The following is a 72,089-nucleotide window of genomic DNA, read 5'->3' on the forward strand; positions in this document are numbered from 1 at the left end:
GCAAGAAAAAGTTTGTGAACCCTTTGGAATAACCTGGATTTCTCCATAAATTGGTCATAACATTTTATCTGATCTTCGTCTAAGTCACAACAATAGACAAACAGTCTGCTTAAACTAATAACACACAAACAATTATACATTTTCATGTCTTTATTGAACACACTGTGTAAACATTCATAGTGCAGGGTGGGAAAAGTATGTGAACCCTTGTATTTAATAACTAGTTGACCCTCCTTTGGCAGCAAGAACCTCAACCAAACGTTTTCTGTAGTTGCAGATCAGACCTGCACAGCGGTCAGGAGGAATTTTGGACCATTCCTCTTTACAAAACTGTTTCAGTTCAGCAATATTCTTAGGATGTCTGGTGTGAACCGCTCTCGAGGTCATGCCACAGCATTTTAAATCAGGTTGAGGTCAGTACTCTGACTGGGCCACTCCAGAAGGCGTATTTTCTTCTGTTGAAGCCATTCTGTTGTCGATTTACTTCTGTTGTGGATTTACTTCTGGGTCGTTGTCCTGTTGCGTCACCCAACTTCTGTTGCGGTTCAATTGGTGGACAAATAGCCTAACATTCTCATGCAAAATGTTTTGATAAACTTGGTAATTCATTTTTCCATCGATGATAGCAAGCTGTCTAGGCCCTTAGGCAGCAAAGCAGTCCCAAACCATGATGCTCCCTCCACTATACTTTACAGTTGGGATGAGGTTTTCATGTTGGTGTGCTGTGCCTTTTTTTCTCCACACATAGTGTTGTGTGTTCCTTCCAAACAACTCAACTTTAGTTTAATCTATCCACAGAATATTTTGCCAGAAGCGCTGTGGAACATCCAGGTGCTCTTTTGCGAACTTCAGACGTGCAACAAATGTTAATTTTGGACAGCAGTGGCTTCTTCCATGGTGTCCTCCCATGAACACCATTCTTGTTTAGTGTTTTATGTATTGTAGACTCGTCAACAGAGATGTTAGCATGTTCTAGAGATTTCTATTAAGTCTATAGCGGACACTCTAGGATTCTTCTTAACCTCATTGAGCATTTTGCACTGTGCTCTTGCAGTCATCTTTGCAGGACGGCCACTCCTAGGGAGAGTAGCAACAGTGCAGAACTTTCTCCATTTATAGACAATTTGTCTTACCTTGGACTGATGAACATCAAGGCTTTTAGAGATGTTTTTGTAACCCTTTCCAGCTTTATGCAAGTCAACAATTATTAATCTTAGGTCTTCTGAGATCTCTTTTGTTTGAGGCATGGTTCACATCAGGCAATGCTTCTGTGAATAGCAAAATCAAATTTGGTGAGTTTTTTTTATAGGGCAAAGCAACATCTCCAATCTCATCTCATTGATTGGACTCCAGGTTAGCTGACTCCTGACTCCAAATATTTTTTTGAAAAGTCATTAGCCTATGGGGTTCACATACTTTTTCCAACCTACACTGTGAAAGTTTAAATTATGTATTCAATATAGACAAGAAAAATACAATAATTTGTGAGTTATTAGTTTAAGCACACTGTGTTTGTTCATTGTTGTGACACAGATAAAGATCAGATCAAATTTTATGACTAATTTATGCAGAAATCCAGGTAATTCCAAAGGGTTCACATATTTTTTCTTGCCACTGTATGTGGATTTAGCCAGGACAATGAACATTGGTCCTCCAGCACTAGACTGAGGCTCCATGCCACACCACTACCAGCCAGGCAGCCTGACAGCAGTCTTCCTTCACTCCAAACCAAGTGCTTGCTACCTCTTACACCTCCCACCGCCACAGCCTAACCCCATGCAGCTCCAGCCCGCTGTTCCTGCCCAATCCGTCTTCCCCAGCCCCACATCCCTCACCGCAGCCCTGCCTACCCTAGCCCCATGCTCCAGCCCCATCTCCACACCCCACGTCCCTAGCCCAAACCCCTCAGTCCAAGTCTGCCCCACATCCATTGTCAGCCCCACGCACAACCACGCTGCCTTCCCCATTTCCAGTCTGCCTCACAGCCAGCCTCAGCTCCAACTGCCCCAGTCTCTCTGCCTCACAGCCAGCTTCAGCTCTAACTGCCCCAACCTCAGTCTGCCTCACAGCCAGCCTCAGCTCTAACTGCCCCAGTCTCTCTGCCTCACAGCCAGCCTCAGCTCTAACTTCCCCAACCTCAGTCTGCCTCACAGCCAGCCTCAGCTATTCCGTTAACTGCACCAGTCTCATCCCTGTTTACCCTGGGCCATCACAGTGCCATCGCAGTCAGCCTCACCATTCCTCAGATGTCTCTGCACATTCTTTTATAAACCTGCATAATGACAGTGTCTGACTGACTGTCGCTGACTGACTGACTGACTGACTGCTGCATGCCGGTCTACGTGTAAATCATAAAAGGCCCGATTCATGAAGTTGCATATGTGTGAGGTGCTGTTGGTTGGTGGGGTTCTCTATAAAATATCAATGCAATTTATTGGATGTTTGTATATGATGTTCATTCACTGTGGCTAAACTGTGAATTGTTGATCCACACCAAATGAAAGTTATTGGATATTTCTAGGCTTCTGAAGTTGTCCCAAGTTGTGTGGCCTAATATGTTTGTATAAGACTGCCATCTATGGGTCACATAGGGAAATACTGATTATTATTTCATAACTGAAACAATAACAGCAAAGAGAGTCCCTGATAACAGCATACAGCAGTGGAGGCTGCTGAGGGGAGGATGGTTTATAATAACGGATGGAATGGAGTCAGTGGAATGGTATCAACCACATGGAAACCACGTGTTTGATGTGCTTGATACCATTCCATTGACCTCATTCCAGCCATTATTATTGCGAGGACCGACGCCGGGGATGAGAAGCAGGTACGGGGAGTTGAACATTTAATGAGGAACAGACAGGTAACAGGACAGGACCAGCGTCAGCACACGGGTAAACAAGAACATATGACAATCAATGCAGAAGCAAGGAACAGAGCGGTGAACCAGACAGATATAGGGAAGGTAATGACAGAGGTGATTGAGTCCAGGTGCGTCCAATAATCGCTGACGCGTGTGCCGGGGGAAGGCAGGTGTGCGTAATGATGATGGCAGGAGTGCGCAATGCTGGGGAGCCTGGTGCCTTCGAGCTCCAGGGGGGGACGATTGGGAGCAGGCGTGACAATTGTGAGCCGTCCTCCCCTCGGCAGCCTGCACTGGCATACAGGTAGTTTAAGTTATATTCCCAATGCCTCGCTACTTTTATAGCCTCACTACTGTATATAGCCTGTCTTTCTACTGTTGTTTTATTTCTTTACCTACCTATTGTTCACCTAATACCTTTTTTACACTATTGGTTAGAGCTTGTAAGTAAGCATTTCACTGTAAGGCAGTGTTGTATACCTGTTGTTTTCAGCGCACGTGACAAATAAACTTTGATTTGATTTGATTAGACTGAAAGGTTGTGAGGTTGATCAGCCCACTGTTATTGTTCCAGATGAATGTTGGGAAAATACTAGTAGACAAGGCAGTGGCTTTGGATGAACAGTTAGAAAGCTTGCTGAGGAGAGTGGTCTGAGGGAGTTGGAATTTGGCCCTTCTGTGGTGATGGGGGATGTTCCTCCGTGGTTACTACTGGCTCTTATTGTTGATCTAACCTTGGGGGGGAAAAAATTAAGATTGGCCCGATGTCAGTGGTATAGGGAAACTGGTTGACAATTACATTGGTCGACGCTGTTATGCATTTTTACCGCATTTCCCAGATGGCTCCAAGGACCCAGATAGTGGTCGCACAGGAGGAGGTGTTTACTTTCCTGTATTTGATGTGCAGATACAGTATGTAGAAGACAAACAGATGAACTGGCTGTATACTCTGTTGGAGATAGTAGCTGCCCTCCAGTGCAGTGGAGGATGTTCAACCTGTCCGAATTGTGCTCAGATTTTTATTTATTTCATCTTTATTTAACCAGTTATCCCAGTTGAGAACAAGTTCTCATTTACAACTGCGACCTGGCCAAGATAAAGCATAGCAGTGCGACAAAAACAACAGCACAGTTACACATAAACAAACGTACAAACGTACAAACGTACATAAACAAAACGTACATAACACAAAAGAAAAGAAAAATAGAAAGATCTATGTACAGTGTGTGCAAACATAGAAGAGTAGGGAGGTAAGGCAATAAATAGGTCATAGAGGTGAAAATAATTACAATTTAGCATTAATACTGGAGTGATATGTGCAGATGATGATGTGCAAGTAGAGATACTGGGGTGCAAAAGAGCAAGAGGGTAAGTAATAATATGGGGATGAGGTAGTCAGGTGTGCTATTTACAGATTGGCTGTGTACAGGTACAGTGATCGGTGAGCTGCTCTGACAGCTGATGCTTAAAGTTAGAGAGGGAGATATAAGACTGCAGCTTCAGAGATTTTTGCAATTCGTTCCAGTCATTGGCAGCAGAGAACTGGAAGGAAAGGCGGCCAAAGGAAGTGTTGGCTTTGGGGATGACCAGTGCAATATACCTGCTGGAGCGTGTGCTACGGGTGGGTGTTGCTGTGGTGACCAGTGAGCTGAGATAAGGCGGGGCTTTACCTAGCAAAGACTTATAGATTACATTTTGTAAATGACATCACCGAAGTCAAGGATTGGTAGGATAGTCAGTTTTACAAGGAAATGTTTGGCGGCATGAGTGAAGGAGGCTTTGTTTGCGAAATAGGAAGCCGATTCTAGATTTAATTTTGGATTGGAGATGCTTAATGTGAGTCTGGAAGGAGAGTTTACAGTCTAACCAGACACCTAAGTATTTGTAGTTGTCCACATATTCTAGGTTAGAACCGTCCAGAGTAGTGATGCTAGTCGGGCGGGAGGGTGCGGGCAGCAATCGGTTGAAGAGCATGCACTTAGTTTTACTAGCATTTAAAAGCAGTTGGAGGCCACGGAATGAGTGTTGTATGGTGTTGAAGCTCGTTTGGAGGTTTGTTAGCACAGTGTAGATACTGTATTTACTCATTTATCTTATGGAAAATGTAATAGGAGTTATCTACTAAGTAGTTATTGATAGTTTTTTAAAACTTTTGCAAATGTATTAAAAATCTAAAACGTAAATATTTCATTTGCATAAGTATTCAGACCCGTCGCTGCACAGCTATTTTCAGGTCTCTCCAGAGATGTTCGATAGGGTTCAAGTCCAGGCTCTGGTTGGGCCACTCAAGGACATTCAGAGACTTGTCCGAAAGCCACTTGTCTTGGCTGTGTTCTTAGGGCGCTCTGGAGCAGGTTACTCTCTCTACTTTGCACCGTTAATCTTTCCTTCGATCCTGACTAGTAACCCAGTCCCTGCCGCTGAAAAACATTCCCACAGCACAATGCTGCCACCACCATGCTTGACCATAGGGATGGTGCCAGGTTTCCTCCAGACGTGACGCTTGGCATTCAGGCCAAAGAATTTAACCTTGGTTTCATTAGACCAGAGAATCTTGTTTCTCATGGTCTGAGAGTCTTTAGGCAAACTCCAAGCGGGCTGTCATGGGCCTTTTACTGTGGAGTGGCTTCCGTCTGGCCACTCTACCATAAAGGCCTGATTGGTGGAGTGCTGCAGAGATGGTTGTCCTTCTGGAAGGTTCTCCCATTTCCACAGAGGAACTCTGGAGCTCTGTCAGAGTGACCATCGGGTTCTTTGGTCACCTCCCTGACCAAGGCCCTTCTCCCCTGATTGCTCAGTTTGGCTGGACAGCCAGCTCTAGGAAGAGACTTGGTGGTTCCAAACTTGAAGTATGATGGAATCCAATGTGTTATTGGGGACCTTCAATGCTGCAGAAATGTTTTGGTACCGTTCCTCAGATCTGTGCCTCGACACAATCCTGTCTCGGAGCTCTACGGATAATTCCTTCGACCTCATGGCTTGGTTTTTGCTCTGACATGCACTGTCAACTGTGGGACCTTATAAAGACAGGTGTGTGCCTTTCCAAATCATGTCCAATCAATTTAATTGACCACAGGTGGACTCCAATCAAGCTATAGAAACATCTGTAGGATTATCAATGGAAACCAGATGCACCTGAGCTCAATTTCGAGTCTCATAGCAAAGGATCTGAATACTTATGTAAATAGGGTATTTCTGTTTTTCTTTTTTTTTTTGATAAATTTGCAAACATTTCTAAAAACCTGTTTTTGCTTTGTCATTATGGGGTATTGTGTGTAGATTAACGAGGACAAACATGTATTTAATCCAGTTTAGAATAAGGCTGTAACGTAACAAAGTGTAGAAAAAGTCAAGTGGTCTGAATACTTTTCGAATGCACTGTATATAACAATGTAGAGTTAATGTAAACCGTGATTGACCACACATTCCAGGACAGTAGGTGGCGGCATGCACTTTAAACCTTTATTTGCGGGCCGCTACTAAACCATGGAAGAAGTAAACGTCATTTGACCGCGCCATCTCCACAAACAGGCACATTTCAATGACAACCTGCATATGTAACATATATTAATTACAGAATAATAGAGCCAAATAACTATTCACTTAACAATGCAGCGAGCCGTTTTTGCACATATTGCATTGCATGACTGGACGCATGTTTTCAGTCCTTTGAGGATACGACAATGTTGTTTGACGCACAGAGGTAGGCACTCAATGCTCAAAACAAGTCTGTTCAGTGTTCATACATGATTGCTGACCTACGAGTGGCTTAGCCAGTCATATATAATTTGTCAGTGGTCAGTTTCTGTCTTGCTTGCATCCTCATAGCAGCTCAAGTGAGCTTTGCAGCTAGAGCTAGTTATTAGCTAACGTAACGTTAACTAACTTAGCTGGCAATTTCACCTTTTGTTTACATGGTGCTTTTGTAAGGGGTGAGACACTTCAGTCGTTATAGCTATGTTGTTCTGCAGAAGAAGAAAAAACTGTAATGCAGGTGACATGTTCGACTGCAAAGTAAGATAGCTACATATTTTAATAAACTTTTTCGTCCTGTTTAAAGCACTACCAGTACAGCTCAGTTCTCGGGCATACAGTGTGATACCGCCCCCGCGCGACGAAGCAGAGAAGGCTTTGCTGCACAGTATGTTGCGGGTGGACCACGCAGGGGAATACGGTGCCAACCGCATCTACGCCGGCCAGATGGCAGTGTTGGGAAGGACACAGACAGGACCGCTTATTCAGGTATAGGTAGTCTGCATTACACATGCACAGATGTAGCTACTTTTCTTGCAGACGACAATAGCCTAACTACTTTATTATTATTTATTTTTTTAGATGAGTCACTATTGGCTACCATTCCAGTGTCCCCAAAGTTAACTTTATGACAACAATTAAAGTGAATGGATGTAATCATGTTGTCAGTGCTTGGTGACCCACAAAAACAAAATGTTGACATTCCAGCATCCTCAATTATATATTCATATTCACTATGCTTCAAGGAAATGTGGGATCAAGAGAAGAAGCATCTTGCCAAATTCAATGAGATCCTTGCAGAGAACAGAGTTCGCCCAACGTTGCTGTTGCCCCTCTGGAACGTTGCAGGTTTTTTACTAGGTAAGGAACAAGACAGTCAACAGTTGTCACATATGCCTGACAAATAAACACAGGGAATGGATGTATATTTTACATTCTAAAATAAGTAGCCTAGATTTAATGAATTAAAATGGGTCTGTAGGTAAGTACTTAAAAAGTGCCATTGTAATGTATACTGTGTCTGTGAGTTCTGTTGCAATGAGACAATAATCCTATACAACAGTATGATACATGTGGTACTCGGGGGATAGACCATATTCTGTTGTGTGTCCCCCCCAGGAGCGGGCACCGCTCTGCTGGGTAAAGAAGGGGCCATGGCCTGTACTGTGGCTGTGGAGGAGAGCATCTCAGAGCACTACAACAGCCAGATCAGAGCCCTCATGGAGGAGGACCCAGACAGATACGTAGAGCTGTTAAAAGTAAGATAAGGAACCATCCCTCATACCATGGGCCCTGGAGTTTTTCCTGACCAGGAACAACTCTGTGTTCTATCAAGAAAAATGATGTGCCCCACCTAGGGCTCTTACTTGGGTTACAGTAGCTTCTATAGCCACAAAGTCAGATTCCACAGCCACAAAGTCAGGTCCCACAGCCACAAAGTCAAAATGTAGGCTTTTTGGTCTTTCATTTAAGGTTAGGCATAAGGTTAGCAGTGTGGTTAAGGTTAGGGTAAGTTTTAAAATCAGATTTTAAGAAGAGAAATTGTAGAAATGGGTGGGATTTATGACTTTGTGGCTATAGAAGCAAGTGAGGACCCTCGTACTTTCCTGGTCAGGTAAAACCCTACCCCTATAATTTACTAATGCATACTGTACTTTGTCTTGATTTCTGAGAAGTGAATGTGGCCATTTATTTTCCATACAGTTAATAAAGGAATTCCGAGATGATGAGATGGAACATCATGATACAGGACTGGAGCACGATGCTGAATCTGTAAGCCCTCTTTCCCACTTTGATCTTTAGGTTTTACTCCATTTAATCCTTTGCTTAAGCTTCAGTTGTTATTCTGTTATTGACAACAGCTATGGCTGGTGGAATGAATCTTAATTGAGTTCAGTTCTAATAATAATGAATCATAAATTTGTTACATTTCTAAAGCGCTTTCCATAGAATCTCAAAGCGCCTCGAGCAAAAATCAAGGAAGCAATATGTCATGATTGGTCAATAATGATGTTTTTGTGCTTTGTTGTTGTTGCATAGGGATGTCTCAGTGTTTCCCAGTCTTTTTATGGTGTGGTTTATTGTCCCTAGATCATTATGGGTTTTCCTTTTAAATTTGTTCCATAAAAACAAGGAATTCCGTCTCATTATCTCCCACTCAAATGCTTTGATTCCTCCAAAACTGGGTCATGGTGGGAAAGATTGTCTGCGGCTTGGGAACACTGTGGTGTTACATTCCTTCACTGTTTACTGTCAAACGTCATATACTTTGAACTCTTCTGATAAAGGTTTTCTTGTGTTTTCTTTCTTTTGTTTTAGCTACCCGGATACAAGCTTTTGAAGAGTGCAATACAACTTGGCTGCACAGCCGCAATATTCGCGTCTCAGCGCCTATAAAGTAATAAATAATTCAGTTTCCCAAAGATGGTTTTCAAAATAATATAATGATTTAAGTGATGTAAATGGATATGTAAATTGTATTAGTAAAGTGAACCTGGCTACTTTATACAATGTAATAGTCAGTGCACTTTTCCAAAAAAAGGACTCCCATAAAAATAGATGTGTTTTTTGTCCAATTGTAACCTAGATGTTGTCATTTACTTCAATGCTAGCACTAACAGCCAAACCATATAGGTACCAGCTCAATGCTGAAACCTCTCTGAATTGGCATCCTAGAATAAGCAAGTTGTCATAGAGATATTGGTGGGAAAGTTGGTGTAATTCTACCCTCTGTCTGGTCTAGGTGATGGAGATAGTGTGTTATCCTGCTATACTAAGGTATTGTGGTCATCACTGACAGAGCTGGAACCTACCTTCCTTATCTACTTCATTTTCTAACATAATTGATACTAAGTAATGAACTACATACTGTAATTACCTATCTGTTAGGTTGAATTGTTTGAATGATTAATCACCTTTCCACTGCACCCCCCCATGCCTTTGTTATTCCCCGAAAGATAAATATCTAACATAGCTCTAACGAGGACATATCGATATTGGCATTGTCACGCCATCACCATACCTTTCAACAAACTATCCTCTTTCACACATTATGTGTCATAAATCACAAAGAACAATGGCTTGTCAGTCCAGATGAATGGTTAAGCCTCTTACACAGCTGTTCCAGTACATTAGATCAGAGTGAAAGAAGGCTTGACAACTGATGGGTGCTGGCAGGGGGTCTAGCTAATCTATGCTGTTCAGCACTGCAGAGAAAAGTGTTCCGGTGGTTCAGTTTACTCCCCAGAGACCCCTGTATTGACTATAGGGATTGAAGTGTCCTTATAGTATGTTATGTACTGACCTAGTGCCTGAGATCTGCCCTAGCCACTTCAGATGCAGTGTATAGTACACATCAGTTAGCACAGAGAGATGTATTGACCTCCATTCCACGTGCAATTACGATAGAATGTAAAGTAGCAAAGAGAGAATACAAAGTAGCTGCGTTGTTGTTGGTGCAACAAAGAGGGTCTAAAGGAACAGTGTGATATCTTGTTTTTGACGTATATTATTCTTGGACAGTACCGATCCTACTCTGGCTCTGTGCCTTGTATGCGAGGGTGTCTCTGGCATCCAAGCCACAGCCCACTTATGTGTTTTCTGCCCCTGCAGGCGCAATGAACGGCCCGCTGAACTGTTTCTGCTCCTGTCGCCCCAGCCAAGGCCCATGAACAGCCCACTGAACTGTTTTCTGCCCCAATGTCGAGGGACGTGCTTTTGTCTTGACATGAGACTACTGTAGATGTCTGGAAAAATCTGACTAACTTTAATTTGGAAGTGTAATGTCCCTTTAAACTTCACTAGGCATTGTGTGTGTCAGTGTGTGTTTCGTCACCTGTACCCCAGCTTTTTTCCCACTGAGGAGTCATTTCTCACTGGGGCCAGGCCGCTGGTTCTCAGGCAGGGAGTTATTTTACCCAGCATGAGTTCAGAGGAGTTTTTTTTAGATGGGGTGGGTTTATGTATCAGACCTGACCCTAAAGGTTAACATGCTGTAACTCTGCTCTTTTTGTCCCCTCTGCCTTAAAAATAGCCCCTCCTCCCCTCATGTAATGCACTGAGCGGGCCGGCTGGCACACACCCCAAGATGGACAAAACTACTCAAACGTATTACGAGTCCTATACCGGGAACACTTTACATTTACATTTTTAGTCATTTAGCAGACGCTCTTATCCAGAGCGACTTACAGTAGAGTGCATACATTTTTAAATCATTTTAAACCTTACCCGTCCACCCAGCGTACTATTAGCAGTCCGCGATGACTTATGACGACACAGAGACACGCATGTATGTACAGTTGAAGATGGACGTTTACATACACCTTAGCCAAAAACATTGAAACTCAGTTTTTCACAATTCCTGACATTTAATCCTAGTAACAAATCCCTGTCTTTGGTCAGTTAGGATCACCACTTTATTTTAAGAATGTGAAATGTCAGAATAATAGTAGAGAGAATTATTTATTTCAGCTTTTATTTCTTTCATCACATTCCCAGTGGGTCAGAAGTTTACATACACTCAATTAGTATTTGGTAGCATTGCATTTAAATTGTTTAACTTGGATCAAACGTTTCGGGTAGCCTTCCACAAGCTTCCCACAATAAGTTGGGTGGATTTTGGCTCATTCCTCCTGACAGAGCTGGTGTAACTGAGTCAGGTTTGTAGGCCTCCTTGCTTGTACACGCTTTTTCAGTTCTGCCCACAAATCTTCTATAGGATTGAGGTCAGGGCTTTGTGATGGCCACTTCAATACCTTGACTTTGTTGTCCTTAAGCCATTTTGCCACAACTTTGGAAGTATGCTTGGGGTCATTGTCCATTTGGAAGACCCATTTTCGACCAAGCTTTAACTTCCTGACTGATGTCTTGAGATGTTGCTTCAATATATCCACATAATTTTCCTCCCTCATGATGTCATCTATTTTGTGAAGTGCACCAGTCCCTCCTGCAGCAAAGCACCCCCACAACATGATGCTGCCACCCCCGTGCTTGACGGTTGGGATGGTGTTCTTCGGGCTTGCAAGCCTCCCCATTTTTCCTCCAAACATAACGATGGTCATTATGTCCAACAGTTCTATTTTTATTTCATCAGACCAGAGTACATTTCTCCAAAAAGTACGATCTTTGTCCCCATGTGCAGTTGCAAACTGTAGTCTGTTTTTTTTATAGCGGTTTTGGAGTAGTGGCTTCTTCCTTGCTGAGCGGCTTTTCAGGTTATGTCGATATAGGATTCGTTTTACTGTGGATATAGATAGTTTTGTACCTGTTTCCTGCAGCATCTTCACAAGGTCCTTTGCTGTTGTTCTGGGATTAATTTGCACTTTTCTCACCAAAGTATGTTCGTCTCTAGGAGACAGAATGCGTCTCCTTCCTGAGCGGTATGACGGCTGTGTGGTCCCATGGTGTTTATACTTGCGTACTATTGTTTGTACAGATGAACGTGGTACCTTCAGGTGTTTAGAAATTGCACCCAAGGATGAACCAGACTACCAGTACACCTCCAATTGACTCAGGCTAATTGACATCATTTATCAGAAGCTTCTAAAGCCATGACATCATTTTCTGGAATTTTCCAAGCTGTTTAAAGGCCAAGTCAACTTAGTGTATGTAAACTTCTGACCCACTGGAATTGTGATACAGTGATTTATAAGTGAAATAATCTGTCTGCAAACAATTGTTGGAAAAATTGCTTGTGTCATGCACAAAGTAGATGTCCTAACCGACTTGCCAAAACTATAGTTTGTTAACAAGAAATGTGTGGAGTGGTTGAAAAACGAGTTTTAATGACTCCAACCTAAGTGTATGTAAACTTCCAACTTCAACTGTATGTATGTAGGTGAAGTATTTTTTTTGGCATGATGGGATACACAAACTGACATGGATTGGTTTGCTCTGTGACCTAGTCCCATACCCCCCCCCCCTCTTCCTTGGTACTATGTTCTCATGTACCTTTTAATACCTTATGATATGACATCATAAAGATACAAGTGTACCTATCTGAACCGCCAATGAGTCTCTTTCAGTATTATTAATACTGAAATACCCAAATAGGCTACCCATCATCAATCATAAAGTTCCTGCTTTAGCTCTTGTTGCAAAACAGTCTATAAATGTGAGGGCTGGACAAACAAAGCGTCTCTGCAAGTCGTGCATTTGGCAAACGCTGCTAATAGGCTTACGGATATCTGGCAAGAGAATTGCTAATTAGCTACTAATATACACCAAACAAAAATACACTATAAACGCAACTTCTTCACCTGCGGGATCGTCTGAGACCAGCCACCCGGACAGCTGATGAAACTGGGTTTGCACAACTGAAGAATTTCTGCCCAAACTGTCAGAAACCGTCTCAGGGAAGCTCATCTACGTGCTCGTCGTCCTCACCAGGGTCTAGACCTGACTGCAGTTCGGCGTCGTAACTGACTTCAGTGGGCAAATGCTCACCTTCGATGGTCACTGGCACACTGGAGAAGTGTGCTCTTCATGGATGAATCCCGAATTTCAACTGTACCAGGCAGATGGCGGACGCTGTGTATGGCGTTGTGTGGGGGCGAGCGGTTTGCTGATGTCAGCGTTATCAGTGCCCCGTGGTGGTAGGGTCATGGTATGGGCAGGTGTAAGCTACAGACAACAAACACAATGACATTTTATTGATGTTAATTTGAATGCACAGAGATAACGTGACGAGATCCTGAGGCCCATTGTCATGCCATATATCCGCTGCAATCACCTCATGTTTCAGCATGATAATGCATGGCCCCATGTCGCAGGGATCTGTACACAATTCCTGGAAGCTGAAAATGTTCTTCCATGGCCTGCATACTCACCAGACATGTCACCCATTGAGCATGTTTGGGATACTCTGGATCGACGTGTACACAGCATGTTCAAGTTCCCGCTAATATCCAGAAACTTAGCACAGCCATTGAAGAGGAGTGGGACAACATTCCACAGGCCACAATCATCAGCATGATCGACTCTATGCGAAGGAGGCAAATGGTGGTCACACTAGATATTTTTAAGGTATCTGTGACCAACAGATGCATATCTGTATTCCCAGTCATGTAAAATCCATAAATTACGGTCTAATTTATTTTATTTCAATTGATTGAATTCCTTTATATGAACTGTAACTCAGTAAAATCTTTGAAATTCTTGAATGTCGCGGTTTATATTTTTGTTTAGTGTATGTGTTTATGACTTTGCAGCTTTGCACATGGTTTCATGTTTTTGTGCAACAATTAGGAGTTGAATGTCATTGGAATAGTGATAATAAACTCAGCAAAAAAAGAAACGTCCTCTCACTGTCAACTGTGTTTATTTTCAGCAAACTTAACGTGTAAATATTTGTATGAACATAAGATTCAACAACTGAGACATAAACTGAACAAGTTCCTCAGACATGTGACTAACAGAAATGGAATAATGTGTCTCTGAACAAAGGGGGGTCAAAATCAAAAGTAACAGTATCTGGTGTGGCCACCAGCTGCATTAAGTACTGCAGTGCATCTCCTTCTCATGGACTGCACCAGATGTGCTAGTTCTTGCTGTGAGATGTTACTCCACTCTTCCACCAAGGCACCTGCAAGTTTCCGGACATTTCTGGGGGGGATGAGCCTGCAGGAAGGGTACCACATGAGGGAGGTGGATGTCTTCCCTATAACGCACAGCGTTAAGATTGCCTGCAATGACAACAAGCACAGTCCGATGACGTTGTGACACAACGCCCCAGACCATGACGGACCCTCCACCTCGGTGTAACTCTTATTCCTTCGACGATAAACGCGAATCCGACCATCACCCCTGGTGAGACAAAACCGCGACTCATCAGTGAAGAGCAATTTTTGCCAGTCCTGTCTGGTCCAGCGATGGTGGGTTTGTGCCCATAGGCGACGTTGTTGCCGGTGATGTCTGGTGAGGACCTGCCTTACAACAGGCCTACAAGCCCTCAGTCCAGCCTTTCTCAGGCTATTGAGGACAGTCTGAGCACTGATGGAGGGATTGTGTGTTCCTGGTGTAACTCGGGCAGTTGTTGCCATCCTGTATCTGTCCCGCAGGTGTTATGTTCGGATGTACTGATCCTGTGCAGGTGTTGTTACACGTGGTCTGCCACTGCGAGGACGATCAGCTGTCCGTCCTGTCTCCCTGTAGCGCTATCTTAGGCGTTTCACAGTACGGACATTGCAATTTATTGCCCTAGCCACATCTGCAGTCCTCATGTCTCCTTGCAGCATACCTATGGCACGTTCACGCAGATGAGCAGGGACCCTGGGCATCTTTCTTTTGTTGTTTTTCAGAGTCATTAGAAAGGCCTCCTTAGTGTCCTAAGTTTTCATAACTGTGACCTTAATTGCCTACTGTCTGTAAGCTGTTAGTGTCTTAACGACCGTTCCACAGGTGCATGTTCATTAATTGTTTATGGTTCATTGAACAAGCATGGGAAACAGTGTTTAAACCCTTTACAATGAAGATCTGTGAAGTTATTTGGATTTTTACAAATTATCTTTGAAAGACAGGGTCCTGAAAAAGGGAGCGAGAATGCATGTCCTGCTATTATGGTTCCTAACTCTTCCCATGTCTACGTCCTGTACATTCTTGCCAGGCTTACTAGCTTCAAAATTAAAGAAGATATTTTGGTTTTTACAGACATGACATTTTCTCTTTGTCACAGCGAGAAATAAAAAGTATGTTGCATACTATTTATTGTAACAGGAAGTTACCACCTATAGATAAGCTGCATGAGACAGTTGGGTTCTATCAATAAGATACATGACCCATTTGGTGGGGCTCTGGGGGGGACTTTTTTGCGACTAAAGTTTGATCGTCTCATATTATTTCTGTTCCAGATTAATAGTGTTGACAGCTTTATAGCCAAAATGCAAGTCTTTAAAAAAAAGCAACAAGTGCACAACTGCATTTTTGGCACAGCTTTGGGTGACAAACTTGCTGTTAAATAAAAACATGAGTGACGACTCAGTCATGATGCAGGTGTTAATTACAGTTAACCCTAAAACCCAACGTCTAAATTAGCACCTGTTTTCCAAATTAGCAACGATACTCGATAAGCAGTGGGATTTCGTTACGAGTCTACGACTCAAGCAGAAATACATTTTTTTTTTATGACGCGGCGTAACATTCTTCATTGACATTTTACATAATATTATGAAGCTATTTTTAGCTTCCAAACATGGCAATCAGGAGAACTGTGGTTGAATTGTTCGGCTTCTTCGCCTACATTCACCTCAGAAGGAATCTGCTGATATATCGACCGAGAAATCAGCAACAAGAATTTGAAAATAGCAATAAAACTCCCGAATGGGACCGTGAATAATCAAGGCTGTAAATTTTGTGCATGTGGACAATATAAATTCATATAAGTCATAAAAGCTTTCGGATGCAGAGCATATTGTTCCTTGACCTAGATCTACAGGGTTGTCCATCACCTGCCTTGGGATAAAATCTGACTGACATTGATCATACGGTGCCATTCTCTCAGCAGGATCACAGTAGAGCTCAGTTTTGAAATCCACACTATCATACTACTAAGAATGTGTGGATATTGGAACATAACCGGAGTCTCTTGATATGAAGAAGCCACTCGTTAGGTTAAGACCCTGTTAATTTATTTGTGGATTCAAGAGGCTTCCCAATGGACCATCTTAAGCTCCTAAAATGTAGTAGAAGTTTTGAGGCGATTGGTATTTTCCAGCCTGTGATATACTTGGTATTTACCTTAATAATAAATAAAAATGTTGTTTCTTTGAGATTCTTTGAAACAAAAACAACTTTGTATCAAAATAACATTTTCAACTTTCCCATTATGCTGTATGTTGATACTTTTTGGACATTGACTTTTATGCCGAACAAACCTATGCTTCTGATGTTAAATTAAAGGTAGCACCTCCTATCTGTCTTCTTTGTCTACATTTTTCTGGTTAATTTACGTATTCTTTGTAAAGTTATTGGGTTTTATCTGTTTTAAACATTGCGAAACCAGGTGCCAGTCTTGGTACTGTAATGGGGGTTTTACTGGCCTAAGAAAATAATTCACGATTATTTTCAAAGACTGACTGACTTTAAAATTAAACATATATTTTACACATCTTGTAACAGTTGCATTGATAGATTAAGGCTATAACAAGGGCAACTAGCCAATCATATTTTGTTTTGTTTGTATCACAACATCAGTCATGGGAGAGTCCCTCATTTATGGGAGAGTCCCTCATTTATTATCAGAGCGTACTAGCACAGATGCTAGCTGTCACGTTACCATAAATTCAAGCAGAATTCCTACGCGGTGTTTGTATGTTCGAATTCTGTTGTTGTTTGTCACAGCATTCATGCCTGCAACCTTTATGAGAGCTTCTGAGAAGCGAGGGGCCATTAGCTTGATCTGAGCCAGTGCAGCGCTGAACACAATGCTGTTGGACAGTAGCCAATTCTGTACACAAATTTGGTTGACAAAGTAAAAAATTTTTTTTTTTTATCTATACTGCCTGTTTTAGCTGGACGTGGGAGTGAAAGATGACAAGCGGGGCTCACATGTTTTTTTGAAAGATACCGTACATTCATACATAAACTGACTTCTCTTTCCAGTAAATGGTCAGACTGGTGGGTCCCCTCCCTCTCCCTGTGAAAGCGGGGCTCTAGAAAAGCTGTGCCCACGTGTCCACACAGTGGGGAGCCACAACACATGATGTAAAGAACTGACATCACCTCAGCAGAAATCCCTGATTTACGACCGCCCCGACATGAGCTGACATCACCTCAGAACTGACATCACCTCAGCAGAAATCCCTGGTTTACGACCGCCCCGACATCTACCAGCTCCAGAGAAATCCAGCCAAGGTCATGCTCTGTATCTGGGTTATATGTTGCCTATGAAGCGTTTAGCAGGGTCACATAGTCATAGTGGATGGATGCTGGGGTCAGGGTCAAAATACATTTGACTCTGGCTTAGGGTTCCTTTATAGTGTGACATCATTGCATATTTGTCAATATATATTACATTTTCTAAGATCAGTTACTAGTAATCTTTCACTGTGAGGATTATTACTGGTGAACATAGACTTTGAACTATTGTTATCAAGCATCATCAGACAAGAGTTGAGAATATGGTTGAAATTAGAAGGTTTAATATTAACATCAATCTACTTTTACAGATTCAGGACATTAACATTAACTCCCAAGACTCCGATAGCTCTCTAATTCATTGGTGGTAGCAATCATTACGTGTGCTTGTCCTTAGCAGCCAGGCCTGGGCAGCTGTGTTGGCAGTTGGCACCCTGTGTTGTGGATCAGCTGGGGAGAGGCTTATGTGAGGGCCAAGGCCCTGCTGTCTGCTTGCCTCTGAGAGTAGCGTGACCCTGCGGGCACATACATCAGCACAGTGACAGGCTGGGTGCTCGGCCGCTCAAGCATGACTCCAAGGCCACGTTGCTGCTCCTCTGTGTCATGAGCCCCAACGACTCTTCAAGCTATTCACTGAAGCATGTCCCCAGGCCCCCCTGGGACCCTGGCAAGAGGACAATGACCTGGGCAACAGGAGACCGTTCATGGTCTCGGCAATACTCTGCTAGTAAATTTACAAATACAATTTCTCTGATTAATGTGGTGTTTTTGGTACTAGGTGTGCCACAGGGCTCGGTTCTTCACCCAATTAATAAATACAAAATATTCCTTGACAATGGTGTTTGCTTTCAAAGTTTCATTTGTTTTGACCCTTTTAGGGTCCAGTGTAAGTTGCGTCAGACAGAATTGGTATTTTATTGTGTTTTCATTGAGTTTGTTTTGGTTTATTGGGTGTTTTTTGGTAAACGGTGGGCCACAGGGCTCGGTTCAAGACCCAATTGATACATTTTCGAAACTTTTTTTTGACAATAGTATTTGCTTTCAAAATGACATTTGTTTTCACACCTTTAGGTTCCAGGGTATGTTGCATGAGACCAAAGAGGCCTGTTCTTCTGAAGTCATGGAGTTATACCCCCTCTCTCTGTCTTGCCTCGTTCTTTACTCACACTACAGTTGCTAGCTGGAGGATAGGGGGTGTGCAGTTCATCATCTAGTGATGAAATCTGTTCTGGCAAAGATGCGCTAGGCACGCAGACGATGGGCTGAGAGGTGGGTGCATTAGATGCACCCCTCTGTGGCCTCTCGCAGACCCACCATACCTATGGGCCTACAGTATGTCATGCCACCATGTCTATGGCCGTTACATTACCCTGCTCCTGAAGCCGATCCCGTTCTCAGTGCTATCAGTCCCCTCCATCCATCACTCTGACTGGTTGACAGTTTGCAGAAGGTTGCCACGCAAGGCCTCTAAACACCTGGCTCTAGTCGAGGGCGTTGCCCACTCCACCTGTTAGTCCTCTTTAGTGGCCGTTTCACACTTTGCACCAATCCCGGTCAAGTCCCTTCTGTCGACTGGGCTGATTGAAGGGTGAGTCCTGGCAATGCTGTTTCTCACTGGGCTCCATTGCTCTCCGCTGAGCCCGGCTTTCATGCAGCTCGTAAACATGCCGCTCTCCTGGCTCATCAGTCACGGGCCTCTCCCCTCACCAATGCCCTACAACGCTGGTGACAACACTGATATCAGGATGATGTGGTAGCAGATTGCCAATTTAAGCTCCTGTGTGGTTTGTATGTCACTGCGGCTAGTATTCACACCCACAGAGCTTCTGTATTCTGTCCTCTTACAAGTTGACTTCAAGCTGCTATGAATACTGTTCACCGGCGGACACCCATGTGGCCAGCATATGGTGGGCATTTACTGCCCGTGTGCTTGATTTTGAAGTTGTTACCAGTGGGTCATAACCTTTTCTGTGTTGTGGTGTGTCCCCATAAAATGTGGTGTATGTCAATTCTTTGATGCTCTCTGCCGACAGATATTCTAGCTCGCCATCAGCTCACTGACACTGGTGATGACACACATGCTCAGCAGACAAAGTGCCCTGGACCACCCAAGCTTTAGGTGTCTATAGCCTGACCTTGAAGATGCGTAGGGTACGTGAGAAAAAAACAACACAGGGAGAAAGTATGCCTCTTATGTGCTCAGGGGTCAAGCTTCTAACCCTGCTAGTGTTAAGTTCAGCAAGGTCTTTACGGCCTCGGCACATTCTGTGTGAGGTTATGCTAAATGTTTTTCTTTACAAGTAAAGTGCAGTAGGTAATGGAGTAGGTAATGAACCTCGGAGATGTGTGTGTGTGTGTGCATGTGTGTGTGTCCTCACTGTGGTTTGGGGAGGCTTGGCCCCTGACCTCTAGCTGGTTCAGAGAGTTGAAACCAACATGGGGAGCCGAGAACATTGAATGTGCTTTCGCTATTGATCTGAAGCCCGTCCGTGTGTAAAAAAATGATCATCTGTCGAATCCCATATCAAAGAAAACAAAATAGCAGCAATGCCATCTCGAGCACTCTGCTCAAGGCGTTCTAGCGAAAAGGTGATAGATTTACAACAAGTTTTTTCTTTCGTTTCTCAGCTATTTGAGGTATCTGTTAAACAGATTGTTGCATTGATTTCTGGGAAGACAGATGGTTGTGTGCATGCTTTCAAGACGACCGAAGGAATGAAGAAATTGTTCAGCTCAGTAGATCAAGTTCAGAATAGCGGTGTCATTAGATTTCATTTTATTGTTTTGACACATACGTTCTCGCAGACATATTTTCACGTATGTTCCTTCTGGCATAACTTGAAAGTAAAGAAAATGCTTTAGAAGAAGCTTTCTATTGAGAAGTGAGAATGTGAATCAGAATGAGATAAAAAAAATACCTTTCTAGAACATGCCAAAGCAATAAGACTAACTATAAATGTCTGATTTTATACATAACATTTAGTTTACGAGACACACCAACATTTCTGGATATAATTGATGTCATTTCTGGATATAATTGATGTCCTTGACTAATAATGTCCTGTACTATGTATTATGTCATGTTTATGTGGACCCCAGGAAGAGTAGCTGATGCTTTTGCAGCGGCTAATGGGATCCTAATAAGTACCAAAATACCAACATTTCTGGATATAGTTTCTGTGTTGTAGATACACCTGGATTACTGTCTGCTGTAACTGTTTGGTGTATAGTGTGCAAACACAGCACAACCCTTAGCCATTTAGATGAAGGTACCCGGCACTCAGTTAAAGGAATAGTGAGAGTGTTTTGTAGGTAGTCGAAACGCTAATGGTCTAGGCTGCCTAGTGCTGCGATCAATGCTTTTGTGTCAAATATCGTATGTAACTATCCCATGCCTCTCTCCAAGTCCCCAGCCCCAGTCCCAAAATCCCCAGCCCCTATCAAAGTCCCTTAAACCCAGCCTCTCTGCTGTCTCTCCCAGTCCCAGGGCCTCATTAAGGGACTTGATTGACACGTCAGGATGGTGTGCATTTCATTGATGAGAATTTTAGAGGTCAGGCTCGTGAACTTCTTCTGTACTGATCAGTACGTCACCCCACAGCTATCCCAGGGAGGACGTGAGATCGGTTTCAAATACCCTGCCTCTTCCCTCAGTGGCAAACCTTCTGTCCTGTCCAGGAGCCCCCAGCCCAACCTGGCCCCCACAGGAGCACAGCGAAAGGTAAAGCAGCTCGCAGCCGGTCGACTACCGCCATATCGTGTAGAACTTGGATTTACTTCTGTACTGTGCGTATGCTGAGATCTGTAATATATGACTTGAGAATATATTGCGTAGGGTTTAAGGGGATTTGGGAATTTTACTGGTTAATGCTTTATTTTTTCAACAAATATTTGCCTGGAAATAATATAGGAAGATATTACGGTCACAGTGGGTACTTTTCGGTGCTTCTGTAAACAGATTTGGTAACTACCAAATTATACATAACGTTTCTTGCTTTAACGAAACCCAAAGAAACAAATTATTATTATTAGTAAACAATAATGTTATAGCTTTACCCTATGTTATTTATATTTAAATACAGAGCCAGATAATATATGCACTGTAAAATAATCCACAACCCTCAATTGTTTTATCTCTCAATTTCCTGATGATTATCCTTATATTTGTTGTAATATGGGTTATTGTGGGTCTTTTATCATTCGTATGAGTCATTTTGTAACGCTTTTAACTGTCACTTATCCTATTCAAGTCTCACACAATATAGGCTACCCCAGCAGGTGCAGTAATAACAGCAACAGTGATTTATACTCTAGACAGTTATATTTCAAGCATTGTTTCAGAGTGTTTCAAGCCAGACAATGTTTTAAGATGAATAACCCTTCACGATTAGAAAAGGTTTTGATGGCAGTGTTTTGCACGCAATGCTTTTTGGATGGCTTTAGCTCGATGCTTTGCATTTTAATTCTCTGTCATAGAATGATGATGAGTTTGACTAAAAGTAAAATATATACATATTAAATTGCACAGATTGTAAACTTTTAATCAATAAAATACTTTTATATACTATTAACATTAATAGCCTTCATTCAACACATGTTATTTTCTTATTGTTCTGTTGAAACGTTTTACTGTAGTGGATTGATTTAGCAGTTTTATGAAAGCAAAGTAAAACACATATACATAGCTACAGTCCACTTCACATAACTGTTATTGCTGTCATTTGTTTACCAACACATTTCCTCCAGTTGGCAAATTGAACATTTGAGGTCCAAAGGATAAAGTGCAGCTTGATAAACATTAATTTAGAGCTTCTATGTATATCATTAAGCTGGAAACCCATCGCTCAACAAGACAGCCACAACGTGCTTTTGCCACGTGCATCAACCACTCTATACCCTGGTGTATGTCCTCTGGATCTTTCAACATGAGGTCAACACACAGGGGTTGTGCGGTCTTGTCGGAGTGTGTTTGAGCTTTCTGCTCTACTGACCTGCGGTGTACATGGCACCCAAAAGGATTATGCTGCAGATATGCCAGCCATGTAGGTGTTTAAATCAAAGCACAGGCGAACAGAGGGTAGAGGGGTGGATGAGAGGAGGGGAGAGTAAGGGGTGAGGGACGTATAGTTTTTTCTTGTTGTGGGACTGGGTCAGGTGGGTGGATGTGTGGGTGTGGGTGTGGGTGGGGGTGCTTGAAATATGTCCAGCAGAGCGTGTGTTATCTTTTCTCCTCGCCACTAACCATCCAACACCCTCAGCGTGTCGTCACATCTCACAGTCAGAACCTGGCGGCAGCTCAATGGGAATGCTGGGAAATAGGATCCATATGGTGGCGCTATAAAGTGCACCGCCAACCCAGAGCCTTTACCAAAAACTGGCCACGCCGTCCTCAACGCCAGCATCCATTCACCTACAGTCTCTCCTCACCTGTCTCCTCAGTAGCACCGCTGCTCTGTTTTACCCAAGGATCCTTCCTCACACGTGACCTTCTTCAGGACTGGATACTGAGAGGGGTATGTTGATTTTCTGTGGAATTGAATGGATCCTGATTGTTATTGATCATTGCTTTATACTATTTTAACTTTTGAAAAGGATGTTTGGTATTTTAAGTCAATTTGCCTAACATATCATTAACCTTCATTCATTTTGCAATGCTGGCGCCCAATTACTCTAAACCAAACTGCATCTCTCGCCTATACCATTGAGTAAGGATGGCGTGTTTCAGTGTCTATAAGTTGAGTGTTTTATGTAGCGTGTTTTGTGCTCTCCTCTTAGGCTGGATTGACTATGAAGATCCTGGGCCATGTGGTTTTCCTGCTGCTGATAGGGGAGATTTGTTGCCAGAACAACCGCAATGCCAAACCTAGTGGCAAGTCATCTAAGAAGAACCAGAACCAGGGGGCCGAGGCAGCGCAGTCGGCCCCAGAAGATGAGCCCCATCCTGGTCCAGTGGAGTCGGGCAGGGAGGGTAACTCTGGAGGTCGGGCGGCAGCCCAGCAGTCAGCTTCACAGAACAACAAGGCTTCAGATGATATGAAGCTGCATGTCCTCAAGAACACTCAGGTCACGTGCAACGATGGAACAGCGGCAGGGTAAGATGCTCTGGAAAACTATTTATGGAGGCAAATGATGGCTGTTTAGATAATAAAAAAGCTCTAGAGATTGTCTTATGTCCTGAGTACAATCTATCAATTTTAGAAAAAATGGATGTGATAAGGAATCATATAGTGCCGTGAAACACTGAAATAACTATTCAGTTGTTCATGTTTTTGTATTTATCAGTGCTATTACAGCTGTTATTACACTGTAATGTGTTTTGATATTAGATACAGTAGTAATCTAGTCCTCAGTTGTCAGCTATCTAAGTTGGTGACGGCAAGTGGTAAATGGTTTTAATTACTATCAAAGGACTTTGAATTAGAGTTTGTGGTTGAACTTTGAAGAAATAAAAGAATTCAGGAATTGTCACATACTTTATGGTACTTAGCATCATTTTTTTGATAAGGAGTTACAATGATGAGTGATTATGGTTGGAGGATCGGCCAACACATGACCCTATATAGCAGTGTTCTCTTGGTTTCACCATTCACAGCCCTTCATCCATGTTTATTTGTGGTCCACAGGTTTTACCTAAAGGAGTTCAAAGGGAGTAAGCGATGGCTGATATTTCTAGAAGGTGTGTATTTTAAACTCATCTGGTTAATTTGATCTTGAGAGGTCAGCGTGTGGCATGTTTGCGTGACGCCCTCATCGGCATCTGGACCGGTGGTCATCTCCTTTCCCTTTTTCGTCTTTTTCGGCGGCTGTCTGTCACTCTGATTGGACGCCTCCTCTGGCATTCGCCCCTCCGTCGCTATGGGATATTTATGAGGATTGCGTTGTGACATCACACGTGTATTCTGAGACCTAGAACCGGATGTGTCACATCCTCTAAGAACAAACATTTCAGCCGGTTGAAATGTCCCAACGTACATATTCTACATCAGAGGTACTTTGCTGTTGGATACAGGTCAACAAGTACCAAGATGTCCACTCTTTTATACGGCAAGTATCTGATTAGGTCACAAATGCCACAGTTTGTTAAATTGCGTATTTTCTCAGCAGGTGGTATGGCTCCAAAAGACTTGACATACATTTTATTTACATTTTAAATATGCATATAAGCATAGGTATGGTTAAGATTATAGCTCAACCATTAATGGACCCCAGGTGGGATTTTAGGAAGAAGTTACATAATAGCTACCAATTTATATCCCTGCCGTTTCTATTCAACAGTCCATTGCCATACATGTGCATCAGACCCCACAGACACTCCGTCAGTTCTGAAGCCTGGCCAGAGGCTAGCAGATGGAGCTGCAGGTGGATGCCTCAGTTACCCTCCCTCTCCCATTCCTCTCAGGCCTCTGAAATGGGCTAACAAGGGGGTCTCCCTTTCTGAGCTTCTGAAACCGGATGTGAGAAGCTAATATTAGTGTCTTATTTTTAGGCGGTTGGTGCTGCTACAACAAAGACTCCTGCGATACCAGATATAAAAATATCCCGCGACTCATGACCTCATCCGACTGGCCCCAAACGCGCAAAGGTAGGTAGGGGTCCTTCTGTTTTAGAATGCATCCTCCTCATCCATCATACATGTTTTACATGGGCGTCCATGTTTGGTCCCATTCCCAATATACATTGTGTCATGGGTTGTTGATTGTCATATGACATCAGTGTTGTGTCCTACTGTATGTCCAATGAGAGGTCACCACTGTCTCTGCTTGACTTTCTATTGCTTGCTTTACAGGAAGTGGAATATTGTCAGCCCAGGCGGAAGAAAACCCTCATTGGTATAACACTAATATTGTGTAAGTATGCTTGTTAACACGCTGGTTATTGTATTTTACCGGTACATGTTGTCCTACATACTGTACTGCTCATACTGTACTGCTAACTGAAGTTCTCAGGATCTGTGTGATTGAAGAAGCCAACAGGAGGCTGAGATGATGAATATCAAACATGACAGGTTGCTTCACAATGAGGGATGGACCTCTCATGTAGATGCCATTAATACTATTACATATATACATGAATACGTGTGTGTGCGCGAGTGAGTGTGTGGCTCCGACCCAGCTGTGTATCTCCTCTTCTGCAGATTCATCCCGTACTGCTCCAGCGACGTGTGGAGTGGCACAGGGCCCACAGCCACCAAGGAGAAGAGAGGCCCGGGAAAAGAGAAGGAGAAAGATGCCAGTAGGTCCTCTCACCACCAGCAGATCCTCATTATTTTCCTCAACACCAAAGCCATTTCAATATGGTGGTTTGTTCTATTGATTGCATATCTATGTTTCCCTCCAGTTGAGTATACATTCATGGGTTCCCTGATCATCCGTGAGGTCATCAAAGACCTAGTCCCTAAAGGCATCAAACAGGCCAAGGTTGTCATGCTGGCTGGCACAAGGTGAGTTCCTCTCCTCTGCTTTGGGACTGTTCCCAATCTAGCCCCGTTGTCTGGCACCGTCTGTCTCCGCTACCCATCTCCACACACTCACACACATTGACAGAGTGAGTCTATTTTAGGACGTCCTGTAACTGTTGTCTACCATGAAGATGTTTACGAACTCCGCTGTCCTGTATTGGCCGTAGAGTGTGGGACAATGACATAATGTCTATTAGGGGCCTCTTCCATAAAGGATGACACAGTTCTGGAGATTCTTCCCAGGTTAGCAACATGTTTGGTGGGACACCCTGAGGACTAAAACAAGAACACACAGTTAAGTCTGACTGTGACAGCATAGCATTATTGTGGCTAGCTGTCGGCCATTTTGGCTCCAATTGGCAGTGTGCCAATGCGGGGAAACGGTCACGGACAGACTTTTTACCCAGTTTCTTTGCTCCCCTGCAGTGCTGGAGGGACGGGAGTGCTACTGAACATTGAGAGGGTGTCCAGTCAGCTGGAGCAGCTGGGGGCAGAGGCCCAGGTTCGAGGCCTGGTGGATTCGGGCTGGTTTCTGGAGAGTAAACAGCAGAGGGTTCCTGACTGCCCAGACAGTGTCTCCTGCTCACCTGTAGATGCCATCAAGAGAGGACTCAAGTAAAGCACATCTGTCTCTCTCCCTTCAGCTTATCCATGTCTCTATGACCTTATAATGACAGATGCCCTGAACAAAGCATTGCATCTCATCACACTTGTAGCTTTATTTCCATTGGCTTGAAGTTCACCAATCATTTAAGCATATAACAGTTGCCCTGTCTATGTTCAATGCGCACTGGAAGCCATTTTTCTTCCAATGGCTGTTTTCTTAGGCTGTGGAACGGGGTGGTCCCAGACAAGTGTCGGCAGCAGTACAAGAAAGGAGAGGAGTGGCAGTGCTTCTTCAGCCACAAACTCTACTCCTCCCTGACCTGTGAGTGTCTTTACTACCTACCATCATCTTGTAAGAATGTATCTTTCATCTATCAAAGTTGAAGGGTCGTGAATCAGAATGCTAGTAAACTTTATGTCCATCATGTTACCCATCAAGATACCAATAAATGTTACATCCCTCATGTTACTCAATAAAACACAAGCAACACCCTAACTCTGTTCTCATACTGTGTGTGTGTGTGTGTGTGTGTGTGTGTGTGTGTGTGTGTGTGTGTGTGTGTGTGTGTGTGTGTGTGTGTGTGTGTGTGTGTGTGTGTGTGTGTGTGTGTGTGTGTGTGTGTGTGTGTGTGTGTGTGTGTGTGTGTGCGCGCGTGTGTGTGTGTCATAGCCCCTCTGTTTGTGGTGCAGTGGCTGTTTGATGAGGAGCAGCTGAGGGTGGAGAATATCTACCTTGGGGGTCAGACCCTGTCAGAACAGCAGTGGACCTACATGCAGAACCTGGGAAAGGATATCAAGAACTCACTCAAAGATGTCACGTAAGTGTGCAGCTGCAGCGACGGAAGTGACTGTGGAATGTGGTAGACAGCTGAGATTGAGAATGATCCATGACATACAGGCCAAGAATTCACAAAACCTACGTTTCGTGATCAAAACAAGTAAGAGCACCTTCCTAATATTGAGTTGCACCTCACCTCTTGCCCTCAGAACAGCCTCAATTCGTCAGGGCATGGACTCTACAAGGTGTCGAAAGCGTTCCACAGGGATGCTGGCCCATGTTGAGTCCAATGCTTCCCACAGTTATGTCTAGTTGGCTGGATGTCCATTGGGTGGTGGACCATTCTTGATACACGCAAACCCAGCAGTGTTGCAGTTCTTGACACACTCAAACCGGTGTGTTTTTTTGTCACCTACTACCATACCCTGTTCAAAGGCACTTAAATGTTTTGTCTTGCCCATTCACCCTCAATGGCACACTTACACAAACCATGTTTACATTTTCTTAAGGCTTAAAAAAAGTAATTAACCTGTCTCCTCCCATTCATCAACACTGATTGAACTGGATTTAACAAGTGACATCAATAAGGGATCATAGCTTTCACCTGGATTCACCTGGTCAGTCTGTCATGGAAAGACGAGGTGTTCTTAATGTTTTGTACTGTCAGTGTATACTATTGATCAGCTGAAATGGAAAATTAGCAAAAATGAATCAACAGCAATATTCTCCATATGTTCCCAACACTATCAAATATGTCACGCTGCTCAGTGCTGACGTTATGCTGTGATGTGTGTTGCAGGGCTGTGTTCGCACCCTCCTGCCTGTCCCACACATTGATCACTAAAAGGTAAGGACATCTGACTCCCCGGGGGCCTGAAAAGCACATCCACTGTCCCCTCTACCCCTCACCCCTACCCTGACCCATCTCTACCCAGTGAGCTCATGCTACTCCTTTTGTGTAGCTCGTTCATCAAACCGCATTCTGCGTGTCACTGAATGACATTTCACACTTTCACTAACCCCCCCAGCACACTTTACACACACACCCACACACACACACACATACACACACACAAACGCACCCACCCACCCACACCCGCACGGACGCACACACACACACACACACGCACCCACCCACCCACCTACATACACACAAACGTGCACAAACAAACTCAGCGCTTTAAGCAAGCAAACACATACACACTTAAAAGGGAACACACACACACACACACATACACTCATAAAATCACACACACTTAGCACACACACCTCTCCAGCTGGACATAGGGTCAGTGACAGGGCAGAAGGTGGAGCCTATGTTACGGTAAAGGGCAGGGTTGGAGATGGGAGGAGTGATTAGCTCAGGGTGTAGGGGAGGAGCTGGTTGCCTAATCATACTAGCGGGAGGTAGGTGGATCATATTTTCACAGTTTTGTAATCTAATGCAGGGCTATGTTGATGGTAGTTATGGTGGTGGTGTTGGAGGCTGGACACAAGGAGGGCACAGCTGGGGAACCAATTGAGACGCAGCCTGCCAAGGCAAACTGCTTGTGAGAAGATACAGGGCTCAAGTGGCACAACATGCTCTCTCTCTTCTCACAGTTACCTACTTCAATCATCTCCCCTTTCTCTGGCATCCATTCACTCCCTCTCCTCTCTCTCTCTCTCTCTCTCTCTCTCTCTCTCTCTCTCTCTCTTTCTCCTGCCCTCTTGCTATCTCCCTCCCCTTCTCTCTCTCTCTCCCTCCCCTCTCTCTCTCTCTCTCTCTCTCTCTCTCCCTCCCTCCCTCCCTCCCCCTCTCCTTCTCTCCCTCGTTCTTTATATTAGTAACTGGATGACGTTTCAAGTCAAAGGCACCACCCTGCCCCGGGCTCTGCAGTGCTGGGATAAGAGTTTCCAAGAAGCCAACCGTAACAGCAAGACCCCCCTGAAGGGCTGTCCCTTCCACCTGATCGACACCTGCCACTGGCCCCAGTGCAACCCCACCTGCCCAGCCTTGGTGGACCAGGCCACCCAGCAGGAGCTCACCCTGCTCCAGATGTTAGTGGGCATGGGCCTGGACCTCCAGAAACTAGGCCTGGACCTCAGGAGGGACAGTAGCTCTATAACTAGCATGGTCAGTAACGGTGGCTAAGACAAGGAGTATAGAAGCCCACTCTCTGGCTTAGTAAAGGGTCATTTTTTATGAGTTATGACGTAACCATGAAAGGTACAGAATCTGGTTACTTCTCTTGTGCCGCTCAGCCATTCCATTGTGCTCCACTGTTACCATGCCGTCTTGACCGGTGGGTATGTCACTGGGCTTACAGTATGTCTGTCTGTAACGTTACAGTTTGTCTCCAGGGTCCCTCTCCTGGACAGTTTAAAGAGGGGAGGGGAGTGATTCCAGTTTATCCCTGGGTTGTGTCTCACATTTGATTTGATTCAAGGGAGAACGAGGAGTGCCAGATACCTGTAGCTAACCAGTCAGACACCAAACCTGCAACACACTTTCACCCAACTACATGTACTATACAAAACTTCAACAACATTTTGTGAAGTGAATCGTACTGCTTTTGAGGATTTTTGAATAAGCTATTGGCACATTTTATCATCTTGCCAACATAGGACTGGTACAGTATTCAGAGGAAATGTACATTTTAATGTAGATGGTTGACTGGAAGGATATATTATATGAGTCTGCTATTTTAGATCCATGGCCAAGCTCAAACACTGCCAGAGAATGAAGGACTGTCTTGCAAGGACACTTGCAGTGCCTAGACCATTCTCTAGCTTTTATTGAATGTGTTGTACACACACACACACACACACACCACACACACACACACACACACACACACACACACACACACAGCCTACAGTTTATATTGCTCACATTTCTACTACTGCTGCAATTACAATATTGACTTTATATATATATAATATATAATATATATATATATACTTTATAATATTGTATATTATCAAGAGAAGGTCGTGACCATCTCTTCTTTCTTTGAGTTTACCGTGAAGTGTGTTTGAACCTAATGTATCTTCCCATGGGCCCTTTTAAGTGATGTTTCCTCTTCAAAAACACTGTAGTTGATACTACTCAGCTAGTGTGTCATGTACTGTAATATCTACATCATTTACATCATTAAAGGTTCATTTAATGTGATTATATCTAATCTATTGTATGGTAATTATAGTCAGAATTGTTTGATTTGCTACCGTTTTAAATTGTATGTAATGAACCCTATTTTCATTGAAATATTTAACTTGTAAACAGAACTATAACTTGACAGGCATTATATAGTGGATGTATGTTGAATTGAATACATAACAATAAATAAAAGGTTGGATTATCCTTGAAAACCTGTTCAGAGTGAGCTTTGTTACTTTTTCTTTGATTGAACCTCCATCAGGTTTCAATAAAGCATAATCTACTCGGTAGGCCTACTGGTAAAACGTCATACTGTATTTATTTCCCACACTCCAACCACTAGTTGGCGATCGTTTAGATTTAAACCAAAACCCCACATAAGATAGTATAGTTTGAAAAGGGATTACAGACTCCCCAACTACTACTGTAAATATGAAAAAAGAGACATCAGAGATGTTTCAGAAAGACTGTAATATGTTTTGGACGTTTACATTTTCTTACCGACACATTTAAAATATCTTGGTAGATTTGTCTTTAATTTAGAAATCTTTATTTCTTGCAGAAATATAATCGGCAATATGAATTGAATGCTTCTGTTTTATCAACTTGGAAGTTTGTTTGCATTAGACTAAAGGGAAAATAAAGTAATTAGACTGTAAAATAAGGATGCATTTGCATCTTAATCACTGAATAAATATAATATATATATTTCATTATCAACCTTATTTTTTATCAGGTTTTCAGCTGGTGATCGCGTGAACTAGTCGTAAAAAATCTTCGTTTTTGCCCATAATGCATCGCTAGGTCTTCCTACTTCCTCTTTCCGCCATATTGCAGAACCGGTAAGGGCCCCCTCTAAAATCTCATTGTCAATCTTTCCCAAATCTAACCCATCCAGCCGTCTAAAACTCCATTTATGAAATTATATAAACGTTTAATAATGTCCTAATGTCATGAAATGGTTATTGTGTCGATATGTTGTGAGATGTTGGTGTTTTGCCTTGTGATTGGTAAAGTTCCCATCACTGTCCATTTTGCTGGTGTGTTGTATCGGTAGCTAGAGCATATGAATAAAACCCGACAATTATTACTGCTAGGCTAATTACGTTGTGTTCTTAAGTAGTCGACACATTTGCTTTATTGTCGAGATACGGTATACATGTTAATAGTACAGTTTGGTTGGCCAACCAACTCTTCTAGCTAGCTTGGCCCGTACATGTAGACCTTCCATGCGTGGTAGACAGTCACGATGGTGGTGGTTAAACGTGTCTGCATGGTCGTGCAAACCTCTTCTAATTTCTTATCAAAGGACCCACCCAACGTTTGTCCCAGTTTTGAAATTGTTGGCGCTAGCGTTAGCCATTCGAATGTTATGTCTTGGCCAGTGAAATGTAGACGGTTAGCTCTTACCAGGTAATTTGGATAGCTAGCATAATATCTATCGAGGTTGCTACCTTAGTATGTCGCCTTCTATTTTCTTCACCAAAGTAACCACGTAACGCTAGCTAACCAGCTAGTTGGGCAATACTTTGCTAGGCAATATCTTGGCTAACGTTAGGTAAGCCTATACTCAAATTGTCATTACATACTCAATGGTGTACATCTACCTACAATTGAGCTAGCTTACAATCAGTTTGTTGGCTGGCTTATTTGTCAAGTCAATAGTTAGCTACTCTAATAGTGGTTTGTTCTCCTAATAACATGCTGTGAAACTGGCAAGCTAACGTTAGCTTGCCAGTTTCACAGCATGTTACTAGGAGAACAAACCACTGTTAGACTGAATGTTTACTATTAACTAGTTGGTTGCCTTACAACTCCTAAACTAATTAACTTTTTTTATGTATCTCTGATCGACAGGCATCATGGTGCGCATGAACGTTCTTGCGGATGCGCTCAAAAGCATCAACAATGCTGAGAAACGTGGGAAACGCCAGGTTCTGATCCGGCCGTGTTCGAAGGTCATTGTACGTTTCCTGACCGTCATGATGAAGCACGGTGAGTTACTGAAATGTATCATTCCACTGGATATCATAAGGTGAATGCACCAATTTGTAAGTCGCTCTGGATAAGAGCGTCTGCTAAATGATGTAAATGTAAAATCTGTTTTGTAAGTGGTATGGGTCCAGTCAAGGGGGAGGTCAACAAGATGTGCAGGTGTCAGTTACAGGTAGGACCATGAGCCTGCATAACCCGCTTCCCTCCAGGAGGGGAATTGCTTACCCCTGGTTGAGGGATCTGAATTTGAGCCCTGTACTTGGTTTTGATTCCCTGCCTCCCTTGTTTCCCCAGGTTACATTGGTGAGTTTGAGATCATCGACGACCACAGAGCTGGGAAAATTGTCGTCAATCTCACTGGCAGGCTGAACAAGGTAATTTTTTTTAAATATACTGCATCACAAGGACTACCATCAGACCTTTTGAGTGCCATTCTACTTCATTTTACTCGTCTTTTGTGTTGGGGTAGATTGATAGACTATCTGGCCCCTCTGTTTTGCTCATCTTCTCTGACATGTTTTTTTCCCCTGCTCATATTCTGCGTTGTGGCATTATCAGCCTACCTGCGTAATTGTATATTTGAATCTGTCACTTCTAATCTTTCTTTTGCTCATTTCAGTGTGGTGTGATCAGCCCTCGTTTTGACCTCCAGTTGAAGGATCTGGAGAAGTGGCAGAACAACCTCCTGCCCTCAAGACAGTTCGGGTGAGATTCAGTCAGCAGCACCCTAATGGTGGCATGAATGTTGGAGTGGCCGTATCACGGTTGTGCAGTGGAACTTTGTGAATAGGGAGGTATTCATTAGTGGCAACTTTTTTGCTACGGTGTTTCATGTATGAATGCATCTCTTGATGTTGTGTTAATGTGCTCCTTTGGGGTGTATAAAATTGTGCCCCGAGTTTCACAGGCTTTAAATCTCTGAACGTTTATTTGGATGTCAAAGCAACTAAAAGGTTGTCAAAGCAACCTTTTATTTCCGTGTCTCAATGTTCAGCTTCCGATAATATTGAGAGCAAGCAAATGCAGCATTAGTCTAGTATTTATTGATGCTGGTGAGCTGGCTAGTTTGGAGATTGGAACGGTCCTTGAAATGCACTTTCTTTGAAAAGATGAGGGCAGCCTGGGCAACGGGAACTAAAACCTTTATCATAAGTTGGGGGTGGGCAACTTAAGTCCCTGGGACTGAGTGTCCTCTGTGTGCTCCCACTTTCTACTGAATGCATCCATGGAAATATGATTGCTGCAGCCTCTTGAACAGGATTTGACCTGCATGTAGGAAAGGGGGTGAATGGTTGAATGTTTGAGTATGTTCTGTCAATATCAGTATGTGCATGAAATTGCTCTCAACTTTACATAAGTCCAATGGCGGATGTAGTGAGGGCACGGTCACAGATTTATTGATCTGTGTGATGTGTGGACTGATAAATCCAATGGGTGTGTCACAATGACTTGTCCGCAACTATGTGGAAAAACCGACAGGGCTGGCTTAACCTCTTGGGTATGTGGGACGCTAGCGTCCTACTCGCCAACAGCCAATGAAATAGCAGAGCGCCAAATTCAAAACAACAAAAATCTCATAATTCAAATTTCTCACACATATATGTATTATACGCCATTTTAAAAAATGAACTTTTCGTTAATCCAACCACAGTGTCCGATTTCAAAAAAGCTTTACGGCAAAAGCATAGCATTAGATTGTTAGGACAGCACCTAGACAAGAAAAACCACACAGCCATTTCCCAAGCAAGGAGAGGTGTCACAAAAAACAGAAATACAGCTAAAATTAATCACTAACCTTTGATGCTCTTCATCAGATGACACTCCCAGGACTCAATGTTACACAATACATGTATGTTTTGTTCGATAAAGTCGATATTTTTATCCAAAAACCCCATTTTACATTGGTGTGTAATGTTTAGAAATGTTTTGCCTCCAAAACTTCCAGTGAATGAGCACATCAATTTACAGAAATACTCATCATAAACGTTGATAAAATATACAACTGTCATTCAAAGAATTAAAGATAAACTTGTCCTTAATGCAACCGCTGTGTCAGATTTCAAAAACGTTTTGCGGCGAAAGCACACTTTGCAATAATCTGAGTACAGCGCTCAGACAACAAGCCATACAGATACCCACCATGTTGGAGTCAACAAAAAAATCAGAAATAGCATCATAAATATTCACTTACCTTTGATCTTCATCGGAATGCACTCCCAGGAATCCCAGTTCCACAATAAATGTTTGTTTTTGCTTCGATGAAGTCCATATTTATGTCCAAATACCTCCTTTTTGTTCGTGCGTTCAGTTCACTATTCCAAATGCAGTAAGCGCATGCACTGGGTCCAGGCGAAAGGTCAAAAAAGTTGCATTACAGTTTGTAGAAACATGTCAAACGATGTATAGAATCAATCTTTAGGATGTTTTTATCACATCTGCTATAATATTCCAACCGGATAATTCCATTGTCTTCATGAATTAAAAGGAACTCGGCTCTCTCGGCTACGTGTGTGACTGAGCTCATGCCTTATTTTGGGACACCTGACTCCTAGAGCTCTTATTCTCTTCCCATTCACAGTAGAAGCATGAAACAAGGTTCTAAAGACTGTTGATATCTAGTGGAAGCCTTAGGAAGTGCAATATGATCCCACAGACACTGTATATTGGATAGGCAATCACTTGAAAAACTACAAACCTAAGATATCCCACTTCCTGGTTGGATTTTTCTCAGGTTTTTGCCTGCCATATGAGTTCTGTTATACTCACAGACATTATTCAAACAGTTTTAGAAACGTTCTATCCAAATCTACTAATAATATGCATATCCAAGCTTCTGGGCCTGAGTAGCAAGCAGTTTACTCTGGGCACGCTTTTCATCCGGATGTGAAAATACTGCCCCCTACCCCAATGAAGTTAAGTTGTTCACATGTGGACTGTATTTCGTCTCCAATCGTTTTTGAAAACCTAAATTTGCACAATAAGCGCTTGTCTCTCAAATACATTGTTACAGTGGTTGGTTTGCTAGGTAGCGAACTTTAGCCATTAGCAATGACGTGAAATCAGTCAAAACACCTCAACAAGACATGGCATCAAGAATGAGATGAACTAGCTGAAACAAGTCACGATTCCCCACAGGGCAGTTTCTTATCATTCTTGCTAGCTATCTGGCCATCCACAACAATGCTTGGACTTCTGCCCCATTAAAAGCATGTGCATTGTTTTCTTGCCATTGTCAGCTAACCCATCTATAGTTGGCGCATTTTGGCATTCCATCTATGACGTTTACCTGTGTCAGTGCCATAGAAAACCTTAGAAGGCTACAGGCGGAAAAGTCATGCTATTTGTATTTGAGCAATATAATTGGCAGTTCATTCAACTTAAACTCGCAACTTCTTGAACTCGGCCGCACGTGAGGCGTTCACGTGGCACACAAACTGTCCAGAGTAAAAATAAGCATTTATCAAGCCACTCGCTGCGCTTATTTGTTTTAGGGGAAGTGATTTACAAAAGTAAACCATCAATACTGAGAAAATTGCAATAGGTTGGCTAATGGCAACTATTGATAGTCTGCAAAAAGAAAGCTACAAAAGGACACCTAGCATTCGTCTTGGCTGGCCTGCTGTAGCCATGTCAATATCTCTTTTGAAAAGCCCTCATCTTAAAGGGGCAACGTCCTATTCCTTAACCTCTATGGGCTAGCTTGCGTCCCACCCGTGGTGCACTCCATCAACAGCAGGTGCATTTCAAGAGCGGCAAATTTGAATCCAAATAAATGTCAAAATTCAAATTTTTCAAACATACAACTATTTTACACCCTTTGAAAGATAAACATCTCCTTAATCTAACCACGTTTTACGATTTCAAAAAGGTTTTACGGCGAAAGCATAAATTTAGAGTATGTTAGGACAGTACATTTACAAGAGTTGTGTGTAATGTTTTGTCAATTCAAAGACAGGGTCACCAAAACCATAAAACCAGCTAAAATGATGCACTAACCTTTTACAATCTCCATCAGATGACACTCCTAGGACATTATGTTAGACAATGCATGCATTTTTAGTTCTATCAAGTTCATATTTATATCCAAAAACAGCGTTTTACTATGGCATTGATGTTGAGGAAATCGTTTCCCTCCAATAACCGGCAGTCAAGTCAGCACCACAAATTAAATAATTAAAATTAGAAAACATTGGTAAAATATTATATTGTCATTTAAAGAATTATAGATTTACATCTCTTGAACGCAATCAACTTGCCAGATTTAAAAATAACCTTACTGGGAAATCACACTTTGCAATAATCTGAGCACTGCGCCCAGAAAAATACGCGTTGCGATACAGACTAGCCCTCATGTTGGGGAGATCTAAAATCGAAAATACTATGTAAATAATCCATTACCTTTGATTCTCTTCATCAGATGTCACTTCCAGGTATCACAGGTCCATAACGAATGTAGTTTTGTTCAAAAAAGCTCATCATTTATGTCCGAAAATCTCCGTCTTGTTAGCACATGATCTAAGCCCGCCGGACTTCACTTCATGAACGAGGGGGAAAAATATATTTACGTTCGTTCAAACATGTCAAACGTTGTATAGCATAAATCATTAGGGCCTTTTTTAACCAGAACATGAATAATATTCAAGGTGGACGAATGCATTCTCTCTTATAACGTATTGGAACTAGGGTACCCAACATGAACTCGCGCGCCAGGTGTCTAATGGGCCATCATCGTTCCATGGCTCTTGTTCGGTCAGATCTCCCTCCAGAAGACTCAAAACACTTTGTAAAGGCTGGTGACATCTAGTGGAAGCAATAGGAAGTGCCAAAATATTCCTCAGCCCCTGTGTTTTTCAATGGCATAGGTTTAAAGGTAATACAACACATCAGGTATCCACTTCCTGTCAGAAAATGTCTCAGGGTTTTGCCTGCCAAATGAGTTCTGTTATACTCACAGACACCATTCAAACAGTTTTAGAAACTTTAGGGTGTTTTCTATCCATATATAATAAGTATATGCATATTCTAGTTACTGGGTAGGATTAGTAACCAGATTAAATCGGGTACATTTTTTTATCCAGCCGTGCAAATATTGCCCCCTAGCCCTAACAGGTTAAATTGATGTACTTTAGAAACAACATTTTATATAATTACTGCAATTTTAAAGAATAGAATGTCTTGCATTGCTACATTATATTACACAGCTTTTTATTATATGCCATCATAACCAAATGCAGCCTATTACTAGCTAAATAGAGCGAAAGCATGTCAACCTAGGTCCTGCATGAGTCTAATGCATTTATAAACTACCCCATATCCAGGCCAGTGGGGGGTGGGGGTGGGGGGAGGTTTGTGTTGGTGCTCATTTGATGTGACTTAGCACACTTATATGGTTTGCGCTATTGAAGATGGACTGAATTTTGGCAACATGGTCAGGGTTCGTACGGTCATGGAAATCCTGGAAAGGTCATGGAATTTTAAAATGGTGTTTTCCAGGATCCCAAAAGTTTAGGGCAAGTTTGAGTTTTATTTCTGTTAATGTAATTTGTTTAGGAATGGTATAAATATTTGATCAATTAAATAAAAATCTACATCAGACAGGATCAGAATTACACTTCTAAGATAAATATGACTAAACTCGAAAAGCTACATTTCCTGAATAAATTTTGTGGGGTTGATTCAGATGAATAAAACGATGAGTAGCCTACATAGCCATTTGATATATTGAATGAGCAAATTATTTCAAAAGGCATGAGACATATTTGGTTGTAATGTTTTTCATAAAGGGTGGTCGACCATCCTCCAGGAGAGCTAATGGGTGTGCAGGCTTTTATTCCAGTCCCCCTGTATGACTTCATAACATTTGTTGCCTCTAAAAGTAAAGATTGAATGTGATTTGGATAGTCACTATCAGGAATAGTTTTACCGCCTTGATGCATTTCTTGTTATGATAGGCTTCACTCTGTACATCCACATACATTGCTTGTTGTGTTAGGCTTCACTCTGTACATCCACATGCATTGCTAACATTGCTTGATTGGAAAAGCATTGAATGTTTAGGATCATATTGGCCTCCATACAATATAAATGGAGGCTACATAGTTACTGCTGAAAAGTGGTCCTGGTTCAGGAGTGGAGAGCAATACAGTACCGTAAAAACCCCTCCGTAGTTTTCAGTTGGTTGGTTTATAGCAGGTGTTTGAAGGATGAGGTTAGGAAATGCTTAAGTGTTGTATGGCATCAATGGAACCGACTGTTGTTGCTTTAGAAGGGGTACAACTGGGTTTGTCTTAACTGTTTTCCTGGTGTTTCATGGTCTTTCCCTCTGCTTTCCATTAATGTAATTCTGCCTGTTGTGAATGTATATAAACTCATGTCTTACACACCTTGTCTGTTTCTTCAGATACATTGTGCTCACCACCTCAGCTGGCATCATGGACCACGAAGAAGCCAGACGAAAACACACAGGAGGGAAAATTCTTGGATTCTTTTTCTAAAATGTAAAGAACTGCAAAATAAAACACCAAATCCAGTGGACTGGACTTTGTAATTTGTCTTATTAGATTGCTACAGTCAAAAGCTCTATGTATTGGTACAATGAGAATGACAAATGAGTCACATATATACTGAACAAAAATATAAATGACTATTTCAAAGGTTTTACTGAGTTAGTTCATATAAGGAAATCAGTGAATTGAAATAAATTCATTCGGCCCTAACCTATGGATATGTTGGTAAATGCCTTAAAAAAAAAAGTGGGGGTCTGGTTCAGAACCAGTCAGTATCTGGTGTGAGTACCATTTGTAGCATGGAGTGCGACACAGCTCCTTTGCATAGAGTTGATCAGGCTGTTGATTGTGGAATGGTGTCCCACTCAATGGCTGTGCGACGTTGCTGGATATTGCCGGGAACTGGAACATGCTGTCGTACACATTGATCCAGAGCATACCAAACATGCTCAATTGGTGACATGCCTGGTGACTATGCAGGCCATGGAAGAACTGGGACATTTTCACCTTCCAGGAATTGTGTACAAATCCTTGAGACATGGGGCTGTGCATTATGCTGAAACATGAGGCGATTGCGGCAGATGAATGGCACGACAATGGTCCTCAGGATCTTGTAATGGTATCTGCATTGAAATTGCCAGCGATTTAAAATGCGATTGTGTTCGTTGTCTGTAGCTTATGCCTGCCCATACCATAACACCACTGCCACCATGGGTCACTTTTCACAACGTTGACATCAACGAGCCATACGCCACCATATTCGTGGTCTGCGGTTGAGGCCCCAAAATCTCTAAAATGGAGGCAGCTAATGGTAGAGAAATAAACATTACATTCTCTGGCAACAGCTTTGGTGGCATGCTGTCTGCGGGAATGTCCAATTGCACACTCCCTCAACTTCAGACATCTGGCATTGTGTTGTGACAAAGCTTCACTTTTTAGTGGCCTTTTATTGTCCCCAGAACAAGGTGCACCTGTGTAATGATCATCCTGTTTAATCGGCTTCTTGATATGCCACACCTTTTCAGGTGGATGGGTTATCTTAGCAAAAGAGAAATTCTTACTAAGAGGGATGTACACATTTGTGCACAGAATGAGAGAAGCTTTTTGTCCATATGGAACATTTCTGGGATCCTTTATTTCACCAAGACTACATGTGTTTTATATACTGAACATAAATGCAAATGCTACATGCAACCATTTCAATGATTTTACTGAGTTAGTTCGTATAAGGAAATCAATTGAAATCATTTAATTAGGCTCTAATCTATGGATTTCTATGACTGGGAAGGGTGTAGCCCCACCCCCACTTGGGACCAAGGCCCACTCACTCAGAATGAGTTTTTCCCCAAGAAGGGCTATATTACATGCAGAAATACTCCTCAGTTTCATCAGCTGTCCAGGTGGCTGGTCTCAGACGATCCTGCTGTTGCCAGATCAATTATCTGGCAACAGCTCTGGTGGACGTTCCTGTGGTAGGTGTGCCAATTGCACTCTCTCAAAACTTTGGACGTCTGTGGTGGTGTGTGACAAAACTGCACATTTTAGAGTGGCCTTTTATTGTCCCCAGCACAAGGTGCACCTGTGTAATGATCATGCTGTTTAATCGGCTTCTTGATATGCCACATCTGTCAGGTGGATGGATTATCTTGGCAAAGGAGAAATGCTCACTTTTAGTGCGTATTGAACATTTCTTGGATTTTTTATTTCACCTCCTGAAACATGGGACCAACACTTTACATGTTGCGTTTATATTTTTGTTCAGTATATTTCCAGTGTGGTATTCAGATGTCTGTTATCAGTCTTGAAGTTAAGCTGCGTAGATGCAAAATGGCAATTTGAGCCAGTGTTCCTAGGATTCAGTTGTGGTCTCCACAATTATTTTACTGAATTCTGAAAATGCGTCTGGAGGATTGACCTCCCCAATTAGCTGCCCCAGATGTGGGTAATGAATTACTGGATTCACACTAAATTAAGTCTAAAACCTTCCCTCTCTCTTGCCCTCGGGCACTGTAGTAATTACTTAGTGTGAGCAGGCAGGTAGCAGCTTTCTATCTCTTCTAAAGCATTTTAAGCTACAGTTTCAAGAAAAGGCCTATTTTGTAATGCAAAGTAGACTTTCAGTCCAGCGTTTATTCACTAGCATCAAGTGAGGCTGAATTGCTTGTATATGGGTCCTTGGTTATATACGCTGTAACTCGGTGGAGGATTTCCTGGTCTGGTCATGTCAAGAAAATTGCCCGATTGCCCGTGTAGGCAGGAAGACTTAGAGGGAAATGGGAAGCAACTGGCTGAAAGTGTCAATCATGGCAGGTCTTTTACAGTCAGCTCCAACGGAAGTCCCTCATGCCTTCTGCAGATGGTGGGTTGCCCCACGATGCAGCCATTCCATGAAATATTGAGTGATCCTATTCATGGATGGTTTGGAAGGGTGTGTCCCCGTGGGAATGGATGTTTCTGTACTGTAATGAGTCTGCTCTAACTTGTGTTGGATTCATTGAAAGTGGAGCACAACAAAAAGTCCTAGATCCAGTCTCCTGCAAAGGCACCCATAAAATTATTTTCTTAACGGACACATCTTTGACATTTGTCTGCATCGTCTGGTGGCTTGGTCTTTGGTGGCTATTTTTACAACCCAAAGCAGCACTTTCCCACTACACGATGTGGGATATCTGTCGCTGTCCACTGCACCTCACCGATGGGACACAGACATCCCAACCTCTCCTACCCCAGAGCCCGCTTGTTGTGAACCTAGCAGCCTACGCCAGACTTGGTGTAGAAGGGTACAGCTAATGCATCTGCGCCAAAGTGCTGGGTAGCAGCACGCAGTGTACTATGACAATGTTATATGGGCTAAGTGCACAGAGACTGTCTTGCTCCCTCCTGGGTTCACAACACTGCGCTGGCCGCGTAAAGAGGACAACCAAAGTCTTTGTTGCTGTTTTGCTTTGAAGCCCAGGGAGGGCTGGGACACGGGTGTCCAAGCTCAGAGAGCGAGATAAAGAGAGAGGAGAGATGTGTTTTACACCACTTAGCAAGGGTGCATGTTCATGACAAGGCCATGATGAGAAGTTCAGGGTCGTCCTGGAGGGGGATACAGGGTCAGTTCTCCTATTGCTCACAGTAAATATCAACCAACTAAAGAGAGTCATTATCTTTCTGGCTTTATCAAAGTATCGGGTGTATTATTATAATCAGTTGCCCCCAATGAACTCTTCGTTCTCTCTTGACCTGGAAGCTAAATTCCACAACGTTTTGGCAGGACCAATAGAAACCATGAAATCAGGAATGATGAAACCCCCAGCTGCTGGTCTGTGCTGTGATCCAAGGTGGCACCGTTTGAGCACAATAGCAACCAATCACACAGAGGCACATGCCCCCTCAGATTTGTCCTGTAAAAAAAGTAAAGAAATTACTAGCCACTTAGCAATTTTATGAAGTTGGCTTTAGCTAACCCAGATAGGTTCTCAACCTCATAACTAGCTACCAATAAGTCATATCAGGCTATCAATCAAGTTAGTGTAGCTTGCTTGTCTAACTATCTTAGCTGGCATGCCTGCTGGTAAGTTTGGTAGACTTTAGAAATGCAAGCAATAACTAAATGTACTGAATAAAACTGCTTTCACATAGGATTTACTGTATTTTGGCTGCAACGTCTGGAATCGCTGTCATATAAATTATCTTTTGAAACGGAGTCCAAGCCCATGCTTTTTTGATCCGCGTTTCATCTTTTTCCTCCCCTCACTCCACTTTGTTAGGGAGCAGGCGTTTGGTCATATATTTGTCATGATACCAATAGAAAATAATAGCAATCCTATTTTTAAAAGCATGTGAGTCTTGTTCATATTTCACAACCTCTGCAGGCTTTTGGAGTTGCCTGTCGAGCAAAATAATAGGCCTAGGTCTACTCTTGATTTAGGCTACATTATTTCCAATGACGATTTTAGCATGTAAATCTTGGTTGGGTTAAACACTAAACAACACTGAACAATACATTAATTGCACTATAACAGTGACAAACGCTGCCCACAAACTGTTAGGGCCTACATAAAGCTGTCTCAAAAGCAGTCTCAACAGCAGTCCCAACTCCTTACCACTGCTACACCTGGCTATCAGCGGAGTCTTGTCTGGCAGTGAAACAGTTCATTCAGCCTCATTTACTGCCTTTAAAAAAAATTACTGATATGGCTGATTTGCTTTAACAAATGTGTTTTCTACTGACAGTTGAGATGTACAAACTATGGCATAAGGGGATGAAGAGTGGATAAGAGGCAATCCGTAATTTCGATTAAGATATTAATGAGCGTGCTAGGACGGACGTAGTCATAACTATTTTCTCAGCACTTTTGAAATGTACAGCAACGTAATTCAGAACATGGGCCATTCTTATAGTGTTCTCCCTGTACACCAAGTCAGAACCGTAGGATAAATAAAGGGGGCATATAAGCAGACAATGAAAGCTCTTACAATATTCAATGATTACATTTCTCAAAAACAGGTTAAAGGCTACATGTGCACCACCAAGTCAGAACAGTAGGTGAAATTAAGAGGTGAAAATAAACCAAATTATTAGGGTGAGGCACATGGGCTACTAACAGCTTACTACACAACATACACTTAGTATTACTTAGCTACTGTATACATATCATGTCATTTACAGTGGGGGAAAAAGTATTTGATCCCCTGCTGATTTTGTACGTTTGCCCACTGACAAAGAAAGGATCAGTCTATCATTTTAATGGCAGGTTTATTTGAACAGTGAGAGACAGAATATCACAGAAAAATATCCAGAAAAACGCATGTCAGAAATGTTATAAATTGATTTGCATTTTAATGAGGGAAATAAGTATTTGACCCCCTCTCAATCAGAAAGATTTCTGGCTCCCAGGTGTCTTTTATACAGGTAACGAGCTGAGATTAGGAGCACACTCTTAAAGGGAGTGCTCCTAACTGCAGCTTGTTACCTGTAAAAAAGACACCTGTCCACAGATGCAATCAATCAGATTCCAAACTCTCCACCATGGCCAAGACCAAAGAGCTCTCCAAGGATGTCAGGGACAAGATTGTAGACCTACACAAGGCTGGAATGGGCTACAAGATCATCGCCAAGCAGCTTGGTGAGAAGGTGACAACATTTGGTGCGATTATTCGCAAATGGAAGAAACACAAAAGAACTGTCAATGTCCCTCGGCCTGGGGCTCCATGCAAGATCTCACCTCGTGGAGTTGCAATGATCATGAGAACGGTGAGGAATCAGCGCAGAACTACACGGGAGGATCTTGTCAATGATCTCAAGGCAGCTGGGACCATAATCACCAAGAAAACAATTGGTAACACACTACACCGTGAAGGACTGAAATCCTGCAGCGCCCGCAAGGTCCCCCTGCTCAAGAATACATGTACATGCCCGTCTGAAGTTTGCCAATGAACATCTGAATGACTCAGAGGACAACTGGTGAAAGTGCTGTGGTCAGATGAGACCAAAATGGAGTTCTTTGGCATCAACTCAACTCGCCGTGTTTGGAGGAGGAGGAATGCTGCCTATGACCCCAAGAACACCATCTCCACCATCAAACATGGAGGTGGAAACATTATGCTTTGGGGGTGTTTTTCTGCTAAGGGGACAGGACAACTTCACCGCATCAAAGGGACGATGGACGGGGCCATGTACCGTCAAATCTTGGGTGAGAACCTCCTTCCCTCAGTCAGGGCATTGAAAATGGGTCGTGGATGGCTATTCCAGCATGACAATGACCCAAAACCCACGGCCAAGGCAACAAAGGAGTGGCTCAAGAAGAAGCACATTAAGGTCCTGGAGTGGCCTAGCCAGTCTCCAGACCTTAATCCCATAGAAAACCTGTGGAGGGAGCTGAAGGTTCGAGTTGCCAAACATCAGCCTCGAAACCTTAATGACTTGGAGAAGACAAAATCCCTCCTGAGATGTGTGCAAACCTGGTGGCCAACTACAAGAAACGTCTGACCTCTGTGATTGCCAACAAGGGTTTTGCCACCAAGTACTAAGTCATGTTTTGCAGAGGGGTCAAATACTTATTTCCCTCATTAAAATGCAAATCATTTTCTAACATTTTTGACATGCGTTTTTCTGGATTTTTTTGTTGTTATTCTGTCTCTCACTGTTCAAATAAACCTACTAATAAAATTATAGACTGATCATTTCTTTGTAAGAGGGCAAACGTACAAAATCAGCAGGGGATCAAATATTTTTTCCCCCACTGTATGCAGCAGCATACAATACATTTTTGTACTCACCTTGTTGTGCTGTGCTCACTTGAACAGGAAGGTGGCACGGCGGTCCTTCGTGGGCAAATCTGGCATTCTCTGGATTTATGATACTTTCAAGACAACTGGGAACTCATGATCTTCACGTCGTAGCTCTATAAAGAGGCCCGAGTTCCGAGTTTACAATTCAGCGTTGGATGAAAGTTCAAAAAGCTATTTTCCCAGTCGTAGCTAGTTTTTCCCGAGTTCCCAGTTGTCTTGAACTCACTAAAGTCAGATTTTGCAGTTCAGAGTTAACTGTCATTTTGAGCGAGGCACAAATCATTCTTCATTGACAGCATGGCCAATGTTGAATGTTTATCATTTTAAACTAGGAAAAGAGGCACGTAATCTTAGATTTGGACCACACAGCCACTCCACTGAATAGCAGGCTGATTGCTTTGCAGTGCTTGCAGTTAGCCAAAGATTCCTTCCAAACCACTCATTGTTGAATTTGTGGTTTCCAACTTGTTGTGTAATGTTTATGTCCAATGGCCGATAAGCACCGATATGTTTTATGTATAATTTCTCTTCATTATTTCTCTTTATATGACAAGGATTAAAAAGGATTTGCCAGTAGATTGTCGACTTGGTTCATGATGATGCATGCTAGCTAAGATTTTGAAAATATGATGTTGACATGACCAGTACGAATCAAAGCTACTGTAGATATAACATGATTTGATGTCATTTTATCTGTGGCCAATGACCTTAAGCCTTCTTGGATGGGCACTTATAATGTAACTCTATGGCAGCACTCAAGGGGCTAGAATTTTTTAGGTCTACCCTTAGACTTGGCAGTGACGTAATGTCCCCATGAGTGACAGAACACTGAGCCAATCACGGCGCAACACTGTATTTAATGCTGGCTTGCCCCACCACCACAGAAAGCACTGAGCTACTCTGAAACACCTGCATTTTGGAGCTGCCTTACTCAAGAAATCAAAAAAGAGACTATGTTTGTATACAGCTTTATTAACTCAATTTTGTATATGTATATATTTTTACACTGTTTGCAAACTGATATGTGACTCGTATTAATGCCAAAATAACATGCAAAACAGGAAAGCCCCCTAAAAATGTGGGCCTCAAAATAGCCCGGAATGACGGGTCACCACTGATTATTGCTAATGTATGTATGTAACATGCTAAATATTTCTGATCAGTGATAGATGATCAAACAAATAAATGAGCTACACCACATCCACTTATTTGCCCAGACAGAAACCATTTAACCAAATAGCCTATACAGACAGAGATTCAGTGAAACAAAATCATATTGATTGATTATCAGACAAGTCAATGAAGTCACAGGCTTTTGGTTGGGAGTAGGCCTAGGCTACTAAGCGACTTCGAGTAAAGAGAAAGAATACATGTTAAAATACATAACGTGGCAAAATGTTCTAATAAATGAGCCAACTAGACAAGATAATCAGGAAGTAACATTTTCCCGGCCTAATTGTAGCCTAGCTAATATCCAAACCTATATTCACGCTTGTCACAAATCAGCATAATGACTCTGTCCCAATCAAAACGGTTCTGAAATGATAATCTAGTTGACCACACACACTGTGTGGATTGGATGACTGGGAGTTTCACTAAGCAAAAAAATTAATACGTGCCTTCAATTGCATTAGCCTACTATATTCCAATATTTTCGTCTTCAGTTCTTTATGGATCCATCAAGTTGAGGTAAAGAAAACAGTGCATGCTTAGTGGTGGGCTATGTGAATAGATGGGCGAAGTGACATGCTTTGCAAGTTTAGAACTGCCAGGATGGTAAAACTTGAGCTGCCTAGCAACCATCAGGAGTTTAAGAGGGTAGTGCATGTGTAACAGTGTAGGTTCCGTCCCTCTCTTCGCCCCAACCTGGGCTCAAACCAGGGACCCTTGCACACATCAACAACTGACACCCACGGAGCATCGTTACCCATCGCACCACAAAAGCCGCGGCCCTTGCAATGCAAGGGGAACAACCACTTCAGGTCTCAGAGCGAGTGACGTCACCGATTGAACCGCTATTAGCGCGCACCAATGAAAGTTTCATCTTTGATACCGGCAATACCTTTCAGATATAAAGAAAGTTGGTGGTATGGTAAACTTGGCAGAAAAACATCTTAGTATGAAAGGGATATACAGTGCATTCGAAAAGTATTCAGACCCATTCACTTTTTCCACATTTTGTTATGTTACAGCCTTATTCTAGGATGAATTAAATACATTTTCCCTCATCAATGTACACACAATACCCCATAATGACAAAGCGAAAACAGGTTTTTAGGAATGTTAGCATATTTATGAAAGATAAAAAGCAGAAATACCTTATTTACATAAGTATTCAGACCTTTTGCTATGAGACTGAAAATTGATCTCAGGTGCATGTAACATCCTTGAGATGTTTCTACAACTTGATTGGAGTCCACCTGTGGTAAATTCAATTCATTGGACATGATTTGGAAAGGCATACACCTGTCTATATAAGATCCCACAGTTGACAGTGCATATCAGAGCTAAAACCAAGCCATGAGGTCGAAGGAATTGTCCATAGAGCTCCTAGACAGGATTGTGTCGAGGCACAGATCTTGGAAAGGGTACCAAAACATTTCTGTAGCATTGAAGGTCCCCAAGAACACAGCGATCTTCATTATTATTAAATGGAAGAAGTTTGGAACAACCAAGACTCTTCCAAGGGCTGGCCGCCCGGTCAAATTGCGTATTCGGGTGAGTTTGCCAAAAATCACCTAAAGGACTCTCAGGTCATGAGAAACAAGATTCTTTGGTCTGATGAAACCAACATTGAACTCTTTGGCCTGAATGCCAAGTGTCACGTCTGGAGGAAAGCAGGCACCGCTCACTACCTGGCCAATACCATCCCTACGGTGAAGCATGGTGATGGCAGCATCATACTGTGGGAATGTTTTTCAGCGGAAGGGACTGGGAGACTAGTTAGGATCGAGGGAAAGATGAATGGAGCAAAGTACGGAGAGATCCTTGATGAAAACCTGCTCCAGAGCACTCAGTATCTCAGACTGGGTGAAGGTTCACCTTCCAACAGGACAACGACCATAAGCACAGAGCCAAGACAACTCAGGAGTGGCTTCGGGACAAGTCTCTGAATGTCCTTGAGTGGCCCAACCAGATCCCGGACTTCAACCCGATCGAATATCTCTGGATAGACCTGAAAATAGCTGTGCAGCAACGCTCCTCATCCAACCTGACAGAGCTTGAGGGAATCTGCAGAGAAGAATAGGAGAAACTCCAAATGAAATTCCTTTCAATCTTTTACCCAGATTTTAGCAGAGATGCAAATTTAGTTTCTTTAAAAAAGAAACATAGACCGCTCAAGAGGCATGCTTCGATATGCAGAAAAATATGCATATTTTTTTACGTAGAATTAAGCATAATGATTATGGCTCTAGATGGCAGGAAAAAGCTGTTTCAAGTGTTTGAAAAATACAAAATTCCCCAATTTATGGACGGGGGCCACAGCTTTGTGACCCTTCAGATGTTTGGTGTCCATGACGCCCCTGCAACCACATGCTGGGTTTGGGTACCAGAGGTCGGAAACCCCTGATGGCAGACACACACAGCACCGTATGTCGTGGGGAGCAGCTCCCATAAGAATGCCAGTAGAGGGATTTGCACTCATACTAGCAACAAATGGAATACATTAATACTGTAACAAAAAGTCTGCTATCTTGGCCTCCTTTATCTACGTATAAAAGAGACTCAGCACTGAGATGTTTCCGTGCCTGGGTTTGTGATGTCTGTTCTGTATGGATATGAATATGGATCTGAAAGTTTGAGAGTTCTAGAAAGTATTTTGGGAGTTCTCTATGGTATTCTCTATGGTATTATTTACTAAAGGAAGTTAACCAGAAATGACAGGAAGCTACTTCCACATTCTCAACAAACATGGTTATCATAAAACAGTTCATCATAGTAGTGTCAAAGCATTATCTATGAAAAATTGTCTACTGCACCACCACGCCTTAATTCTTATTCCTCTGACAATATACCAAAGGACCTGTACATGTCATCATCGCAGCGCGGCCTAGGGGACTAAAATGTGCTTGTGCGTCGTAATACAATGGTGGTATTAAATCCTGCAGATTTATTTTAACCTGGAGGCATTAGCGAGAAAAACATTCAACTTAACACATATAAATGAAGTGAGGGAAGCTTTAGTAAACCTTCCTACCATTTGGCCTGTCAGTCATCTTAATCAGGGTCAAATGTTAACGTTAATCAGGGTCAAAGTCAGTTGTATTTGTGTACAGGTTGAGGAAGAGTTATGAAGGTTATTCACATATTCAATGTATTCAAATATTCTACATATAAAAATTCATGGTAATATATTCATATACAATATCTAGTTTGCTGTTGCATTCAGAGGGTATGAAATTGGCATTCATGTTGTCTCCAGTCCAACTCGTATCGTATGATAAATGGGTAGTGAATCAGTCTGTGCTATTGATGCTCCTCTTCCACCGGTTTTACTTGTCCGTTTCCCTTTGCTGCAATACACATAGTGGCCACTTGGGGGCGGTCATGAGACAGCCGATTGTCCTTCTGTCGTTTTCACTAAACACTAGGCTGGACCTTTCTTTCAGTATATTCTATGAGCCAGCTGCCAGACCCGTATTGCAAAGACTAATTAAGATGGATTTCAGAGATAACATAATTAATATTGAAATGGTGGAATAGGTTGAAATGACGTAAAATTCGTTGGAAATACATTTTACTTTATTCAGACCGTCTGCTATTGTCTTTTGTCCATAAATTAATTTGCAGTCAGAGAGAGAGAGAGGGAGAGGAAGGAACAAGAGATCAAGGGAGAAAAAAAGAGACATTCAATTTATGCAATGAAATCATCATATGTATCCCAACCTGCACCTTGACGCCAAACCTGTGTTTTGTACCTTGTCCTGTTTGTGTCTTTACATTCCCTCTCCAGGTGTTGCTTTAGATTTCATCCCAAATGGCACCCTATCCCCTACATAGTGCACTTCTTTTAACCAGGGCCTATAAGGCTCTGGTGGAAAGTAGTGCACTATTTAGGAAATGCGATGCCATTTGGGATGAAGACATAATGTATTCTGAATTGCCTTTGAACTCTCCGATAATCCTCAGACACGCAGAAAGTGAATTATTTGACCACCCAATATGGCACCGTTTGCTTCTCTAGCCTATCTCTCTAAATACCTGAATAAATTCAAACATATGGTGACTAGAGAACCCGTTAGGAGAAGTGTGGAGGTATACTGTAGCTTCCCAAATGGTACCCTATTCTCTATACTGTCCACTTCTTTTGACCAGAGCCCATGGGGAATAGGATGCCGTTTGGGATTCAGGAATAAAATGTATCCATCTATTGTAGAGACAATATTGTTCCCTCAGCCAAGCGATTCAGGCATTCCAAGGTGAAATGGAGGTCTCGCGTCATCATACGGTCATACACTGTCCCCAATATCTCTCTCTCTGTCTGTTGCATTTGCTAGGTAGCAAACCTGGGGGGTGGGAGTTGGGAGAGAGATGGGGGTTTTGGGCCGCTGCCGAGAGAGAGTGTGTGGCGTATGATGAATGAGATAGTTAGAAAAGCTGTGAATTTATGGATGTGAATGCAGGCCATCCATTTGTCCTGTCCTCAAGGGCATCATCTTTCCAGGGCCCGATGATCTGGAAGGGGGCTTATGGGGATTGGATCCCACCGCTGCCACCAGTGGACATCCAGGTTATGCATCCCAAATGTCATGCCATTCCCTATATAGTGCACTACATTTGACCAGAGACCTATAGGATATAGTGTACCACTTGGGACACATGCAGGGTCTCTGCCCCGTAAAAAGCCACCGTGGCCACCCTGCAGCGTGTTAAACAACAATTAATTAACAGGGTGTTAATAAAGTCTGTTAATGCCCATGTATTAATGGGGAGGCCAAGAGATGGAGGGAAACGATTCCGTTCATAAATTAATACTGTGCCACTACATAATATACCACCTTGCATTAGAGTAGCTGTTTATAATTCTACTTACTTGAGATGAGAGGTGCTGTACTGTGCAGCAGTAAACTAATTAATTAATACAGTGTTAAAACATTAAGAAACACGTACACAAATCAAGTCACACAATTCACATATTTTACAATTGGTGTTAAAATCACTCCATTGCCACTTAAATTAAATTACTTATATCTGATTACCTGTTACATGCTGCTCAACAGTGGCACTGTGGCGGGGTGTCCATCAAGACAAGCTCGTCATAACAACCCATTGTCCTACCTTTAGGGTTTTAGGGCCTCTGTCGCCTTAGGCTTTCTGTTTGAGAAGTGATTCAGCCCTGGGCTTATTTTCACAGTTGATGGGGGAAATATGAAACATTGATGATGCTTAACTCATCAAGGTGAATCGGAAGGAGTTAGATTATAATATGGAAACTGTCAATAGAGATCTATAGTATCTTTAAACATTCACATCACCCTAGTCTGCTGTTTGCATGCAGACCTGGAAGGAAAGTGAAGTTATTGATGAGTTAGTGAGTTGTTAGTAGGGAACTGGGAGTGTGTTGATGATGATGATGATGAGTTAGTGAGTTGTTAGTAGGGAACTGGGAGTGTGTTGATGATGATGATGATGATGATGATGAGTTAGTGAGTTGTTAGTAGGGAACTGGGGTGTGTGTGTGATGATGATGCGTTAGTGAGTTGTTAGTAGGGAACTGGGAGTGTGCTGATGATGATGAGTTAGTGAGTTGTTAGTAGGGAACTGGGAGTGTGTTGATGATGATGATGATGAGTTAGTGAGTTGTTAGTAGGGAACTGGGAGTGTGTTGATGATGATGATGATGAGTTAGTGAGTTGTTAGTAGGGAACTGGGAGTGTGTTGATGATGATGATGATGAGTTAGTGAGTTGTTAGTAGGGAACTGGGAGTGTGTTGATGATGATGAGTTGTTAGTAGGGAACTGGGAGTGTGTTGATGATGATGATGAGTTAGTGAGTTGTTAGTAGGGAACTGGGAGTGTGTTGATGATGATGATGATGATGAGTTAGTGAGTTGTTAGTAGGGAACTGGGAGTGTGTTGATGATGATGATGATGAGTTGTTAGTAGGGAACTGGGAGTGTGTTGATGATGATGATGATGAGTTAGTGAGTTGTTAGTAGGGAACTGGGAGTGTGCTGATGATGATGATGAGTTAGTGAGTTGTTAGTAGGGAACTGGGAGTGTGCTGATGATAATGATGATGAGTTAGTGAAATGTAAAAATGTAAAAAATTGTTAGTAGGGAACTGGGAGTGTGTTGATGTTGATGATGATGAGTTAGTGAGTTGTTAGTAGGGAACTGGGAGTGTGTTGATGATGATGAGTTAGTGAGTTGTTAGTAGGGAACTGGGAGTGTGTTGATGATGATGATGATGATGAGTTAGTGAGTTGTTAGTAGGGAACTGGGAGTGTGTTGATGATGATGATGATGATGATGAGTTAGTGAGTTGTTAGTAGGGAACTGGGAGTGTGTTGATGATGATGATGATGAGTTAGTGAGTTGTTAGTAGGGAACTGGGAGTGTGTTGATGATGAGTTAGTGAGTTGTTAGTAGGGAACTGGGAGTGTGTTGATGATGATGATGATGAGTTAGTGAAATGTAAAAATGTAAAAAATTGTTAGTAGGGAACTGGGAGTGTGTTGATGATGATGAGTTAGTGAGTTGTTAGTAGGGAACTGGGAGTGTGTTGATGATGATGATGATGAGTTAGTGAGTTGTTAGTAGGGAACTGGGAGTGTGTTGATGATGATGATGATGATGATGAGTTAGTGAGTTGTTAGTAGGGAACTGGGAGTGTGTTGATGATGATGAGTTAGTGAGTTGTTAGTAGGGAACTGGGAGTGTGTTGATGATGATGATGATGAGTTAGTGAGTTGTTAGTAGGGAACTGGGAGTGTGTTGATGATGATGATGATGATGATGAGTTAGTGAGTTGTTAGTAGGGAACTGGGAGTGTGTTGATGATGATGATGATGAGTTAGTGAGTTGTTAGTAGGGAACTGGGAGTGTGTTGATGATGATGATAAGTTAGTGAGTTGTTAGTAGGGAACTGGGAGTGTGTTGATGATGATGATGAGTTAGTGAGTTGTTAGTAGGGAACTGGGAGTGTGTTGATGATGATGATGATGAGTTAGTGAGTTGTTAGTAGGGAACTGGGAGTGTGTTGATGATGATGATGAGTTAGTGAGTTGTTAGTAGGGAACTGGGAGTGTGTTGATGATGATGATGATGAGTTAGTGAGTTGTTAGTAGGGAACTGGGAGTGTGTTGATGATGATGAGTTAGTGAGTTGTTAGTAGGGAACTGGGAGTGTGTTGATGATGATGATGATGAGTTAGTGAGTTGTTAGTAGGGAACTGGGAGTGTGTTGATGATGATGATGAGTTAGTGAGTTGTTAGTAGGGAACTGGGAGTGTGTTGATGTTGATGATGATGAGTTAGTGAGTTGTTAGTAGGGAACTGGGAGTGTGTTGATGATGATGATGATGATGAGTTAGTGAGTTGTTAGTAGGGAACTGGGAGTGTGTTGATGATGATGAGTTAGTGAGTTGTTAGTAGGGAACTGGGAGTGTGTTGATGATGATGATGAGTTAATGAGTTGTTAGTAGGGAACTGGGAGTGTGTTGATGATGATGATGATGAGTTAGTGAGTTGTTAGTAGGGAACTGGGAGTGTGTTGATGATGATGATGATGAGTTAGTGAGTTGTTAGTAGGGAACTGGGAGTGTGTTGATGATGATGATGATGAGTTAATGAGTTGTTAGTAGGGAACTGGGAGTGTGTTGATGATGATGAGTTAGTGAGTTGTTAGTAGGGAACTGGGAGTGTGTTGATGATGATGATGAGTTAGTGAGTTGTTAGTAGGGAACTGGGAGTGTGTTGATGATGATGAGTTAGTGAGTTGTTAGTAGGGAACTGGGAGTGTGTTGATGATGATGATGAGTTAGTGAGTTGTTAGTAGGGAACTGGGAGTGTGTTGATGATGATGATGATGAGTTAGTGAGTTGTTAGTAGGGAACTGGGAGTGTGTTGATGATGATGATGAGTTAGTGAGTTGTTAGTAGGGAACTGGGAGTGTGTTGATGATGATGATGATGAGTTAGTGAGTTGTTAGTAGGGAACTGGGAGTGTGTTGATGAGTTAGTGAGTTGTTAGTAGGGAACTGGGAGTGTGTTGATGATGATGATGATGAGTTAGTGAGTTGTTAGTAGGGAACTGGGAGTGTGTTGATGATGATGAGTTGTTAGTAGGGAACTGGGAGTGTGTTGATGATGATGATGAGTTAGTGAGTTGTTAGTAGGGAACTGGGAGTGTGTTGATGATGATGAGTTAGTGAGTTGTTAGTAGGGAACTGGGAGTGTGTTGATGATGATGATGATGAGTTGTTAGAAGGGAACTGGGAGTGTGTTGATGATGATGATGATGAGTTAGTGAGTTGTTAGTAGGGAACTGGGAGTGTGCTGATGATAATGATGATGAGTTAGTCAAATGTAAAAATGTAAAAAATTGTTAGTAGGGAACTGGGAGTGTGTTGATGTTGATGATGATGAGTTAGTGAGTTGTTAGTAGGGAACTGGGAGTGTGTTGATGATGATGAGTTAGTGAGTTGTTAGTAGGGAACTGGGAGTGTGTTGATGATGATGATGATGATGATGAGTTAGTGAGTTGTTAGTAGGGAACTGGGAGTGTGTTGATGATGATGATGATGATGATGAGTTAGTGAGTTGTTAGTAGGGAACTGGGAGTGTGTTGATGATGATGATGAGTTAGTGAGTTGTTAGTAGGGAACTGGGAGTGTGTTGATGATGATGATGATGAGTTAGTGAAATGTAAAAATGTAAAAAATTGTTAGTAGGGAACTGGGAGTGTGTTGATGATGATGAGTTAGTGAGTTGTTAGTAGGGAACTGGGAGTGTGTTGATGTTGATGATGATGATGAGTTAGTGAGTTGTTAGTAGGGAACTGGGAGTGTGTTGATGATGATGAGTTAGTGAGTTGTTAGTAGGGAACTGGGAGTGTGTTGATGATGATGATGATGATGAGTTAGTGAGTTGTTAGTAGGGAACTGGGAGTGTGTTGATGATGATGATGATGAGTTAGTGAGTTGTTAGTAGGGAACTGGGAGTGTGTTGATGATGATGATGATGAGTTAGTGAGTTGTTAGTAGGGAACTGGGAGTGTGTTGATGATGATGATGAGTTAGTGAGTTGTTAGTAGGGAACTGGGAGTGTGTTGATGATGATGATGATGAGTTAGTGAGTTGTTAGTAGGGAACTGGGAGTGTGTTGATGATGATGATGAGTTAGTGAGTTGTTAGTAGGGAACTGGGAGTGTGTTGATGATGATGATGATGAGTTAGTGAGTTGTTAGTAGGGAACTGGGAGTGTGTTGATGATGATGATGAGTTAGTGAGTTGTTAGTAGGGAACTGGGAGTGTGTTGATGATGATGATGAGTTAGTGAGTTGTTAGTAGGGAACTGGGAGTGTGTTGATGATGATGATGAGTTAGTGAGTTGTTAGTAGGGAACTGGGAGTGTGTTGATGTTGATGATGATGAGTTAGTGAGTTGTTACTAGGGAACTGGGAGTGTGTTGATGATGATGAGTTAGTGAGTTGTTAGTAGGGAACTGGGAGTGTGTTGATGATGATGAGTTAGTGAGTTGTTAGTAGGGAACTGGGAGTGTGTTGATGATGATGAGTTAGTGAGTTGTTAGTAGGGAACTGGGAGTGTGTTGATGATGATGATGAGTTAGTGAGTTGTTAGTAGGGAACTGGGAGTGTGTTGATGATGATGATGATGAGTTAGTGAGTTGTTAGTAGGGAACTGGGAGTGTGTTGATGATGATGATGAGTTAGTGAGTTGTTAGTAGGGAACTGGGAGTGTGTTGATGATGAGTTAGTGAGTTGTTAGTAGGGAACTGGGAGTGTGTTGATGATGATGATGATGAGTTAGTGAGTTGTTAGTAGGGAACTGGGAGTGTGTTGATGATGATGATGATGATGATGAGTTAGTGAGTTGTTAGTAGGGAACTGGGAGGGTGTTGATGATGATGATGAGTTAGTGAGTTGTTAGTAGGGAACTGGGAGTGTGTTGATGATGATGATGATGAGTTAGTGAGTTGTTGGTAGGGAACTGGGAGTGTGTTGATGATGATGAGTTAGTGAGTTGTTAGTAGGGAATTGGGAGTGTGTTGATGATGATGATGATGAGTTAGTGAGTTGTTAGTAGGGAACTGGGAGTGTGTTGATGATGATGATGATGAGTTAGTGAGTTGTTAGTAGGGAACTGGGAGGGTGTTGATGATGATGATGAGTTAGTGAGTTGTTAGTAGGGAACTGGGAGTGTGTTGATGATGATGATGATGAGTTAGTGAGTTGTTGGTAGGGAACTGGGAGTGTGTTGATGATGATGAGTTAGTGAGTTGTTAGTAGGGAACTGGGAGTGTGTTGATGATGATGATGAGTTAGTGAGTTGTTAGTAGGGAACTGGGAGTGTGTTGATGATGAGTTAGTGAGTTGTTAGTAGGGAACTGGGAGTGTGTTGATGATGATGATGATGATGAGTTAGTGAGTTGTTAGTAGGGAACTGGGAGTGTGTTGATGATGATGATGATGATGATGATGAGTTAGTGAGTTGTTAGTAGGGAACTGGGAGGGTGTTGATGATGATGATGAGTTAGTGAGTTGTTAGTAGGGAACTGGGAGTGTGTTGATGATGATGATGATGAGTTAGTGAGTTGTTAGTAGGGAACTGGGAGTGTGTTGATGATGATGATGATGAGTTAATGAGTTGTTAGTAGGGAACTGGGAGTGTGTTGATGATGATGATGATGAGTTAATGAGTTGTTAGTAGGGAACTGGGAGTGTGTTGATGATGATGAGTTAGTGACTTGTTAGTAGGGAACTGGGAGTGTGTTGATGATGATGATGATGAGTTAATGAGTTGTTAGTAGGGAACTGGGAGTGTGTTGATGATGATGAGTTAGTGAGTTGTTAGTAGGGAACTGGGAGTGTGTTGATGATGATGAGTTAGTGAGTTGTTAGTAGGGGACTGGGAGTGTGTTGATGATGATGATGATGAGTTAGTGAGTTGTTAGTAGGGAACTGGGAGTGTGTTGATGATGATGAGTTAGTGAGTTGTTAGTAGGGAACTGGGAGTGTGTTGATGATGATGAGTTAGTGAGTTGTTAGTAGGGAACTGGGAGTGTGTTGATGATGATGAGCGTGACGCAGAGGAGAATTTCAGTGTGATCTGGACTGGAGGCCATTGTGGTGCGAGCAGAGCGGAGGGAGCAGCAGCTGGAGGAGAGGAAAGGAGGAGGAGAGAGAGAGGAGAAGAAGAAGAGCAGGAAGGATTTGATATGAGAGGAGCCGAGGGGGCAGCAGCTGCAGGAGAGGAGAGGGGGGCCTCAGACGTCATGAGAGACATCATGTAGATAACCCCAGCTGGACCACCTCGGGGGGGGGGGGTCAGTGTTGTTGACAGCCTCCCTCCTCTCCTCCAGCACTTTAGCAGCGGTGCCCTCTCCAGCCTCTCTCCCTCCTCCCTCCCATGGATGTCTCAATGTCCTGTCTCCTCGCCAGGCAGGCACTTAACCAAGCTAGGTCATGTAGTGAACAAATATTGCTCAGTTCATCTGTCTGAGGGCCTGAAACGGGAGACATTCAATCGTCATACGGAGGGATTCTGTCTGCCGGCCGCCGTCTATACCTCTCAATGCATTACACTCACCTCCATTAGATACAGTGGGCCCCTTTATCTTCCTTTCCCTTACGACTCGCTTCAGGGTTCATAGGTCAGAGGTTACAGGCTGCTGTGATTCATACAGACGCCTGCGAACCAATCAAGATGCACCTTTCCTCTCTCCGGTTGGTTGTCAGACTTTTGTCTTCCTTCATCTTACGCCATACGGCCCCAAAGCAGTTGAAAGGTCGTAGGCTGTTACGATTTATACAGGACCCCAGGATTCAATCGAGATGCCCCCTCTCCTCTTTTCCCGGGTGGTTGTCTGGCAGAAAGGCACCATTCAGAGGTCATAGGTCATTGGCTGCTATGATTCAGATAGAACTCCCAAAATCCATGCCTCCTCTCCTCTGGTTGGTCGTAGGGCAAATCGTCAGGCAGAAAGGCATCATATTGATTTGATTAGTGACAAATTAAAAGTTGGCAGGCCGGGGCTGGCCACAAAGGAGACGGCTCAATTAGCGAAGATGTCAGAGAATCTAATTCCCCCTCTCATCCTGCTCTATCGCACATCATCCCCTGTTTCTTTCTCTCTAATGAGGAGAGAGAGAGAGAGAGAGAGAGAGAGAGAGAACCCCCAGGAAGGTGGAGGCGGTGCTCGTCAAGGAGGCTAAAGCAATGATCCCTGAGCTAATCTTTGCTTAAGCGAACATCCACCTTTCTCTCTGTTAGCTAGCTGTTGCTGTTGACTGTCTGTCTGTCTGCCAAGTACCCTGAGGGAAGCAATGATAAGAGGAGAGAGATGGAGCGTCCGTAACTTGATTCCTATTGAAAGGTTTCCTATTGAAAGGTTTTCGGACGAGGAAGTCAATTTTATAAGGAAACTCCACTCAAAATGACCGGCCACATCGTCATGATTGCTAAACTATTTTCAGGTCTTGAAATAGATTTTCAAGTAGATTTAAGTCAAAACTGTGACTCTGCCATTCAGGAACATTCACTGTCTTCTTGGCAGGCAACTACTGTAGATTTGCCTTGTGTTTTAGGTTATTGTCACGTCCTGACCAGCAGAGGGAGCAAATGTATTAGTTTTGGTCAGGACGTGGCAGGTTTTTGTGTGTTAAGTGTTGTGTTGGTGATTGGACTCCCAATTGAAGGCAGGTGTGTTGAGTTGCCTTTGATTGGGAGTCCTATATAGTAGTGTGTGTTTTTCTTTGGGGTTGTGGGTAGTTGTTTTTGCACTGCGTTTGTTAGCCTGCAAAACTGTTCTTGTCGTGAGTATCATTTATTGTTTTTTCACTGGGGATGCTTTGCGTGTTTTTTCATTAAAGAAAGATGAGTATCCACATACCCGCTGCGCCTTGGTCTTCTCTCCACTATGACACCTGTGACAGAACTACCCACCACCAAAGGACCAAGCAGCGGACGAACGAGGAAGAAGGATGGACGTGGGCGGAGATAAGGATGAGCGTTTCCAGGGCTATGGAAAAGTTTAGTAAACTCGAGAGGCAGCCCCAATAATTTTTTTTGGGGGGGGCACAAGGGCTGTTTGACGGGGCGAGAAGGGAGCCCCAGGCCAGCTCCCCGTACCCTGTTTAGGCTGAAACAGACTGGACAGGTCCCGTGCTTTGGGGTTGGGGCTGTGGTGAGGCCTGGGATTTTCAAGCCGGTAGGCACAGTACCAGCGCCCCGCATGTGCCAGGGCGAAGTAAGCATCGAGCCTGAAGGGGTGATGCCAACCCTGCGCTCAAGACCGCCAGTACGCCTCTACGGTCCGGTGTTTCCCGCTATACGCACTAGCATGGAGGTGTGTGTCTCCAGGCTGGCACGTCCAGTACCAGCCCCACGCATCAGGCGTATAGTGCGTCAGCCCAGCCTCGCCAGTCAAGAGTCGCCAGAGCTGCCCGCCAGTCATGAGTCGCCAGAGCTGCCCGCCAGTCATGAGTCGCCAGAGCTGCCCGCCAGTCATGAGTCGCCAGAGCTGCCCGCCAGTCATGAGTCGCCAGAGCTGCCCGCCAGTCATGAGTCGCCAGAGCTGCCCGCCAGTCATGAGTCGCCAGAGCTGCCCGCCAGTCATGAGTCGCCAGAGCTGCCCGCCAGTCATGAGTCGCCAGAGCTGCCCGCCAGTCATGAGTCGCCAGAGCCGCCCGCCAGTCATGAGTCGCCAGAGCCGCCCGCCAGTCATGAGCCGCCAGAGCTGCCCGACTGCCCGGAGCCGCCAGAGCGGCCCGACTGCCCGGAGCCGCCAGAGCGGCCCGACTGCCCGGAGCCGCCAGAGCGGCCCGACTGCCCGGAGCCGCCAGAGCGGCCCGACTGCCCGGAGCCGCCAGAGCGGCCCGACTGCCCGGAGCCGCCAGAGCGGCCCGACTGCCCGGGTCTGCCAGAGCGGCCCGACTGCCCGGCCCAGCCCGAGTGGCCCGCCTGTCCTCCGGCCCAGCCCGAGTGGCCCGTCTGCCAGGGTCAGCTCGAGTGGCCCGTCTGCCCGGCGCAGCTATCGGCGCGACCGAAGTGGGCGACGCCAAAGGTGGAGCGAGGTCCACGTCCCGCACCTGAGCCACCTCCAGGATAGGTGGGTTGGGGAGGGAGGGTGTAGCACAGTGCCGTCGTTGAAGGCAGCCACCCTCCCTTCCCTCCCTTATTGTTTAGGGGTTGTTGTTTATTGGTTTTGTTGGGGTATTGGGGATTTTTTTTGTGTTTTCTTTTTTAAGGTGCATTCCGGGGTCTGCACCTTGAGGGGGGGGGGGGGTACTGTCACATCCTGACCAGCAGAGGGAGCAATTGTATTAGTTTTGGTCAGGACGTGGCAGGTTTTTGTGTGTTAAGTGTTGTGTTGGTGATTGGACTCCCAATTGAAGGCAGGTGTGTTGAGTTGCCTTTGATTGGGAGTCCTATATAGTAGTGTGTGTTTTTCTTTGGGGTTGTGGGTAGTTGTTTTTGCACTGCGTTTGTTAGCCTGCAAAACTGTTCTTGTCGTGAGTATCATTTATAGTTTTTTTCACTGTGGATGCTTTGCGTGTTTTTTCATTAAAGAAAGATGAGTATCCACATACCCGCTGCGCCTTGGTCTTCTCTCCACTATGACACCTGTGACAGTTATTGTCTTGTTGAAAGGTGAATTAATCTCCCAGTGTCTGGTGGAAAGCTGACTGAACCAGGTTTGCCTCTTGGATTTTGCCTGTGCTTAGCTCCATTCCGTTTATTTTTTATTTTGAATAACTCCCCAGTCCTTAATGATTACAAGCATACCCATAACATGATGCAGCCACCACCATGCTTGAAAATATGGAGAGTGGTACTCAGTGATGTGTTTTTTGTGATTTGCCCCAAACATAACACTTTGTATTCAGGACAAAAAGTTAATTACTTTGCCAAATGTTTTGCAATATTGCTTTAGTGCCTTGTTGCAAACATGATGCATGTTTTGGAATATTTTTATTCTGTACAGGCTTCCTTTTTTTCACTCTGTCAATTAGGTTAGTATTGTGGAGTAACTACAATGTTGTTGATCCATCCTGAATTTTCTACTATCACAGCCATTAAACTCTGTAACTGTTTCAGTCACCATTGGTCTCATGGTGAAATCCATGAGCGGTTTCCTATCTCTCCGGCAACTGAGTTAAGAAGGACACCTGTATCTTTGTAGTGACTGAGTGTATTGATATACCATCCAAAGTGTAATCAATAACTTGACCATGCACAAAGGGATATTCAATGTCAGCTTTTATTTTTTTTACCCATCTACCAATATGAGCCCTTTGTGAGGTATTGGAAAACCTCCCTGGTCATTGTGGTTGAATCTGTGTTTGTAATTCACTGCTCGACTGAGGGACCTTGCAGATACAGTCCATTCGGAAAGTATTCAGAACCCTTCCCTTTTTCCACATGTTGTTACGTTACAGCCTTATTCTAAAATGGATTAAATAAAAACATTTCCTCATCAATCTACACACAATACCCCATAATGACAATGCGAAAACAGGTTTTTAGAAATGTTAGCAAATTTATAAAATACAAAAAACAGAGTATTCAGACCCTTTGCTATGAGACTCTAAATTGAGCTCAGGTGCATCCTGTTTCCATTGATCATCCTTGAGATGTTTCTACAACTTGATTGGAGTCCACCTGTGGTCAATTCAATTGATTGGACATGATTTGGACTGGCACACACCTGTTTATATAAGGTCCCACAGTTGACAGTGAATGTCAGAGCAAAAACCAAGTCATGAGGTCAAAGGAATTGTCCGTAGAGCGCCGAGACAGGATTGTGTTGAGACACAGATCTTGGGAAGGGTACCAAAACATTTCTACATCATTGAGGGGCCCAAGAACACAGTGACCGCCATCATTCTTAAATGGAAGAAGTTTGGAACCACCAAGACTCTTACTAGAGCTGGCCGCCCGGCCAAACTAAGCAATCGTGGGAGAAGGACCTTGGTCAGGGAAGTGACCAAGAACCCGATGGTCACTGACAGAGCTCCAGAGTTCCTCTGTGGAGATGGGAGAACCTTCCAGAAGGACTACCATCTCTGCAGCCTTTACTGGGTAAAGGGTTTGAATACTTATGTAAATGTAATATTTCAGGTTTTTTTTTATACATTTGCAAATGTTTCTAAAAACCTGTTTTTGATTTTTTATCATTATGGGGTATTGTGTGCAGATTGATAAGGGAAAAAAACGATGTAATCCATTTTAGAATAAGGCTGTAACGTAACGAAATGTGGAAAAAGCAAAGGGTTCTGAATACTTTCCGAATACACTGTCATTTTATCTGTGGCGTACAGAGATGAGGTAGTCATTCAAAAATCACGATGAACACAATTTTTCCACCCAGAGTGAGTCCATGCAACTTATTATGTGACTTGTTAAGCATATTTTTACTCCTGAACATATTTAGGCTTGCCATAACAAAGGGGTTGGACACTTATTGACTAAAGACATTTCAGCTTTTCATTTGTAATTCATTTGTAAACATTTCGAGAAACATAATTCCACTTTGACATTATGGAGTATTGTGTGTGGGCCAGTGACAAAAAAAATCTAAATGTAATCCATTTTAAATTCAGGCTGTAACACAACAAAATGTGGAGAAAGTCAAGGGGTGTGAATAATTTCTGAAGGCACTGTACATAAACACTGAGTGTAGAAAACATTAAGAACACCTTTCTAATATTGAGTTAGAATGCCCTCAGAACATACTCTATTCGTCGGGGCATGGACTCTACAAGGTGTTGAATGTGTTCCACAGGGACGCTGGCACATGCAGACTCCATGGCTTCCCACAGTTGTGTTAAGTGGGCTGGATGTTCTTTGGGTGGTGAACCATTCTTGATACACGCAAAACTGTTGAGTGTGAAAAATCCAGCAGCGTTGCAGTTCTTAACACAAACCGATGCTCCGGGCACCTATTACCATACCCCATTCACCCTCTGAATGGCACACATACACAATCCATGTCTCAAATGTTTCAAGGCTTAAAAACCTTCTTTAACCTGTATCCTCCCCTTCATCTGCACTGATTTGCATTTAACAAGTGACATCAATAAGGGATCATAGCTTTCACCTGGATTCACCTGGTCAGTCTGTCATGGAAAGAGCAGGTGTTCTTAATGTTTTGTAAACTCAGTGTATATATGCATAAGTCAGTGTTAGCATTTCAGTTGGCTGTGGTGCGTGTCTAAAAACGATTCCTAATCGTCGCCCACATGGAGTGAAGCTGCATTTTGGGGAGGAGGGACACGAGCACAGAAGGTGGAGGGATACGAGCGCCGAGGCTGGATATTTGACTGGAACTATTTGTTTATTTTGTTATCAGTATAGCAGCAGGAGTCTGTCTCTTCCTGATCCCTGTACCCCCTGGCTTCTCCATGATATCATCCCAAATGGCACCCTATTCCCTACATAGTGCACCATGGTCTTATTATTATATGGGCCTTGATCAAAGGTAGTGCACTACATAGGGAATAGGGTGCCTTTGGGATGTATATCCAGGCTGTATCCTAAATGGCACACTATTTCTTATTTAGTGCACTACTTTTACCAGAGCCCTATGGGCGACCATAGGGAATAGGGTGCCATTTGAGATGCACACCATATCTTCATGGGCACTTCCCACCTGGTCCAGGATATTACAGATATTAAACTTTATTTAGCAGGTGCTGCGTGGAGGTGTTAGCATCAGCGCTAACAGGGAAGTGTATCTTGGTGACAGTGGATTTATATAGGTGTCTTACATAGCAGTGTTGTGGATGGATACCCACACACATAGGATAACACTCAGAGGAAGACACACACACACACACACACACACACACACACACACACACACACACACACACACACACACACACACATGCTCTCTCATACACATACACACACACACACACACACACACACACACACACACACACACACACACACACACACACACACACACACACACACACACACACACACACACACACACACACACACACAAGCACACACTCCTTTGGGCTCACACAGGACTCACACAGCTGTACACAGCAGCTTGGGGGGATGTCAAGGGAGAGAGTAGAAGAAAGATAAACAGAGGTCTTGCATATACATGGGTATGCTGTGATTCAACTCTGACTCTTTCACTCTACAGCATACAGATTTATCGTCCAAGCTTACCCTAAGACGATGGGTAGTTACAACAGTGCTGTTACTTCAAATGAAGAACAGTCAACAGGAAAGTCCCCATTCTGCTTGGAAGATAAGTCCGTATCTATTCCATGTCTCTTCTATTTGCAGTCACTTCATCTTAAAGGGGAAATCCACCACTTTTCAACTTCATATTCATTATGTCCAGCACCATTCCTCCAGCACCATAGCAGTATGATGCTATGAGGGTAAAACATTTTGGATTTCCTATTTAAGCTTGGGAAGACAGAACTGTGTACTGTTTCACATAGAGTTGGCAACGGCCAAGGGATGTTGTCATTTACACTCCCGCGTCACCCTCTAATTCACATGACTTGCTCTCCGACTCCCAAGGAATAAAGCTCACGTTCAAAGGTAAAGACCACCTCTTTAACCTCTATGGATACATATAAAACCTGCCTCCTCAATGTCCACTCTGTTCAGTCATGCTGTCAACATCCAACTGAATCTTGGCTGATCGGACAGAGACAGAGGGCTACATTCATTTTCCTGTTTCATACTCTTAAATAATATTTACAAGCAGCAGTTTATTACACGAGTAGTTGCCATACTGGAGACATGTCCGTTTGTGTGTATGTTTATGTGTGTTGGTATGCCATGGGCTTGGAAATAAGAAGTCTGGCTTGGGTCCCGATTGATTGTGGGCTTTTATAAGAATCCTCCATTCTGCAATGGAACGTCATACAGAGTCCCCCAGCCAGGGTTGCCAGATGCTGGTGCCAATGGCATCGTTCATTTGGCTGGTAGTGATTAGACCCGGACTGCATTGATCCAACAGTGTGAATGGCAACCCTGGTTCCCATCATTGTTGTGACTAGGCAGGCATTTGTCTCTTTGTATCTATGGAGGGACAGAGAGAGAAATGCTCTTTGAGATGGAATGTTCTGTGTATTCAAATTGTATTGTATTGTTAACATGAAGTGACTGAAAAGAGCTTTGTCATGTTAAAACATGCGTAAATCCTACATTCAAGAATACTAGCCTCCATCCCACCTCTTTATCAACCCTACCGGAATGAAGCACCTGTCTCTGTGTGGCCCAGCCTGGCCTGTTCCTGTCTCTGTGTGGCCCAGCCTGGCCTGTTCCTGTCTCTGTGTGGCCCAGCCTGGCCTGTTCCTGTCTCTGTGTGGCCCAGCCTGGCCTGTTCCTGTCTCTGTGTGGCCCAGCCTGGCATGTTCCTGTCTCTGTGTGGCCCAGCCTGGCATGTTCCTGTCTCTGTGTGGCCCAGCCTGGCCTGTTCCTGTCTCTGTGTGGCCCAGCCTGTCATGTTCCTGTCTCTGTGTGGCCCAGCCTGGCCTGTTCCTGTCTCTGTGTGGCCCAGCCTGACCTGTTCCTGTCTCTGTGTGGCCCAGCCTGGCCTGTTCCTGTCTCTGTGTGGCCCAGCCTGGCCTGTTCCTGTCTCTGTGTGGCCCAGCCAGGTCTGTCCTGTCTCTGTGTGGCCCAGCCAGGTCTGTCCTGTCTCTGTGTGGCCCAGCCAGATCTGTCCTGTCTCTGTGTGGCCCAGCCAGATCTGTCCTGTCTCTGTGTGGCCCAGCCTGGCCTGTTCCTGTCTCTGTGTGGCCCAGCCTGGCCTGTTCCTGTCTCTGTGTGGCCCAGCCAGGTCTGTCCTGTCTCTGTGTGGCCCAGCCAGATCTGTCCTGTCTCGGTGTGGCCCAGCCAGATCTGTCCTGTCTCGGTGTGTAAGTGCTCAGCCATGATGAATGTGGAACAGGACACAGCGGAGCATCCTGCCATTACCCCCCTGATAATTTATTACCTTTATCTGCTGTGGAGCAATTAACCCTGGCCCTGGGAATAGAGACTTATCAGTCCTTCATTAACTAGCAGGCCCCGCTGAATGTCCCCATCCCTCTCTGTCACCCACCTGTCTCCTGTCGACGAGGCTGTCTGGGCTAGGATTGTGGGACTCAGAGGGTGTGGAGGAGAGAATAGGCCAGTATGCACTAAGTGGTACCCCGCAGGAATGTCCCCATCCCTCTCTGTCACCCACCGCAGCCCTGTCTACAGGTTTGTCTGGGCTGGGCATCACAGTCAGTGTGTAGGGTGAGGACTGTGGAGGAGAGCCTGCCAGAGAGACAGGTAAGGTTATTGAGAGAATATGGTGACTGAGGGAATACAGACAGTCCATCATTAGGCTCCGCTGAATGTCCCCATCTCTCTGTCAGGTTAAGCCTGTTCCTGGGCTCCCCTCTCGCACATCTCCTGGGCTGGGTTGTCTCCCCATTATCTCCCTTATCCTCCCTAAGTGTGCACTTGTTCACTTCCTTTCACCGATTTGAAAGGAAATGACTGGTAAAAGAAAACTCCCTCAGGCCTATTCCACCACCAATCCAATGCTTTAAGACTTGTGGGAAGTAGTGAACGAGTGTAAACTTCATAAGTAGATATTATTGGGAGGGTCCAACTAGGAGTCAGTGTGGAGTAATTCATTTAAACACATTGAAATTAGTTTTGTGTTGTTTTAGGCAGTCAATGGTCTAGCTCTATAACCCATTTTTCTGTCGTGTAAGAACAACTTTATGACAATGTCATATGTCATAATGTTTGATTGAATAACTATTCAAATTTAAATCAAATTTATTTTTATATAGCCCTTCGTACATCAGCTGATATTCTCAAAGTGCTGTACAGAAACCCAGCCTAAAACCCCAAACAGCAAGCAAAGCATGTGAAAGAAGCACGGTGGCTAGGAAAAACTCCCTAGGAAAAACTCCCTAGAAAGGCCAAAAACCTAGGAAGAAACCTAGAGAGGAACCAGGCTATGAGGGGTGGCCAGTCCTCTTCTGGCTGTGCAGGGTGGATATTATAACAGAACATGGTCAAAATGTTAAAATGTTAAAGTGTTCATAAATGACCAGCATGGTCAAATAATAATAATCATAGTAGTTGTCGAGGGTGCAACAAGCACGTCCGGTGAACAGGTCAGGGTTCCATAGCCGCAGGCAGAACAGTTGAAACTGGAGCAGCAGCACGGCCAGGTGGACTGGGGACAGCAAGGAGTCATCATACCAGGTAGTCCCGAGGCATGGTCCTAGGGCTCAGGTCCTCCGAGAGAAAGACAGAAAGAGAGAAAGAGAGAATTAGAGAGAGCATATTTAAATACACACAGGACACCGGATAAGACAAGAGAAATACTCCAGATGTAACAGACTGACCCTAGCCCCCCGACACATAAACTACTGCAGCATAAATACTGGAGGCTGAGACAGGAGGGATCAGAAGACACTGTGGCCCCATCCGATGATACTATTCTCTTTCACATGAAAGGCTGAAACCATGAGGAAGGTCTCATACACCGCCAGCAGAAAAATCCTCCATGCACATGCATTTCACACTCATTTTTGGATTGTAAGACGTGTATGAATGTCCTGCTTAATATAATAGCTAGCAACTCCTGCATCCAAAATAGGTATTTTACGAAGATCACAATCAAATATAATGTTAGCGACTCAAGCAATAATAAAAACAACATTGTAAGGGTATGATGACGCACAAAAGTGTTTTTGTTTAGAAGAAATAACGACTTAAGTCTAGGCTGTGTTGAATGGGCGCAGATGGCTAACCGCAGTTGCTTTCCCCCAACGGTAGCCGTTGCTCAGGGGACTACTTGTTCATGACGTGAATAGCGACTCAGGGTATGTGGAATGATATACAACCGGTACATTCTAGAACACAGTCCCTCCCTGGATGATTGTTGATGCACTAGATGGGCCCAGATGACACGCAGCCCCAAGTGACATATGATGTGTGTACACAGTAAGGACAGGGAGGAGGTTGTTTTTCCCTGTTGTCTCCTGTATACGGGCCACATAATGTATGTTCCCTGAACCAGAGGACATTTTTCATGTGTTTTAAAAAACGAATACAAAGCCCTTGAGATGTCACTTCCTGTCAAGGAGGGAGTAGGAAGTCCGTACATAGAGTTATGGGGTACACTTTATGTCATGACATTGGAGCTGGAGTGGTGTATGGAAAAAAACATTATGCACGCACGCACACACACACACACACACCTCCTGCAGTGTTGGCTGCCCCGGCCATTGTGTTGTCACATTTTCCCTCATTCTCAGACAATTATATTTCTTATCATTTTATTTGCTCCCCAGAATGTTATAAGCATGATTTAATAAGAGGGGGAAATTGTGTAAATGTGAGTTTTGGATTTGTCTGTTGGTAATTCAGGTTTGGGGGAGCGAGGGAGAGAGAGAGATGTATTTAAGATGGGATCATGGTATATTCCACTGATAACAGCACTTTGTTGGGGCCAGCTAAAACGCTGATGCCGATAAAGCACACAATTGGAGAGATTAGAGATGATGTGCTACAGAAAGAACAGAGGAGGAAAGACATGGACAGAATACTAGAAGAGGAGAGAACAGACAATAAGACAAGGGGAAAGGAAAGAGAACAGACAATAAGACAAGGGGAAAGGAAAGAGAACAGACAATAAGACAAGGGGAAAGGAAAGAGAACAGACAATAAGACAAGGGAAAAGGAAAGAGAACAGACAATAAGACAAGGGAAAAGGAAAGAGAACAGACAATAAGACAAGGGGAAAGGAAAGAGAACAGACAATAAGACACAGGAAAAGGAAAGAGAACAGACAATAAGACAAGGGAAAAGGAAAGAGAACAGACAATAAGACAAGTGAAAAGGAAAGAGAACAGACAATAAGACAAAGGAAAAGGAAAGAGAACAGACAATAAGACAAGGGAAAAGGAAAGAGAACAGACAATAAGACACAAGAAAAGGAAAGAGAACAGACAATAAGACAAGGGAAAAGGAAAGAGAACAGACAATAAGACAAAGGAAAAGGAAAGAGAACAGACAATAAGACAAAGGAAAAGGAAAGAGAACAGACAATAAGACAAAGGAAAAGGAAAGAGAACAGACAATAAGACAAGGGGAAAGGAAAGAGAACAGACAATAAGACAAAGAAAAAGGAAAGAGAACAGACAATAAGACACAGGAAAAGGAAAGAGAACAGACAATAAGACAAGGGGAAAGGAAAGAGAACAGACAATAAGACAAAGAAAAAGGAAAGAGAACAGACAATAAGACAAAGGAAAAGGAAAGAGAACAGACAATAAGACACAGGAAAAGGAAAGAGAACAGACAATAAGACAAAGGAAAAGGAAAGAGAACAGACAATAAGACAAAGGAAAAGGAAAGAGAACAGACAATAAGACAAGGGAAAAGGAAAGAGAACAGACAATAAGACACAGGAAAAGGAAAGAGAACAGACAATAAGACAAAGGAAAAGGAAAGAGAACAGACAATAAGACAAAGGAAAAGGAAAGAGAACAGACAATAAGACACAGGAAAAGGAAAGAGAACAGACAATAAGACAAAGGAAAAGGAAAGAGAACAGACAATAAGACAAAGGAAAAGGAAAGAGAACAGACAATAAGACAAGGGGAAAGGAAAGAGAACAGACAATAAGACAAAGAAAAAGGAAAGAGAACAGACAATAAGACAAAGGAAAAGGAAAGAGAACAGACAATAAGACAAGGGAAATGGAAAGAGAACAGACAATAAGACAAGGGAAAAGGAAAGAGAACAGACAATAAGACAAGGGAAAAGGAAAGAGAACAGACAGTAGAATTTCACCAAATACAACAGATAAGAAGTGATGACAGTGAAACCCAATGAAGTGAGGAAAAATAAAGAAATAATTTCAGAGAACAGACGACTGATGATGAAGGCCTTTTAAGCCTTCTCCCTCTCTCTCTACCTGGTTGCCCTCACCACCTCTTCCTCCTCCTCTTCCTCTTCTCCTCCACTCCAAGCACCCCTAGTTCCAATGTGATAAATCCTTCAGTGACATTTCAGCCACAGGCATGCGTCCCAAATGGCAGCCTATTCCCTACAAAGTGCACTACTTTAGACCAGAGCCCTGTGGGGGCCTTGGACAAAAGTAGCGCACTAGATAGGGAATAGGGTACCAATGGGTCACAGCCACCAAGTCCCACATAAACACACTCCTCTCACTGAAATGTCAGCGCTAAGCCGACAGGGCTGAATTAAGAACGAGCACAGCAAAGGCAGTAATGTCACCACACTTTACACTCCAACGCCATCAATCTTCATGACATTTAAGAGTTCCACCATCCAGCCACCATCTACAAGCCAGCCACCACTATCACACTGACTAGGACTTACAGTCCAGAACGGACAGGGGACAGAGACTGGGACAGGAAAATACATAAAAAATCATAGCTTGCTTATATTGTTGGTGACTCAGGTGTTATGGTTTAGGACATAACACTCTTTAACATCCTTTGAGGAAAAGTTTGGGAAGTGGGTGCTGAAAAACTAAATTAAAGTAATTGATAAATCAGGAGAGTTGTCTTCAGACTAGTGGCGTCACTCCTGCATGACGCTATTCCCTTGACTGACCAGTGCAAACAGAGGGCTATATTCAATCTGTATCACTGAAGAAATGTAAAGGTCATTTCTGATTGAGCTGACATATGCAGCGTTTACCGTGAATGCAGTCTCCACTCACGCGGGAATGTTGAATTTAAATTTCAATCATGCTGTAACACTGAATTTCCGCGATACGGATTGATTAGAGCCCAGAGTCATGCTATGCTTCTATCTGACGTAAGACAATGAGGTTCTATCTGACGTAAGACAATGAGGTTCAATCTGACGTAAGACAATGAGGTTCTATCTGATGTAAGACAATGAGGTTCTATCTGACGTAAGGTTCTATCTGACGTAAGGTTCTATCTGACGTAAGACAATGAGGTTCTATCTGACGTAAGACAATGAGTTTCAATCTGACGTAAGACAATGAGGTTCTATCTGACGTAAGACAATGAGGTTCTATCTGACGTAAGGTTCTATCTGACGTAAGACTGAGGTTCTATCTGACGTAAGGTTCTATCTGACGTAAGACATTGAGGTTCTATCTGACGTAAGACAATGAGGTTCTATCTGACGTAAGACAATGAGGTTCTATCTGATGTAAGACAATGAGGTTTAGAGTTGTTTTGAAGCCTATATCTAGAGGATGAGTTGTGTAAAAGTCTGCTGGGTGCGTTACCTTATTTTGCCTCAGGGTACTGTAAGGGAAGATTTAAAGATTTCCTTAAGTCACTCTCGCCTTTCATTGTTGCAATGAAGAAGCTGATGAAAATTAAAATGCCTCAGCAATTATATATTATTGATGGGATGATGTAGTACAGTTTTACTCTTTAATCAAAGCTTTTTCGACTAATATTGCAAAGCTGGAACGGGTGCTAAATTCCATGCAACAAGGGCATGTGGATGGATACTGCAGTTTTACATTTACATTTACGTAATTTAGCAGACGCTCTTATCCAGAGCGACTTACAAATTGGTGCATTCACCGTCAAAGTCAAAATGCAGCATAATAATGAAGTAGGAAACCTCACATCCCAGGTCATAATCCCTGTTTCCTCTCTTTTTCTTTTCTCCTCTAGCTG

The 72,089-nt window shown here is 43.2% G+C and overlaps 3 protein-coding genes across 6 annotated transcripts; all 3 read left to right on the forward strand.

Annotated features, from left to right (window-relative positions):
- Nucleotides 1-3,049: 3,049 nt before the first annotated feature.
- LOC106564609 (NADPH-dependent 3-demethoxyubiquinone 3-hydroxylase, mitochondrial) lies at nucleotides 3,050-21,173 on the forward strand. Of its 4 annotated transcripts, none has more exons than XM_045691149.2 (8): nucleotides 3,050-3,167; nucleotides 6,924-7,105; nucleotides 7,363-7,477; nucleotides 7,736-7,875; nucleotides 8,321-8,389; nucleotides 8,936-9,014; nucleotides 9,360-9,394; nucleotides 21,069-21,173. In XM_045691149.2, the coding sequence occupies exons 1-6, from the start codon at nucleotides 3,065-3,067 to the stop codon at nucleotides 9,011-9,013; spliced, it is 687 nt and encodes a 228-aa protein (XP_045547105.1). In that variant the 5' UTR covers nucleotides 3,050-3,064; the 3' UTR covers nucleotide 9,014; nucleotides 9,360-9,394; nucleotides 21,069-21,173. The 4 variants fall into 4 exon arrangements, with proteins under 4 accessions (XP_045547105.1, XP_045547103.1, XP_013986236.2 ...); XM_045691147.2 differs by lacking the exon at nucleotides 21,069-21,173 and adding an exon at nucleotides 10,229-13,914; XM_014130761.3 differs by lacking the exon at nucleotides 21,069-21,173 and having other exon boundaries at nucleotides 8,936-13,914.
- Nucleotides 21,174-22,912: 1,739 nt separating this feature from the next.
- Nucleotides 22,913-30,220, forward strand: LOC123725465 (carboxylesterase notum2). Its single transcript, XM_045691144.2, has 12 exons — nucleotides 22,913-22,980; nucleotides 23,243-23,559; nucleotides 24,091-24,143; nucleotides 24,954-25,049; nucleotides 25,254-25,314; nucleotides 25,602-25,699; nucleotides 25,805-25,907; nucleotides 26,352-26,540; nucleotides 26,753-26,853; nucleotides 27,202-27,349; nucleotides 28,109-28,156; nucleotides 29,137-30,220. The coding sequence occupies exons 2-12, from the start codon at nucleotides 23,255-23,257 to the stop codon at nucleotides 29,441-29,443; spliced, it is 1,509 nt and encodes a 502-aa protein (XP_045547100.1). The 5' UTR covers nucleotides 22,913-22,980; nucleotides 23,243-23,254; the 3' UTR covers nucleotides 29,444-30,220.
- Nucleotides 30,221-31,281: 1,061 nt separating this feature from the next.
- On the forward strand, nucleotides 31,282-39,160 carry rs15a (40S ribosomal protein S15a). The gene is given in 5 exon segments (NM_001140687.1): nucleotides 31,282-31,293; nucleotides 32,309-32,446; nucleotides 32,741-32,820; nucleotides 33,066-33,151; nucleotides 38,847-39,160. Coding segments are annotated over 4 exon segments (393 nt in total). The 5' UTR covers nucleotides 31,282-31,293; nucleotides 32,309-32,313; the 3' UTR covers nucleotides 38,941-39,160.
- The last annotated feature ends 32,929 nt before the right edge of the window (nucleotides 39,161-72,089 follow it).

The sequence above is a fragment of the Salmo salar genome, chromosome 12 (genome assembly GCF_965601325.2).
Source record: "Salmo salar chromosome 12, fSalSal1, whole genome shotgun sequence".
NCBI classification, from domain to species: Eukaryota; Metazoa; Chordata; class Actinopteri; order Salmoniformes; family Salmonidae; genus Salmo; species Salmo salar.

Bases quoted from the DNA above. Each gene is read 5' to 3' on its own strand.
- LOC106564609 (XM_045691149.2), top strand. From the start codon at position 3,065: ATGCTGGGGAGCCTGGTGCCTTCGAGCTCCAGGGGGGGACGATTGGGA. The intron at 7,478-7,735 runs GTAAGGAACAAG...TGTCCCCCCCAG, and splicing joins CGTTGCAGGTTTTTTACTAG to GAGCGGGCACCGCTCTGCTG. The intron at 7,876-8,320 runs GTAAGATAAGGA...TTTTCCATACAG, and splicing joins GATACGTAGAGCTGTTAAAA to TTAATAAAGGAATTCCGAGA.
- LOC123725465 (XM_045691144.2), top strand. From the start codon at position 23,255: ATGAAGATCCTGGGCCATGTGGTTTTCCTGCTGCTGATAGGGGAGATT. The intron at 23,560-24,090 runs GTAAGATGCTCT...TGTGGTCCACAG, and splicing joins AACGATGGAACAGCGGCAGG to GTTTTACCTAAAGGAGTTCA. The intron at 26,541-26,752 runs GTAAAGCACATC...CTGTTTTCTTAG, and splicing joins GCCATCAAGAGAGGACTCAA to GCTGTGGAACGGGGTGGTCC.